Here is a 72,089-nt window from a genome sequence, read left to right as displayed (position 1 = left end):
TGCTACATCTCATCTTCTCTTCTCTCGCTCCACCTCCCCTCTCCATCTCCTCTGCTATTTGGCCACCTCCACTCTCCCTGCCTTCTCCTCTCCTCGCTATCCACCTCTTCCTCTCCTCCACGCTTCTCTCTATCCACCTCTGCTCCTCTCCTCTCCTCTTCTCTTCTCTCCTCTCCATCCACCTCCCCTTTCCCTATCCTCTGCTCTGTGTCCACCTCCACAAATGCACGTGCGATGTCAGGGTGAAGCAGCTGGCGGCGTGTTTAACAGGTCGGAGAGATTGGCTGACAGCGGCGTGTCAGGGGACAGCGTCTGGCTGTGGCCCGGGTCACAACACATTTACTTAGTGACACACTTCTAATTAATAGCAACAACTGTGTCACCCTCATCACACAGATAGGGCCACGGCGGATGACCCCCTCCTGGAATTACAAACCCCCGACCCTCCGACCCCCCACCCACCTTTATCTTACAGCTCACATCCCCCTCCTCTGTCTCTCCCCTCACCTTTTATGTGCTCACCCCTCACTCCTTTGGAGATGGCTGCGTCTGGCCCCTTGCAGATTGCCAAATACATCATGCTAGTCGACACCTGCCTAAGTACACGACACAGAGTCGGCAGCCGGTCTTTTGTGCACTGAATTCAGCGTATGAGGAAGAAAAAGAGTATTCTTTAGTATTTACAATTTCTGACATGTATCAATCTAATTAATATCTTCTTTTAAAAAAAAAAAAACATTTTCATTTTCAGACAGTGTAAATAACAAAACACAAAAGTGCATTTTACAAGCACAACTGGATTATATGTGGTGTGAAGTGTATGGTGTTCATATTTTCTTCCTTTTTTATAAATATAAGCATTTTAGTTGAAGAAATAACGAATCGGAAACATTATTTCAATGATAAAACATAGGTTATAAGGAAAAACATATTTCACAAATACATTTTGCCACATTTCTCTTTCACTTCACTGACACAGAATGATATAGTAACATATAAAGAAACAAAGACATGGTAAGTAAAAAAACTGAAACAATAAATTTCAACTATTTTTATTCTACTTCACATAGCGGTAATTTATCATGGATTACTATTTACACAGTGCTAAGAACTTGCTATGACTGTGCCTTAGCTTTTGAAATGCCTACTGAAAAACATCTCTTTCTTCTTCTCTCGGGGTGAGTGAGGGGTTAATATGGTAGGTAGTTAACACAGGGGAGTAATACGGTGCTGAGCAATAAATACAAGGCCAGGGGGTCAAAGTTCATTCCAATTATGTCCTGTGCAGGAGCTGGTTAAGGTGATGTGATTCCCTGCGTGCTGAGGAGTGCAGCTGCTTGGAGAGCTCTCTTAATGGACAGTAATTAAGACATGCGTGTTTTGATATATTTTTGAAGTTCTGCTTATCATAGTCTATTATGGGAGGTAATCCTAGTGAATATTTGGAGTACCTGGACTGTAAAAAATATGCATCACTGAAATAAGAGAAAGTGAATGCAGGTACCATCAACACATTATAGATAGATTGTCTTTAATGTCCCAAAGGGATATTCATGTTCACACATATGTGTTCCAGTATATGTTCCATTGCAAAAACAGAAGGTAGGAAAAGGAAGTTAGACAAATTTCCCTTGGAATGTGGTGGGTCTGTCTGTGTGTCCATTTCCTGACACGACCACAGTGTTTGTTATCCTCAGTGGATTCCCTTTCAGCAAACTGCCCACTGTGACATGAGACTATCTTTCCACTCAGTTCACCCCCCCACCACCTTTGTAAAGAGCTCACAGACGTGTCAGGGGAGCCTGTGGCTTCCAGTGTCTCACAATGGGACAGTGTCTCTCTGTTACTCCTCTTCTCTCTTCACTCCCTCTCCGTCTCTGTCCCTGCGTCTCCCTCTCCACATGAAGTGGACCGTGACAGATACTCAGTCACAAACAAAGCGAAGGGAAGATTGCCCAACGTCTGGATCGATAGTGAATTAGCCAGTGCACTGGTTTCACAGTGCAGTGTTTTGGCAGATCGATCCCCTTGTAGCTCCAGGGTGGCAAGGGGTGTGTGTGTGTGTAGGAGGGTGACATCAGTTGGGAAACGTAGGCAAGGGACAGGCGACTTCATGCCACCAGGAAATATATGCAGGATCAAATCTCTCCTGGTTGTGTGTGCCCTCCTCAAACTCACACAGACACACACACACACACACACACGTACACACATACACACACACAGACACACACACACACACACACACACACGTACACACACACACACAACACATACACACACACAGACACACACACACATACACACACACACACACACACACACACACACACACACACACACAAACCTGTAAGTAGAGTGTGATAGTGCTGTAGTTTATGGGCTTCCTTTTCCACTCTGGTGAGCCACAGGGGAGAGCCATACTCCCTCCATCTCCAGTGCCATGGGTGGGACTTGAGCTGAGCTGAGCGTCTCACTAAGCAATCCGCATTGTTCATCTCCACCTCTCAAGATCCAGGGGGGGCCCCCACAGGATTGGGAAGGGAGCGATGCATGTGTGTGTGAGTGTGTGTGTGTGTGTGTGACGGTGGGTGTGATGATGGACGAGCGTGGAGGACTGATGGATTGGACCGATCGCGGGCGGGACAACATGATGAACACCATGTTCGGACGGGCCCAGAGCCCAGGAGGCTCATCTCCTCTCAGGCATTTACCTTTCCCCCAGTCCATTACACTGCACCGCGCCGCAGCCATGGCCAGTTCCTCTCCACGCTGTCCCCATCACGCTCAGATACTTGGCTGCGCACATCACTAAACAAGTGACGAGGTGCTGGGGATATACTGTAAGGTGGGATAATGTTCCTCTCCGAGAGGGTCTCTAGAGTGACCCATACAGAGAGGATGCGTGCAAGCTGCATTATGCCATGGGTGACCACTCGGTCACTGTTTCCTGGTGACTCACAGCAGATGCGTGTTACAAAGTTGAGTCTGTTTTACTGAGTCATTGTTACTTCTTTAAAAAAAAAAAGTTTGATAAAAGGTTTTAATTTGAACCGGAAATTAATAAAATATGTATTTGGATCAGTGATAGGCAGAAGACACAAGTCCCCCTCTATGAGGCCTCATGAAGTGATGAGACTCCAACTTGAGTACAAGCCTGTCATCTCATATTTCAGTTTTAGTTTGGTGTTACTTAATTCTTTTCTTCTTTTTTCTTTCTAACACATACCCTCTCTCACACACACTCACACACTACATACACACACACACACACACACACGCACGCACGCACGGATGGGCACACATGCACATTGTTTCTTCAAAAGCATCTGTTCATTAGCCCCCGTGGTAAGATAAGCGGTGTTATCTGTGCAGAGGGACTGCGTGATAATGGCTTTCACCAAATCCCCTGCGCTGTCACAGATTAAAATGCCCGACAGACACACATTAGGAATCTCCATTTTATCTTGCCTCTTTGTCTCCCTGCGCCATTAGATTTCTGAGCCAATCTATTGTCACACACCTGTCAGAGACACAAGGAGAAGTCAACTCCAATCTGATAGACCATTGTTTGCTTTCCCCTCCTTCAACCTCCGCTGCGATTTCACGTTCATGGTATTGATCGCCACTCTGCGCGCTTTGCTTGTCACCTTGGCAAGAAATTAAATATATGTTTGTGTATTCCTCAGACGTCCTCCCCAACTAGCTGCCCCGGGATCGATCGCCAGCGCAGGATCGAAGTGCTAAAGAGGCCACGAGTGCCATTGCTCGGTTTAAAGCATGCTTCCTACAGGAGGAGCATGACTGAACACCCTGGAGTGGCAGCTGCATGGAAACAAATCTTTGCTCTTTGTCTTTTTCTATCAGACAAACATAAAGGGGAGCAGAAAGAAGGACATACAGTACATGGCCGGGGCAGCCAAAGAGTAAGACATGGGGATGATCCACATGCTTCTACACCTCAAGTGGGTTGTAATACCATATGTTTAATAGCACTCCTATGGCCTTTTCAAATGAATCTTTTTTCAATTTAAAAATATTAATACAATTTCAAATTACAATGTAATTAACTGAAAGTTTTTGACTGCAGTTCATTGATATACGTAACTCACTTATGATGTTATGTATACCATTGAGGAGAGCTCTGAGACCACTGAGGATTTAGATTTAAAATCAGATCATGTCCAAAAAGAGCAATTTTATTCCTGATAGGCCTAAGGTTTATATACCCTACAATATTGGGAAACAGATAGTAACAAACAATTATGCAATTTTGATGTGGTAGTTTTGAAAGTCTGAAACAACATAAACACTTTTTGTTGCAGTGAAGCGGTTTCTCTTAATTCCCAAGTGCCATTCCTCGGCACAATCGCGTATCTTCTCATCATCCTCTCAACCATATTCCTTGACATTTTGTCAATAGACAGCTGAGTGAATGAGTTTGCATTACACATCGCATTGCACAATAATTGATTCCACCCCCCCACCCCACACACACACACCCACACACCCACCAAGCTAACAGACTCCAACTTGAGAGGGTCCAGGATTCCAATTTTTGCCCAGGTAATTGTGGCCGGGCCGGGAGTGGGCGAAGGCTGTGTGGCGCACGGTGATTCAGCTCTGCCGCTGCCTGACAGCTGGCGTGAGTAAATTAGGAGGAAGATTGGATCTCCTCCAGCTGATTGGGGAGGTAAATGAGTCCTCATCTATGAGAGGGTCTGTCTATGGCGGACGCAGTAGGGTGGCAGCTGTGGTTCTGACTCAGTCGCTCAGCTCCGCTAACTTTTTTTTTGTAGTGGTGGTATTGCTGTGGGTATGTGTCTGTCTATTATTGAGTCAGAAGAACAGACACATTTTCATGACAGAACACAGTTCAAACAGAAACATCTAATTTTATGAATTTATGTATAATTAACATAATACTACAATAATTTCCTTCAAAGTTCATTTTAGTTTCTAGAGAATAACCAAGCTTTGACTTTTATTGTTTATACTGTATTATATTAACCAACATACATCGTACCCACATATTAATGTTTTCTGTTAACATCCACCCACTACAACCGACTCTCAGCAGGTAAAACACAACCTCCACTCTGGTGAACAAATAAATTACACTTCGAGGATGTGCAGGTAACAGACAAACAGCCACTGAGCCTTAACCAGTACCATAGAGGACAGGAGGGATGATTTCAGGGCAGTGTGTGTGTGTGTGTACGGGAGAGAGAAAGAGAGTGAGAGAGAGATCTGCGGGGGAGGGGGACAGACGTGAGTGTCTCACCCATGCCTTACAGCCACGACTGTCATCTCGCCGTTATTATGAAGAGTGAATGTAACGCATTGCCGTATGAATAGGATTGTCGGCCTGATTGTGATGTATAGGTTTTCATTACTGTTCCCTGGCCTTTGCCATTCGCCATGTAGGAAATCCTATTTATCCCCTAATTTGAGAGCCCCTCAACCCTGTCTGATAGCAATCAAAGACTGTAATTGTGTCCTAGGCTGACAGAGGGAGAGGGGTAAGGAGAGAGCAAGGGAGAGTGAGAGAAAGAAAGAAAGAGAATAAAATCTCCAACCAGACCATGCTCAACCCATTGTCCAAGCACACAAAGAAAAAATGGTATAGGATGATAGAGTATAGGTGTTTAGATGGATAAATGTTGTGTGTGTATATATATAAACTATAAAAACTATAAGTGATATAGTATACATGTCTATTTCCTTGTACTTGTTCTAATTCATGTTGACAAAAAATATTTTGCACAATGATTTTTGATTTGTCACTCCGTTTTAAAGATATACATTAATCATATTTCAGGGTGTTTCCCATTATGATTCTATTGCCTATACCTTCTAGTGTAAAGGTAAAATCTCATCTAAACTTATCTGTGCACACAATAACAAAATTATTTGGACGCACACCAGATTTCACTAAATTCCATCCATAGGTGGCGCTACACTTATCATAATTAGACCTGGCCTCATTCCATAACTTTCCCAAGTGCCAACTGACTCACTCTTTAAAATGACCGTCAACGGCCAATCAAATTTCAGCTATCAATATATGCCATTGTAAATGGCTAATCCACATCAAACTTCATAGGTTAAATCCTAATGACATATACAAGCTATGTATCAAATATGACATACATTGGCCACAAGGGGATTCTACGATACAGTATGCACGTTTACATTTTAGCTCATATAGAAACTTCAGGAGATTGCACAAATAATATTTTCCTGCTTCATTCCTTTTTGCATTTGCATTGGATCTACACACATCTACACACCATGTTAACACAATTGCTTTCTCAAACTTTTGATTCGTTACTTCTTTTCAAAATCACACATCTATAAAAATGTCAGGATGTGGTCCATAATGATTCTATGGCCATTATTTTCTCAGATAAAGGTTCTATCATAACCAAACTTGGTTCACAGAATCTCCACCACACCCCAAGGACATTGTGCTTGGACACTGGTAAACACCACTAGTGGTTATATTAGTAGCTATATATTTTTTATTTAAAATATAAAACCATGATGTGTCTACTCTGTATCGCTCCTACTTTTGAGTGCTAATATCCACACCTAATTTTAAGTGGTGTTGACTCAATTATATTGATTTATGACACAATTTCAAACAAATTGCTTAATCATTTCTTAATGACCGATATCTAGCCCTCAACCCCTGATATCACATTTCCTCCATGTCTAAATAGTTAACATGTTAACTCTTTTATTAGTTCTCTTGCAACAGTCTGTGATCAAGACAAACATGTTATGCATATTAAGCTCTATTGAATGCCCTGTGGTTCATATAGTGCCTTTCTAATTGACAATTTTATGAAGAGCCTTCCAAAAGTAGACCTTTGCATTAAATGTTTGATTGCCCCTATATTAGACATCATTAACTCTGTTTGCCTTAATAAGAGGTTAATGAAGCTATCATAAAGCTTCTCCACTTCTCAGTTCATGCTTGCCACTGTATTTGTCCTCTTTTTAAACAGTAATAATGAGCAATGATGTCTGTGTTAAACCTGGAAAGGTCCTAAGAGGCCAATACATGTTACCTCTTGAAACTTGAATTTGGAATTCTGGAAATCACAGACGGAAATGTTGGAGGAAAAATGACCTGACAGCCAATATTATAAATATCTTAGGCAAAGCACTTTTCACTTCTTGATTCTCTGTTGCTTTGAATCAAATTAATAATTTAAAAAAGCTCTGAATGAAACATTTTAATCACACTTGGGTGCTGAACTGAATTGTAGAAATAAAACCCCCAAACTGTAGAGCATAGTGGCATCTTCAGCTAAGACTCAATCTTTCTAAGTCTCTCTCACTTACTCCCTCATCTGTAATTAACCCCACAGAGAAGCACTGCTGCTGTTAAGGCCATTGATTTTCTTGTGCTGGGATCCGGCCAGAATTACACTGGATGTCACCCTTAGTGTGGAATTAATGCACAGGCCTCAGGGGACATTTATCCACACCTGAAGGCTAGCTAAAGCAGTTAGCTAATTGTTTGTAGAATGATGCCTCAGCTGGCTTGGAAGTGGGCACTTGTACTATACACAATTCTATATGTTATCATATACTTTTACATACCTTTAAAGTAAATTATTTAATCTTACTGAGATGTTGTATGTCCAAATGAGTCTTTGTTTATCAAATGTAAATATTAAGCCTCGTGCAGTGTGTCATCATGAGGCTAGCTCAGCTGAACTAAAAGGACCCTGTGAAGTTATTAGTCTCACCTCCAATAATCAAAATAGCACAGCCTGGGACTCTCCAAAGATAGAGAGAAGTACAGCAATTAGTTCTGGACAATGTTATCCAATACCATCAAGGGTAGACTTTTTCAATGACTTTGACTGGGTTCTACTTTGTCACTTCTACTTTATTCTTTTTCCCTGTGCTTCAATACCAGGACACTAGTCACCATTGATCACATTTGGGAGAGCACCATTACACTCGGGTGGTTGGACACTGAATGTGAATGTTTGTTTAAAGTAAGCAGGGACTGCGTTGCATTGGGTCAAACCTGTTCAAAGTGGCTTGCATGTCCGGGTGTACACATTACTATCTCTACCATGCCTTTTGGCCCCGGGGCACACCCCTTTGATTTATTAGAGGTGATGTATAATTTTAATGCTGAGCTATGGCCCTCAGACAGGGAGGTTCTGCTGTTGTGCCCCATGCTATAAAACATAGAGACAGTTTAAATATGGATCTGCTGGGTTGAGACTGACCACACATTCATCTCCGCCTGCAGTCCCAGCCTGTTACCCCCACCACACTCCTCTCTCTCTGCTGACCCATTGGACCGGATCATACCGCTAATTAGCCAAACTCAACGGGTATCTGCCACGTACTTCACAGCCCAGCGTCCCAAAGTAAGTGTAAAACATGGTCACGGTCCAGACCACTCCGCTCGTTTGGGGTGGCTGCACGCCCTGATCGACACCTTGTTTGAGACAGCTTTATATGTGTCACAAAGTACAACATGAAGTGATTCATTTACAGTTGTAAAAAAAAACATGCTCCTTGAATTTGTATGGAAGTCCTTTCTCTAAAGTTTGGTGTGATCCATCCCAACTTTCCGGAGTTATGAATTATTCCAGTCATGAGCCGCAGCCGCCTTTCTTAGACATTTCTCTCCCTCTCTCTCTCTACAAGTTCTTCCTCTGTCCATTAATCTCTCCAGTCTACAGTCACTAGAATGACAGGAGGGAGGGAAAAAAAATGCTGTCAACCGTGGCAGATATGGGACACGTCGGTCGTCAGGCTGAAGAATATCTCTAAGCTCTGTGCTTCGTCTGGGATTAGCCTGGCGGTCGAGCCCTGGATAACCCCACAGTCGCCAGAGCCTACACACACTCACCGCTACCACACAGTCTGCCGGCTAAACTTCTTCCTGCTCCCCGCTAATGGGGACCACTACCTCAGCTCAGGTGCGCTAACCACCTGTTTTAGGGCTTACCTGCATGCCATCGCTTTCCCCCAGAAGCTGCAGCTGTTTTCTCTCACTCTCTCTCTCTCTCTGTGTGTGTGTGTGTGTATGGGGCCGAGGTGGTGAGGGGAGAGGCTGTGGATCTTGGGGAGGGGGGGGGGGGGGCTCTTTGTCTCAGACTCCATGCCCCACCTCAGCAACTCAAGGCTCAGGGATCAGCTGCAGCATCTAATGAAATGTCAGTGACATCATTGGACGATTGCCAGTTCACATAACATAGCAGTGAGGACAGGTGAATGTCCTCTGCACAAAACCCTGCTGTTGGGATGTTGGGATGCAATTTTGCAAGAGACATAAACAACAACGAGAGTCTGACTGAAGGACTTTGAGGGGGCAGGCTCACAATAATAATAAAAAGGATTATTTCACATGATGAATATATAGTGTACAGTCAATATGAATAAACCAACCCAGTCTCACGGAATAAACACATTTAAACAGGCTGTGTGTCAAGAAAGGAGGAAAAAGAAACTGTTGGGCAATGTTAACCTTAATTCTTTGATGTGTTTTGCTTAGCATCATAGCACTATGACACTAATGCTTCCTCTATCATCATTTCCTTTGGGCTAAAACACACTTTTATATGAGACCATCCCACCGACTTAATCTAAGCAAGGTGTCCTCAGAAGTGAACAAAGAGCCTTCCCAGGAGAGCATTCCAATTTAATCACACTCAATCTCCTCTTTGCTGTCTTAAGGGCATGAATATGAACACTGCCCCTGAAGAGAACACTACAGTGATGCCTATGATTGGGAACATAACCTCATCCACTGGCTGAAAGAAGTGGGGATGAAGGCCTGCAGGCACAGATGGATTGTGGGACAGGAGTGGAGACTCAAAGAACCTTCCTCACATTTTCTGATTTCAAGTTGTCAAGTCTGCATAGGGAATGTTAACAATCTTGTCCAATGTAGGAGATCTAACACAGAGGGTTCTCATAGGACATCTTGTGACCTCAAATTTCCATTTTTCATCTCTTGGAACAAAACGTATACCTCTACAAAACCCACTAGTCATGATATCCCAAAGCATGAAAACCATCAAGAACATCAGACAAGATCAAAATAGTCCCCACTATATGGTGCCAATATTATTGCTCTACACCATCTGTTATTTTGACCATCCTCATTTGCATTGTGCAAAAAAGTCTGATGGGGAAGATCAGCTTGTATCTACAGAACAGAGTGCTTAGCTCTGTCTACCAGGGGCCTGAGTTCTCAATCACAAGGCTCGGCTGAGTGCGCCTCGGCAGCTGATGCCCGCGCCCCCCGACAGTGACGTATAAGCACAATTAGCCCTGGGGAGAGTTCAATTATGATAAAAACCCTTCACACCTCTTAGGCCGTGATGGAGAGGCCGTCTTCCCCTGGCCCAAGCACGCTTGATAGAGAGAGAGAGAGAGAGAGTGAGAGAAAGAGAGAGAGAGAGAGAGTCTGGATTGTACACCCCTCTGCATTTCCAACCCCCTTCTCCCATACTGCCCTCCCCACTGGCTTCCGTCGCAGATAGATGTTTGGCCATTTTGATCATTTACACATGAGCAGCTAAGCAGTGCTTACCGCAGCCACCCAGCAACCAAATCTCAATTTGGACGCTGTGGTCGTTAATACCTATGCTAACCCTCCCCCTCTCAACGACATATAGAGGTATTTCACCACACAGCCAGAGATGTAGCGGGAAACTAAAAGGCAAGTTAAAGAGTAAATAACTTGAACAAGGTCCAGGACTCCAAGACTGTCACCAAAACAGCTCAAGCAGATCTCAGAGATTTTCATCACATAAAAGTCACCCTTACAGTTACGGGTTTGATAAATGGTTACCCCATAATGAGATGGAGACATCAAAGGGGGATTGAGAGAAAAGGGGGAAGACAGAGGGGTGGGGGGCGAAGAGGGGCTGCAACCCAGCTGAAGTGAAGCTTCAGTAGATGGTGGGGGACAGAGGGTTGGAGAGGGAGGAAAAAGAAGGATCGCCTTTCGACTGTGTTCTGTCAAGGGAGAAATTACACACTTACCGAGGTTTTTTCTATAGACGACGGCATCCATAGATCAAACCACTGGATTTACGAGCCAATTTTCGACATGAAATATAGACGCCAGGAATCAATTTTACCAGTGTTTTCCTGCATTTTCCTCCTCAGTGGATCACAGCTGGTAGCTCCTACAGAGATTATCCTCTATATTAACTCTATTATTCTTCACCTTTGATGGGTTAATTCACCAAACCACACACACAAAACTATACAAGTGTAAACATCCAGTTTAAAATAAGCCAAGACCAACTTCTTAAATTAAGATCTTCACATAACAATGAGTTAAACAAAAAAATATAGCTCGAAACCACATAATATATGGGGTCTCTAACCGCATATTGTCATTTTTTGTTCAACCCGACCCATGAGATGACCTTGGAAAGACAAGGTTCTGGCTTCTATGGTTTTGTTGTAATTGTTATTTACAATAAACCTAACACTAAAATATTAGCCCACGTCACTGTATGTAATTGAAGGGTTTCGGGGCTTTTGCCATTTGAATTACAGTTTTTCTCAGTCGCTTTGGTGTATTTCTCAAATCATCATTAATATTTGCACAACAGTTAGTGCATTTTCAAAATGATTAGAGCAAACTGCACCGCATAGTGGATTACCTGCAAAAGTGCGTATCTTGCTAATAATGCTTTGTTTATGCCTCAAAAGCAAATATTTAGACCAATGAAACTGTCAGTGGAATCAAAATGATCAATCAAAAGTCCTAATGCCATTGTTTATGTCAAGCTAGTCAAACTGTTCAGTGTTGTTGTCAATATTTTGTAAATATGTAAGTATTTTCTAATGAACAATGCAAGGCAGCACTATTTTCTATTTCAAAACTACAAAGTTAGACATATTAGATAGATATTGCGTGTGGAGGGGGTTGATTGCAAGACAGTGGATACTGTATGTTTCAAAGTTTTTTTCTGTTGACAGACATTGTGACACTATACAGTTTTTTCTCAGTTGCTTTGGCACATTTCTCAGATCAGAATTGATATTCTCAAAACTGTTCAAAGTCCATATCATCTTATCACTTGTGCACATCATTAAAGCAAGTTTTTCCTCATCTTGAACAAATAGCAATGCTTTAGTACATCCATGCAATTGGTTTTGTACAAATGTCTACTGTTTTTTTTTTTTTTCAATTGCTAATGTCATGTTGGTCAAAATGCACTATACTGGTCCTACCCCATAAAACAAATTGTCTTTATTTCATTGCTTGTGTCATTACATGCAAATGTATTGAACTGGCTGTCATACATAGTTGTCATAGTACTGTTGGAAAACCTTATCAGACTGCAATACAATGGTTAGTTTCTGCTATCTCAAAGTGTAAGCTATCCATTTGCTGTCTAACTGTGGTTTTGAGCCGGGTCCTCAACAGTTCTGCTCTCTAAATCAACATGAATTAATCACACCGCAGAATAAAAATGACATATCAATTATGAATGTTTCCTGTCAAATCCAATACTGTAATGGATTTACTGGAAAGGGTCTTTATCGTCATCACATCATGAAGTGGTGATCTGTGATAGGCCTCGTGTTGTCATCTGTGCGGTCGCTGTTATTGATGCGTCTTCTTGACAGCCAATTTACAGGCAGTGAGCAGAGCGACTTCCTGCTGTGCTGAAAAACTAGTGAACATGATGGATGTGCCGGGGAGACTTGGCAGGATCCTATCTTGATCACTTCTGCACATAGCCTATTTATCTACTGTCCATTAATTCATCTGTTATTTTGTATATCAAGGTTTCACTATCAAGTCTTCAACCTATGTGAAACCAAATAGGCTTTTGAGTCATTCACTCCAACACCAGAAAATGAGTTTCATATCAATTGGCCTGACAAATGGAGGTGCGATCTTTCCAAGAGCCAAGCTTAATTCTGTCTCACCCCTTCATTTTACGAGTCTATCAGCACTAAAATTAACCCACTTCCACACAGCCATTTGCATACAAATGACTTTCTAATTACACATAGGCCTTTAACTGACATCCAAAAGAAATATAAGCACTAGCCATCTCATTCAGGTTGAGGGCTCACCACGCTGACAGCCCATCTGGAGCACCAGGACATTTCCTTGTGGCCTGAGGGTCATTTAGGTCATGAACCAACTTGACAAGCGATAACATAAGTAGGAATGAGTTAACAAAACTCTAAAAGCAGGTGTGACTCCGACATTCACCGCCATGCCCAAAAACCAATACCAATTTTAGACAACTCAACCAGTGAAGAGGATGGTCAGAAAAAGAGGACTGGTGGAGTAGAGTAAAAAAAGAAAACAAAAAATCCTTGCAAGCGCAAAAATAAATGCTACCCTGGAAATCCAGAGTTCTCGCAAGAGCTAAATTTGAATTTGCTCAGCGAGTGACTCTGGCGACAAGTAATGATGCTCATTACCTATGCCCATGAATGTGAAAACAATCACATTGGTGTATCTGATATAGGCGGGCCAGAGGCGAGCTAAACAGATGACGACAGCGCCGCAATGTCGATTTCCGGAAACATTGGTCGCAGTGTTATCCAATTGTGCTGACATCCGGAATCGCTCAGTAAATACTGGTCGTAGTGTTATTATCCAATTGCGTGCAGTGATTTTTCCAAATGCATGCCGACCCTCGAGTTTGGCCATTTTCATTACTCCCAGACCCTTAATCTTTCGGATTGCTTCTGGTCCTCCAGGCTAAATAAATGGGCCTACGGTCCGGAAGTAAATTTTCCATTAATTTCTCCCATTGACGCCTTAGGCTGACCAGCTATGATGTGACTCGTAATCATCACCAGTTCATGTCAAACAAAAAAACAGAAAAACTTTAAAAAAAATTGCGAATCACATTGTGAATTACATTTTCCTATGTTTCTAAACTATCGTCAGCCTGACCTACCACCCAAGTGTAAGGCTATTTTGCACTTTGTCAGTGGTCTGAAAATAGCGGGTTTGTTTTACATATATGCCTGCTGTAACAAACTATAAACCATTTCGTTGCTGATGAAAACAACTGTCTAGTTCAAAACTCCTCTGATAGGCGGGGGGGTTTACTCTACTCCACCAGTCCTACCGTGGCTAGCATAGCGGTCAGGTTTAATCCGATTTTTTCTTCTTTAGGTCATTTTGTGTTAACGATTCCCAGAACACTGAAAGACCGGGCTGCACAAAACTTGGTGGGCATGTAGCCCCACAAGGATGACACAGAACCACTGATTTTCGTTTTGATCTGTCGCTCACCCGCCGCTCCGAAAAGGAGGGTATGCCGGACAGTTTTCTGTGAATATCTCGAGAACCGTAGGGCCTAGGATGACCAACTTTTTTTCGTATGTTGGTGTCAAGGGGCAATGTCAACCCATCCCATATCTGCTCATTTAAGGTATAGCGCCACCTAGTTAAAAATGAAAAGGCAAAAACGAGGCGTTATCGCAGGTTTGTCTGACATGTTCAAAATAGCACGAAATTTGAAGTGTAGGATCATTATGACACCCTCTGAATGCAGGCAAAGTTTTGTGGAATTCGGTTCATTGGGGGCCATATCAGCTACACACACGCTCACACATAGACACACACACTCACATAAACAGACACACACATAAACACACACGCATGCACGACACATAAACACACAGGTAAGCCTACACACACATGCACAGGCTCACACACCATTCCTGTCAACATTTAGCTTTCCAAAAACGGTCAGTGTTTGTACCGGATCAGCGTTTGCATATTTAACATGTTTCATACACGTGTTTCAACACTGCATTTCGGTAGTTGCTTTTACCTTACCATTACCTTATGCATGCCAGTTCTGTAGGCCTATCCACTACTTAAAACTCCAAAGCTGCTTGCTGTCTGATTTTGGTTCCGAGGACACAAGTTCAGTGTATCAACAACACTCAATAACAGTTTATGTGATGTGTTAATCAATTAAATTCCCAACAACTTCACAACAGCTAGTTCTGGAGTAGACCGTTCAACTAGCCCGCTTGCTTAAGAGATTCAAGCTGCGCACTGCGCTGTCAGCACCCGCTGCCTTATTTGGGTTTTGGGTTGCCAGGTTTTAACCCTATGACAAAACGGTTGACATTGAAAGTAAGTGATTGTATATGTGTAGGGTGTATTTCATACATAATCTGGCAACCTGGAAGATGTCAGACTAATAGAAAAAATGAATGGATCAATGATTCTAAAATGAAGTTTGAAGGCCATGCAAATTACGGGAGTTTTCCGGGAGAAATAACAAAACGGGAGGCCGGGTGATGACATTGAAATACGGGAGAACCCGGGAAAAACGGAGGTGTTGACAGGTATGGCACACACACAAACACGCACGCAGACACACATAAACACACTCACACACACAAAATCATACACACATGCAGGCAGCAGGCACACGCATGCACACACTCACAAGGGAGCCAAAAAACAAACACATTCTATGCACACGCTCACACAAAAGTTACAAGGGTAGGGGATGTAGTAAGAGATGGAGACAAATTCACAAGCGTGATTTATTTTTTGTTGAGAGAATGTGCAGGACTGAGCGGTGGTCATATTTTGTACATCTAGTTTTTAAAATAAATTGTCGTCAACTTCATTTTCAGTTTAAATCTATTTTTAATGTGATTTTGACATCAATGTTTAAGGTCATATTGGTGTTGAATTGACATTGAATGATATCAAAATAGCAGCAAAATGACCTCAACAGAGCTAAATATTTTTGATGTCAAGCGTATTCTGAATTGACATCAAATGACAACAAAGCTTGACATTTAAATGATATCAAAATGCCATCTACAGACACACATTAACTTTTCATAACATTTTCATTCTTGACAAAATGTTGACATCAATGTTGAAATCATATTGATAATGAATTGACATCAAATGTCCACTGGGCTATCAAGTGGAATTGAGTTTTATGAAAATAGTGTTTAGTAGCCAATGCTAGGCCTGCTTAACAGTTCAGAAACTGACAAGAGGACAACTTGCCACACCCCGACGTCGCAAGTTTGGGGCACACACACACCCGCGATGCATCGGAGGGCTGTCAACACGAAGTGGGAGTTGAGGCCGTGTTCATGTTGTTGTCTGTAAGCCTACATGCACCTTGAGTGATCCTTCAGAGGGGTCAAAAAGACGCTAAGCCTATCAAACTGTCTGGGGTAAATGGGTAGCCTAATTACCACAGATCGCTGCCCCTCTGTTCAGACAGAAACAGAAGTTCTCTCTACATTCTACATAATTTTTAATGCTAGGCTACCTCGAATCAGTGCAAATTGATGGACTATTTACCAAGAGCCAAATTGGACCAGAAATTCAGATTTTTTACTTTTGTAATCCACCCCAGAGATGACCATATGGGGCAAATGTTGATGATGTAGTCCAGATGATGACGTGAACAGTTTGAGATTGGGGTCACATTCTCTGCCTGGATTAAGGTTTCAGTCAATCCCTGGGCCTACCTAGCACACCACACCACATTACCCGTCTTAACAGAATGCGGTCACTGACCTGACCATGCAGTGGTTTAACACTTCCACATCTACATCAGGGTCAGCACTTAAAACAGGCCACAATTGGTTTACTTTGTGTGACTCACTAGCAAACCATAAAATCAGATCGAATTCATCCAGTTTCCTTTGAGCCTTTCTATAAAAATACAACTAAGTTAAAAATTGAGGGTTCTCTCCGATTCTCTTTCTTGCTTACACACACACACACACACAAATGATAGAAATAAACTATACACCAAGTTGAGAAAAAAGCAAAATACAAAAGCACAACATTTATTATTTTTTTTCAGAGGCCACTGTAGAGCAGGGAGAATGTGGTTGCCTTTTTGAAGCAGGTGTCACAGCATCAACCACCTATCTGCTCTGTAACAATCAGAGCACTGCACATAGAGGGCAAAGAGTGAAACCATAAACAAGAGATGCCTTGCTTTGCCCCCCATGTCAAAGCAGGACATTCACAACACAGTTTATTAGATTGAGGTCTGGACATACCAGTGACTAGAGAAGACAAAAAAAAAAAAACATAGTACCCACAATTCCCTCAGAGTAGGAAAGCAGGATGAATCTGGCTTCCCCTTCCCCTCTCAATGCTTAATTTTGCACAGACAGGCCAGTACTGTTGCAGGTATCCATTAGCCCTGGCTGCCAATTTACAGTTCATCTGGCCTCGGCACGGCCAGGCTGGCCCGTGGTGGGACAGAGGCGGGGGAAGTGGTAATGGAATGGAATGTCAGCGGTGGTCTGTGTCACGGTGACGCTTGAGTCGAGTCCGGTGGATGCAGAAGAAGGGAGGCGGGGCGGTGGAGAAAGAATAGTTGGATTGGGGGTGTCTAGCGAGAGCGCCGTCCGCTTTGGCTCTTCCTGGGGCGCTTGATGGATGACTAGCCCTATGAAATAATCCACCCCCCTCCTCCTCTATCCTCCTGCCGGTCCCTCCTCCCTCCACATGGCCCCCTCTGCTGCGGGCAAATCCTGGAAACATGCCCTCTGCTCCCCCCTCAGTGCAATATGTCCATCTGATTAAAACACATCGTCCGCATCAGGGCTTCTTCACCTTCTTGATGGATGAGGAACTGGAGGCCGATTCCCGTCGTTTCCGCTGCAAAACAGGACATGGACACGTTAAAAGCACTACACAGCTGTAAAATAATTAAAACATACTATTTGAGCTGTTATGCATCAATGCAAAACCTTTATTGTTCAGTGAACTCTGGAAGGTATTTATTGTACATAGTTTCTTGAGCCTATTCTACACAATCACATTCCTCTGTCAATCAAAAGGAAATATACAGTCAAGCCTACCGGAGTCTTGCATCCAGCATGGAAATGCATACAAATTCTTGGAGAGTTCTTGTGTTTTATTAAAAACAGAAAAAAAAAAAAAGCATCTTGGGTTTTTTTCCTTCTACTCACCGAGTTCGGAGTGAGTGGGGCCCCCACCACATCGATGATCTGCTCCTTGGCCTCCGTCTTGATGTCATCAGCAGACGGCCAACTCTGACTTTCGATGCCCAGGCCCTCGCCCTGCGGAGGGACGGCCCCGCCGGCCTTGAGCAGGGCCTCGTAGCGGTGGCGCAGCATCTGCTGCTCATACTCGCAGTTGCTGTGCGCCTGCTTGAGCTCGTACAGCAGCACCAGGTCGCTGCGCAGCTCATTGAACATCTGCACAATCTCCTCCGTGGGCATTGGGTTCAGATCTGTGACGGAAGGAAGACGGGAATTTGACGTTTTTTTTATTTCAAGAGTAACTTCTTGCTCCTTGTTTGAAATTGCTCTATAGAAAAGGGCATATTTGTAATGAGAGTCTTTGTACAATGAATAATAGTTAAGGACAGGTACTGGCAGAGTTTAACATTACATCAGCAGTGTGACGCCCGAGTGAGTGTTTGTGTATTACTGCAGCATAATAGTTTGTACATGTGTATCTGCATATATTCATAGAACTCACCAACGCCCTGTTCTGTGAGAATCTGCTCAATGGCTTTGATCTTCTTCTGGCCAACAGAGCTAGGGAGCTTCATCTGAGACACACACAAAAGCAAACAATCAGCACAGCACAAATAAGAGTTTACATCTACTAGACAGACTTCTTAACACTGCAAAAGGAAATTACACATTTTGACCAAGTGCAAATAGCAGAGAGCAAATAAAGTAGAACATTGGCGCAAATGGCCTAAAGTCTGCTTTAGTCTCAAGTCTATACTCTTAAGAAAACAGGAGAGCCTCTGGTCATAGACTCCTCGGTGGTGGCGCTACTCCATCTGGAGCGATCCCATCTCAAATCTCCAGTGGCTACCGACTGGAAAGGAGTGTGAGAGTGATGGCCAAAGAGAGGCCCCATCCCTCACGCACTTAATACCTATGAAATGCACTGCGGAGGGGGGCCGATCAAAATGTGTTTATCCACTGGAGCCTGGCAAACAGATCGCCCGGGAGATGTGAGTAATACACTTCTGCGGGCGCTTTAATGTCTTTTGCATAGAGAGCTAGCACCCCTCATCACTCTTTAAGATGAATCCCACAGTGAGCCACTATTACTTTGCAGCCGCACACATACATCTCACGGGTGCTAATTACAGAAAAGGGCTGCACGCACGCACACACACACACACACTCACGGCACACTCAAGAAGCTGGTGAGGTTAGTGTAGTCTGGGCTTGACTGGGGCTATGTTGCAGGACAAAAGCAATGTCTAAAGAGAGTGAGGGGTGATGGAGCAGTGATAGGTAGTGTGTGTGTGTGTGTGTGTGAGAGTGTGTGTCTTACCCTCTGGCTGCGAAGCGTGACTCCAGCTGATTTGAAGTCTGGGAACTTGATGCCAGCTGTTTCAGGAACAGCCTGTCATGACAGAGAGAGAGAGAGACAGGACACAGAGAAAGAGAGAGTGAGAGAGATGACATACACAGAGTAAAAAAAGTCAGCCTCCCACTGCTGAGAGATTAAAAGGATGAAATATGATACAAGCATAATTTAGACAAAATTGTAAGGAATTTGACTGAATTTCATTTCACAGAAAATGGGATTTTATAGCTTTCCAAAATGTAACAGCTTGTGTGTGGTGCTGGGTGAGGTACCGGTTTCTCTGTCTCGCGTTTCTGCGGTAGCTTCTTCTTGGTGGCTTTGCGCTCAGCACGGCGCATCTCTGTGTTGGTGTCAGCCGCTGTGATGAGCTTCTGCAGGTCCTGGGCCTTCTTCTCACGCTCCTTCTTCCTCGTCTCAATCTTCCGCAGCTCCTGGACAAGATACTCTTCTTCTGCCACCTGCAGGAGGGCAGTGGAGAAGTAACATGATATGGTTCCATCAGAGCATCTAAAAAAACTCTGGTGGCTGTAAATAAGCATTTTTTAGAGATGTCTCAAATCATCAAAATCTATTAGTTAATTCAAACTCCATATACTGGTACTTCTTAAATACAGGGTTCCCACTCTTAAGTGAAATGTAAAATTCAATGACTTTTCCCTGACAAAAAATCTTAATTTCCATGACCTACTATATAATAAAGGGTACAATATAACCTTCATACAGATTATAGAACAGTCACGTAGCGTTCAGAAATCTTTACTTTTTTGTAGATGAATAAATTGGTATTGAATAAACAAAGTTGGGCTAACCACAACTACTCAAGCAAGAAGTAAAGCTAATAACCAGATATACACCAAGTCTGAGTGGAAATATATTTTGGCAAGTACATTTTAAACTGCTACAACAGAATTCCCTGATATTCCATGACTTTATCCGCAAAATGATAAAAGTCCCTGACTTTCTATGTCTGGAACAGACTTTCCAAAATTCCATGATATTTGGGAAATTCCATGACTCGTGGGAACCCTGTAAATACTACTTACTTGAATTATAAATATACAAATATAGATTTGCAGGGGGAATTAAAGTAACATATCAAAGAAAAACAATAGACAAAAAAATAAAAATTAAAAATAACCCCACTCCTGATATACAGCTGTGTAGCTTATGAGTTGCTGCCACCTACAGGTGTACCAGCAGCAAAGCAGGACCACTTGCATCCATGACATTCACAAAGACCTCTCATTCACGCTGTTAATGTACACTCAAAGCACATATTGCAAAATCCATCGAAAGCTTTGGGTAGTAATAGCGATGGCATATATGTACATGTGAGTGAGTGTGTGTGTGTGTGTGTGTGTGTGTGTGTGTGTGGGTGTCTCACCTGCTCTGGGGTACGGTTAAAAAGTCTCTCCAGCTGCTCTTTCCTTCGCCGCTCATGTCCCGCATCGAAAATATAGATTTTAGGCTCTGTCCCCGTAGCAGCGCGTACTTTAGTGAGCTTGCCACAGATGGTATAGTAGCGCTCCTTCAGGTCCTCCACAGAGCGTTTCTGTTGGACGAGTCACAGCAAAGATGAGAAAAACACTATATATATATATATATATATATATATATGATGTGGTTTCCTTCTTTAAGTAAGTGAGTCCGTAAAAATCAACCTAAATCCATACATGGTCTGAAACTTTTGAAGGTTCAAATCTAGAGCAAAATGAAAAAAAAAAAAAAAAAAAAAAAAAAAAAAAACTACATATGTTACAGCTGGGAGCGATGGGTATGGTCTTACCCTGTACTGTTGATGGTCATAGCGGTCATGGATGACGATGAAGCGCAGGTCGAAGCGTTTACACAGGTCGAACAGGTGATCCGTCTCTGTCTTAGTCCAGCCGTCGTCATGCAGATACATCTGATATTCTTGTTCAGAGTACACAGGCACCTGTACTGCCTAAAACACACACAAAAAAGAGAGAGCAGTCAGTTGACTGCGGACTCTCGCCCCTGTCCAGCAAAATAAAAGCAAAGTGAAGCCAAATCCCTTCATTTACATTCTGAGCTGGATCCAGATGATCATGTCAGGACCAAGATATAGTGACCCTCTCTGCCTTGTATAAGAATATGAGGTGCATTGGTCCAGTTCTTTTAATGTTATATAAGTGGGCACACAGGTGATACCCACTGATTCTCACTGGCTCTGATGCATCTCTTACCTTGTTGAAACGGGCAAAGGGATAGTCCTTGCCCTCTTCCGCCACTCGTCTCCAGTGGTGGAATATGGCTCCGTCCCGCCTGGCTGGGTTGGCGAAGGGCATCCATTTCCAGGGCCGTACCTTCTTGCAGCCCAGCTTGGCTTTCACAGTGCGGTATCCCTGAGTAGTGTCACTGGGCAGCAGCGGCGGAGCGTCTCTACTTGAATACAAACAAACGACATTCTCTACATTTACTTTCATTCTGTTATCAGACACTGTTGTCCAAGCACCAACAGGATTGACATTTGGAACATCGGGGTGTGTGCTGGCTGATAAGTGATAACCCAACTGACACTGGTGTTCTTATAGGCTTTACAAATTGATCTACCAGAGTTTTCCCATTTCACAATGCACTGTTGATATAGCCTATATATATAGGAAAAAGCAACAAGTTAATTAGCAATTATGAACACTGCATTAAAGCAATGATAGCAAAGATTTAGTACTTACTTTTTGTCTGAATAGAGGAGAGCATAAACCTCTCTGTGCATGCCCTCTGGCCGTTTGAATGTTAGCGTCTCTGTCGTTTTCTTCACTTTTTTCTATATCAGGCAGAGGACACAAATCAAGAACTGAAAATGCCCATAAGCACAATTTCAGAAATAACAGGGCTGGTCCCCAGATAAGAGTGTAGACAGAAAACATGTCACTCCGGCACAGACAGCTTTTCTTCCCTCTTACCTTGTCAGAGTTGATGATGTCTTTTTTACTGATGGGTCCAGCATCGTCTCCACCTGCCAGCTCCAAGATGTCTCTCACATCAGCACCGGCCATGATGTAACTTTACCGACACTACAGACAAACAAGGTTTTACATTTGACACGCTAAATGACAGTACAGTATCGAGATACCGCTACACACAATTTCTGCGTGCGTGCTCTAGGAATAGGACGAAGACTGGGCCACAGCGCACCAGCAAGCCCATAACACATAGCTAGCAACCTAAGGTCAATTACCTTGCCAAGGTAAAGCAAAGCAGACACTACGACGTCAAAATAAGTAGCTAGCGATGGCTAGCTATCGACGTGTGTTAAGGTAACGTTGTAGTTAACGGACATGTTAGCTAATGGGCTACAGAATGGGATTTCTGGCATGTAGATATTAGTCACCGTTCTGAATATTATAACAATACAGTTCTAACGTGTTTCTCGTAAGTCGCAACTGGGATATTAGGCAATCGAATACACAGAACAAAACAATAACGTTACAGGACTAACGTTACAACTGCGTTAGCTAACTCGCAAAGCTAAGTTAGCTGACTCCTAGCTGCGCGGGATTCACGGGAAAACACATGCACTGTAGTTATCAGATTTACACGTCCATTTGTATGGTGAAATTACACTTCTGCTGAAAATTCAATTTACCTGTCCACTTAATTGCTTCTTGTGTAGTTTATCTGTCCAGATTTGATTAGCTTAGCTAGTTTACTGCACTCTTCATTGATACAATGCAAGCCAGTTGAGTATTTCTTTGGTTTTAAATAGTGCATTGAACTTAGCTCATCGCCATCTAGTGGCGTGGCGTATCATTACAGCGAAACTTTTGAGGATTTTGATAAGGCTGGTATGGGCCTATTAGTGAAATGTTCCTAGCATATTATTCATGGACTTGATTTTATTAGATAGCCTACCATCCAATCTCTTCATCCATAATATGTTGGGTATTATCTGTAGTTATGAAAAATTGCAACCACCTCCTGTAGTGCTTAACAATAACATTATTCAATGGCTCCTAATTGTCAAACAAGTCTTTATTTGCAGTTTTAAGGCACAGAACCAGTGCAAGCTAAACAATACATTCTGAACATTCCCAAAACCCACAAAGACAGAATCTTATAGGCAGCAGACTGAAAAGAAGTTAATGCAACAGCCAAAAATGACTTGCCTCCATGCACTGATGTCCTATTATTGTAAGCGTATCCCTGATATCACAAAGGAAATGTATAAATACACATGAGCCAGAATTAAGCTTATTTCAAATATTAACCTTGTGTTTGAAAAACATTGACAAAAAACTGCAATACACTGTTTTCTTATGGTAAGATAAACTGAGATTCTAGGTTCAAACTAACCAAAGAATTTACAAACCTATGCAAAAAGGTCAATCTATTAAAAGTATTCATTTTAAATAAACAAAACCCTGTTCCAATGGCCTCTTTAAATCACACATTTTCAGTTACTCTCCATGTCACTTCCATGTAAACAAAAACAAAGTTGTTTACTAGCTATAAACATAGCAGTTCATAAAGTGACAAGTATGCTGTTTGTATACCATAAATTAAATTTAGACTTTTTGCACACTATTGTTGACAAATGTCTCATAGGCTACTAAAACCCTTTTCATGTTAAACACAATTATACAGCACTTCTTCATAACATGCTAGAAAGTCCATGTTAGAATGACAGCAGCATTAAAAAACAAAATTTCTCACAATATCTCATTCAAAGATCTCACAAATAGATTCACATTTTCACATTTTAAAGCAGTTCCCCTGTTGACAGTTCAGGGCCCCCTCCCTCCAGAAGTCCCCTACTGCAGAAGCGGGACCTTAGCCTTGGTTCGGATATGGTCTCGCTTGACCTCACGCTCCTGGAGGAAGGCCTGCAGTTTGTCAGTGGAGAAGCAGACCATGGAGTCTCTGGGTCTGGCCGCGGCACGGGCGTCCCCACGGATCCAGGGGTTCTGGAGGCACTCCCCAGCCGAGGGTCTCCCCCTGCAGACATGCAGGCAGCAGCCACAGCCATTTATTTATTTATGTATTTATTTATTGCACACTTTTAAGATACTTTCATCCTAACCAACTTCCAATACAGTGCTGATATACATTCTGGGTGGATGGTTGGATAGATATACAGACACACATACAGACAGACAGACAGACAGACAGACAGACAGATTTATTTCCTCATCAGTATGTGTGGGGATTGATCCCATGACCCCATGCAGCATTGAGCAACAGGAACACAATGCTGAAAACACGTTTGTTGTGCCGAGACACATGAAAAGCCAGCAGCAGACACTCAGGGCCCTGCGCCTTCTGGCACCAAGATCAACAAAACAACAGTGCCAAGCTATAGTGTGCAATGAACATGATATACAACCATTGCTGTGCCTGGTGAAATAAAATGTGGAAAAGGTCTGACAATAAGCATGATGCACTTTGGCAGGATTCAAACCACTTTCATCTTTGTGACAACAGTTTTTTTTTATGTAGCCCATTATTTACACATGGCCATTATACGCCCAGACGTAGAAATGTATTGGCTTATAAATAATGTTACTTTCAAAATGATTGAGTATTTCAGTAAATCCTGTATTATACTCACAGGAATGTGCAACACCACTCTTTTCAGGAAGAGCGACAGTAAGTCTGCCCTGATTAAAAAAGATTTCTCAGTATACCACCACATCAATGAAAACAATTAATAAAATCCAACTACTGTATTAAATGTTTTCCCTAAATCTCTCTTTGAGCTATCCCACAAGGAATGGCATTTCATTCATGAAATTTATGTGGCTTTAAGTAGCAAACCCATAAGTCCAATATTTATTTTTTAAAGGGATTCATACATTCTATCACTATTTTACTGAAGAAACTGTTTGGTATAACAACACTCTCAGTATTTGGGTTTTGTATTCAACATGTCTATTACCCCCATGATGTTAATGTATGCTGATAGCTATTGTAATTAATACCCCCTACTGTAGCCAGTTTGCACATCTGGAACTGCTAGTTGAGATGTGCACACTCACCAAATACAGACACATGGAGCCTGCTCATGGATGTGTGTGAGAAAGACCGGGCCTGTGGAATTAACATGACTCAACAGAAGTGTGTGTGTGTGTGTGTGTGTGTGTGTGTGTGTGTGTGTGTGTGTGCATGTATACATGCTTGCGTGTGTGTGTGTGTTTGCTCACCAGGCTTTGTTGTTGAGCGTGCTCTTCATGAAGTTGATGGCTCCTTCCGACAGGCCTGGGTAGCAGCGGCCAAACTGGATCTTGCCCTTCTTGATGTTGCGATCCCTTTCCCAGTTCAGGTCGGCATGAAACGGGCTGTCTGCGCTGAGCCTGAGCACATTATATGGGAACACCATAAGATGATGTGGTGCTTTTCTGACTAAGATGAAGTGTTGCTGCTATGCTGTCATGGCCACAGCGTGCCAGTGTGGAGCCATTGTGGAACACGGACGGTTTACTTGCTCCCATGACATCATTCCAGTGTTCTTAGCCAGGTGTTTATGGCATCTATGTGTTTTATTACCAAATATGACAGCTTAAGATATTGCAATTCTCAAAAAAGTCAAATGATTGTCAATATGGCACTATGTTGACAGGAAAGGATTAACCTCTGAAGTGGTAAATTCAGATTCAAGACATACTCACATGATAAAAGCCAATACGCCAATCGCCCAGATATCTGTTTCAGGTCCAACTCCTTGGCCTTCCAAGATTTCAGGAGCTTTGGGAAGGACAATGTAAACTGACAAAAACATAACAGTTGGATAAAATGTATCCTTAAAAACTGATGATATGTTGTCATCCTCTGGATTTCACATTTTGTAGATCCATTTCTCAATGCAGTACATTTGGAAATTGCATACACTCACTCATACACTCACACACACACTCATATACTGTATAGACAAGCATTTCTGTATCTATACAGTACATATAAGTCTATACACATACATACATAGATACATGCATACAGATAGACAGACATACAGACATTCAGTGGAAATAAAGTTAGCATATCTGACTACATTGTCCCAGTTTGAGTCATGTAGAGACTTTGAGTCATTTTGTAAGAATATTATAAGTACTAGGTAGGCTAGTATTCATGAGACACTTAGAGACTAACTGTATATCATATTCTTTGTCAGAGTACAAAATGTGTTTTATAACAAACCTTTGGATAAAAGACTGATGAAACCTCTGAGAGAGGATCTCTCTGGCCAGATCGGACGTGTGTGGTGTGTGTGTGTCACATGACTTTCCTCACCCTTGCTCTCCGTCAGCTCTTTGAGGTGTTCCACGTTGACAGCCTGGCCCGGCGTGTAGAGCTGCGCCGAGCCCAAGTCCACAATCTTCACCACATTGCCGTCCGTCACCAGCATATTGTCCGACTTGAGGTCTAGGTGCATCATGCGGCGGCTGTGCAGGTAGTCCACAGCACTCAGGATCTGCACCAGTAACTCACTTACATCCATCTCTGCATAGGCATCCCTGAAGCACAGCAGACGTAATTACAATGGACCTTAAGGAATAGAAAGACTCATATTTATAGGTCATTGACCCTTCAGTCTCAGTAAATGTCAATGGAGACTGCTGGCCTGGTCCCTCTAATGCAGGCAGGCCAGACAGTGTGACATCTGCACAACATGCTTTGACATTTGGAGGAGTGTTAGTGACGCACAGCGCCCAAGATAGCAGCTGACTCTAAAAAAAGATCCTTTTTTTTTTTTGGATCCATGCCAGACCTGGGTCAAATCTAGGCCAGACCTGGGCCAGATCTGAGACACATTTGAGCCAAATCGGATCTATGCCAGATATGCTCCGGAGCCGCCTGCTATCCTGTTGCATCGCAGCTTTGCGGCGTCACTTGCCTCTCAGCCAGGTTGTAGAGGAGCTCCCGTCCGGCACACAGCTCCTCCAGGAGCACCAGGTAGTCGGGGCTGATGATGGCCGAATGCAGCTGCACAAGGTGTGGGTGGTTGAGCCTCTTGAGAAGCTGGTACTCCCGTAGGACCAGCTGCCGCTGCTCGGCCCGGTAGGGCGTGATCTTGGCCGCCAGGTGCTGCTGGCTCTGCTCCTCACGGCACTGGGCGACCACACTGAAGCGACCCCTATTGGAGGAGACACCAGCACTCTTTAATACTCCACACTAATTATCACACCAAGCCACCACAGTGAAGCTACCCCACATGAACACTGGGCTACTGTAACTCACTGACACAACCCATTTTCACAAAAACCTAACTGGACCTGACAAAGGAGACTGAACCACAAATTAATATAGACCTGGGAATCAATTGTCACGGTTTCAATGTTATGATTTTGATATACTGTAAGGCTGAAACAAAAAAAACCTGATGCAACATGATAATACTAAATTACTATGCTACTATCTCAATAAATATGATGAATTGAACCGAATGGCATTACACTGAAATATGCCACTAGGGGTGTCAATAATGTGTGGAAATGTGATGTCCTAATATTCCAATAAATCACAAACAGACTTAGTTTGGTACCTGTTGATCTCAGAGAGGAAAGAGTAAATCTTGTGGGCCCCCTGGGCCCCTGATACAATGACCTTTGATCTGAGCGATTCCTTTTGAATGAGAGGAATGTGGGAGTCTGGAGAAGAAGGAGAATTAGGGAGAATTAAGCACCCGTCATGCGGGATTCATTGTATTCAAGCTTAATGCCACTTTAAAAGATTAGTTTTACGCCACAGTTAGATGACTTTCACTTAAGGAGGATTTTCCTTGCGTCAGCTTACTGCCAATTCTTTTCACTCTTATTACTTCATTGTGTTAAGCTGGCTTGAAAAGCCAACTCACCCCTTTCTTCTTAGTATTTGGGCTTGTTATTTTAGGCTTTCCTTAAACTTCTGAACAGTATCTCCTCCCACAGATTTCTACAACTTCCAAACCTAGCACATTAGCTTCCATCTAGCATGTGACAAGTCAGGCAGCTTAGGCAGTTGCATTGATACTCTTACCTTTTAAAAAACCTGGTGTTTAACTTATAAAACCTGGTGTTTGTATTATGAGCATTCAGAGCAGGATAATGTAATGTTCTATTGGCTGAAGATCTTACAGAGACACTTCACCTTTGAACTCAACTACTGCCTTGAATTCTCTTCTTTAATTTCCTCATGTTTGTCAACTACTGCTATGATTACTGCAACAGTAGCATCCACATTACATGTTTTACATTACATTTAGCAGACACTTCTTGACCAAAGTGACTTACATATGTCAGCTATATTACAAGGGATCACATTGTCCCCAGAGCAACTTGGGGTTAAGTGCCTTGCTCAAGGGCACAACGGTGGAAGCCGGGAATTGAACCGACAACTTTCAGGCTACTGCACACTAGTCCAGCTCCTTAACCACTACACTACCACCGCCACAGATATGTACATGTGTTCAAAGTAATTTTCAGTTAGCTGCAGTAATGTTTGCTAGTACACACTGCATACACTTTTAAAATGGTAAACTAATCCTCATCTTTTCTTTTCAATGTCATTGTTAATATATTTTACGGCTTAGGTAGCTCTTTTTTTTGTTTGAAGTCCAGGTCTTGCCTTCATGTTGGACCACCATGAAGGCCAGGATTGTGGGATCACTAAAGGGTCCGGCTCCTGTTTTAGTGACGCAGCCGACTCTGAACACATAGCCCGGACCCTTGGGCAAGGTGGTGACGGTGTAGCAGCTGTCAGTCACGTCCTCTGCCAACAGCTTCCACTCCACAACGCCACCTGTGATGGCATGACACAGGCCGAAAGAGTATCAGTGTATTGTTTTACTACTACCTCATCTGGTCACAAACAGAATCAGTGTCTGTGCATCTTTCACCACAAGCTCTGAACATGCACTATCTGTGCATTTTTACAACCATCTTACAATCACCATTTCTCAGTACACTAATTGTGTTAACTGTGTGATCCGTGTATGACTGATACTACTGGCTTTTCTGCTTTTCTGTACTAAAATACTAGCAGATCTCATCTTAGGTGTGTACCAGTTGTGCTGAACAATAAGTAGTACCAGCACGACTTTGCTGAAGACCTTGGATCTCAGTCTACCTGCAGTGTTGTACTGTAGGCAGTAGATGAAGGTCTGCTTACCTGCAGTAATGTACTCTAGGCAGTAGGTGGAGATGTGCTCACCTGTAGTGCTGTACTGTAGGCAATAAGTGAGCGTGTGCTTACCTGCAGTGCTGTACTGTAGGCAGTAGGTGAAGGTCTCGCTGGACTTGACAGGTCTCCACACCAGCAACACGCCACCTCCTGCCAGCTGGTGCACATCTGGCCTTGCTGGGCGGACTGCCACCTCTGGGGAACACAAAGGCATGGTGTGGAAACAGACCGTGAGGCTGCCTTCATACCCTATCTGGCCTCATATAATTCAGTGTTCATATTTCCCACCTGTTAAGTGAAGGATTCAACTTATTTCACAGAGTATATTTTTCATCACCTTTGCTTTTCTTGAAGGTGGGCACTTTAATGGACTTTAAGAGCTTGGCGGCTTTCTTCTGAGGGCTGCTTGGGGCGGAGGCGGTCAGCGCAGGTGCAGAGCGAGTGTGGGCCTTCTGCTTCTTCTCTGGAGCCACTGGGGGAGGACCTTTGTAAATGGGCCCTAAAAGACCACAGCACTTAAGGTCACTTCACTCTGACATTTCCACTAATAAATGCAATAAAAGACCATTTATCCATACTGGAGATTTTTTGTTAGATACATTGTTATTGTTATAGTTATGGTTATTGTTATGGTTGGCATTAACCCTTAAAGGAGTACCGTCACACCGGTGTGACGGGAATGTTGGGAAATGAACGTTTTAAAGAATATCTGGGTTCATTGAATTCAACATAGAATTTTAGAACCTTTAATTGTTTCGGAACTTAGAACGTTCAAAAACCTACACCTTTAAAGGTTTTAAGCAGTTAATAGCTCACCGCCTTTCTTCTCCTCTTTGCTGGACTGTCTGGTGAACAGCTTGGTGAGACTGGAGGCCGAGGCCCTCATCTTCTTCTTCAGCGTGAGCATGGGGCTTTTGGGCACGGCCTGCTCCGCTTCCTTCTGCTTCCTGTCCACTCCCTCCGGCTGGGAGGACGAGTGGCCCGTCCAGGACTGCCGACGGAACAGCTTCATGAGGCCGATCTTAGGGGACTTGCCGCTGGGTGGCTTGACCTCCAGGGCCGGGGCAGAGGCGTGCCTCTGGAGGACCTCGCCGCTGCCCGGGATGGTCGTAGGCACCTGGTCAGAGAGTCGTGAGGGACTGCGCTTCAGGGAGAGGTCGCCCCTCTCGACTTGCAGGCTGAGCCTTGATCCGTATCTCCGGCTCGGGGGTGTAGGGGGCTTGCGAGCTTCCTCCTGCTCTTCCTCCTCCTCATCGGAGCCATGCAGGAAAGACGAAGGTGAGGTCATCCCAGAGGAGGACAGCCGTCTCCTGGGAGCGGCCAGGCGACCAGGGGAGAAGTCGTCCAAGGAGCCTGTTCTGCTGGAGACTCCAGAGCCTGGTTCGTAAGACTCCGCGAGAGAAGCCTGGGAGCTGCTCAAGTTCTCCCCACCGGCCAGAGGCCTGGACGCCTCTCGTGTCCTCTCAGGAGCCTGGGGCTGGCTGTCCACAGTGCTATCCTCCTCCGCAACCTCCTCCTCACCCGCCCTTTGCGTTCTGGGCTTCACTTTAGCCACCACACTCTGTCTCCTCCTCGCGTCGCTGACCTGTACTGGCTGTGGTGATACACTCTGATGCGCCTCCTCGTCAGTAAAGTCATCCTTATGGCTGAACGCCGTGTCCTCCTCTTCCTCCTCCTCTTCCTCACCCGGCTCCCGAAGCTCAGCGGAGGCCCGCGACCTCCTGGTGGACTCGTCCAGGGAGCGGCTCCTGCGTTGGTACGGGAGCGGGTGCGTGAGGCTGACGCCGCTGTCGAACGAGCAGGACTTGAGCATGGCCGAATGCACCGAGCCCCTCCTCTGACCGCGCACGCCCCCTTCCCCGGCGCCTCCTACGCCCGCCTCGGGCGCGTCCTCCACGTACTCGATGAGCGGCTCGTTGAGGCGCCCCGACAGGCTGGAGCGGAGAGGCTTGCGGCCGCGCTCCTGCTTGCGCGCGGCGTGCTGCTTGTCGCGCAGCAGCATGTGCCGTGCCGACATGGGCGAGAGCTGCTGCGAGCTGTTGTAGAAGGTGCTGCGGATGAGGCGGCCGCGCGGGATGATCGCTGCGCGGCTCTCGCTGCCCACTGAGCTCTCGTCCCCCTCCGACAGGTACAGCGACGGGCTGCTGCTGCGCTGCTGTGGCTGATCCCCGGGTTTACCCGTGGGGAACACCAGTGCCCCCCGCTGGCCGCTCCGCCTCTCCAAAATCAACTCCTCCTCGTCGTCCAGCCTGGCTCGGCCCAGCTCCGCCAGCGTCCGGCCCCTCTCTGGAACCTGTGCGTGGGGGTCGTACTCCCCTTCCTCCTCCAGCTCCTCCTCCTCCAACTCCTCCTCGTCCTCCTCGTCTTCGTCCTCGTCCCAGTCCTCGTCCTCGGGGCTGAAGTGCTGGAAACACTCCCAGGCGTCGGCCTCGTCGTACTCGGAGGAGGAGCCGCTGCTCTGGGAGGTGCTGCTGGGCTCCTGGGGCTCGCGCGGCGCCGTGACCGACACCTCCTCCGGAGGAGCGTCCAGCAGGTCCACCATGGGCCTCAGGGTAAGGACGGAACCCAGGCATGTGAGCGAGCGCTGCAGCAACACAGTGGACACCAGCAGACTGCATTAGACACCACTACACAAACAACAACTGGGAAATGAGTTTGAAGAAGGACTACTGCTGTACAGTATATTACACATACACATACACATACACATACACATACACATACACATTGATAAAATATGATCTTGGCATTATAGTCAACTTCTATTGGACAATTATTTTAGATTTAATTTATAGTTTTATCTCAGAAATATAAATTACACAAGCAAAGCAACAACATGCAGTTCAAAACAACAACAAAATTCCTTTAAGATTTTCACACTTTTGGGTGTAGATTAATATGGTAGCATGTGGTGGTAAAACAGACATATCTCCCTGTATGCTCCCTGAGCACCGGATTAAGGACTGCCCACTGCTCCATGTGTGTACAGTATGTGTGCTCTTAGTGTGGGGGTGTGCTTCTAATGAACTCACTGCTCCAAGTGTGTGTATGTATGTTCGTACACTACCCATGGATGGGTAAAATCGAAAGAACACATTTCCTACAGGACTAATAAAGTATAACTTAACTTAACTTAAAGGGAAACTTGGCAGGATTTCCCCCTCTGCTGGAGAAATTGCACATTATGCTATTTCAAACTGTGTGAAAAGGTAATGATAAAGCACATGGATTTGTTTACAAGCTAGCGAACTGTTAGCATAAGTTTGGCAGAACTATGTGGATGTTACAAGGTAAAAACACGATTTAAAAACGAAGTTTCTTGTTTCTCACTTCTCTTTCCGGGGACGGTAGTCTCAATGTTGCAAGGTTGGTTTTCCGCCTGGGGACGCTAGGCGCAGCGGGGAAAGTCACCATTTTCACCGGAACAGGTCATTTAACCATCCAAATGATTTCTAAACGGGTTTATTAAATTGAAATAGTTGCCAAGTTCCCCTTTAAGGAGACAGATGAAGTTAAGGTACTGGAGATCAGGAGTTAGGGTTTTTTGGCCTTACCTGCCACTTCCTCCTGGAGATGAAAGATCTCAGGTTCTTTGTGTTTATGTCTCCAGGCTCCTCATCAGCACTCTGACCCTGTAGCCCAGTAACATACATGTTCAGAGTAGCAGTGATGGGCTTGTCAAAAGAGTTCACTATGGTCAAGGCAGTTAAAGGTACTTACCAGAAACCACTCGTGAGACAAGCATTCAAAGGCTGATGGTCGCATTCTAAGAAAAACATACATCTTATTTGTCCATTGTAGATATTGTAGCAATGGAAAATCAGCATAGCTTTCACTGACAAATGAATAAGATATAATCATAACACAAACATAACACAACCCCCCCAACACACACACACACACACACACACACACACACACACACACACACACACACACACACACACACACACACACACACACACACACACACACACACACACACGGAGTCTTGGGACTCACTCTGGAACTGGGTGGAGCACTTTTCGAAGGAAATCCTGGGCCTCCGGACTCCTGCACGTCACCTCAGGGGTGTCCCAAAACAGAGTTCCCTCTGCAACTCTCATGAGGGTCGCCCGATCGTTCTCTCCGAAAAACGGGCAATGGCACGTCAGACTGCATAGACATGACAAGACACCGCACACATCACGCCACTACCAGAGACTGCTCAAATAGAAAACACCATGCTCCTGACCTCAGTTGAATCATTAGAAAAGAGCATGTGGGTGTATTTACACACTTTCATTGATTTGTACTTACCATAAGTAAGCCACAACACCCAGAGCCCTAGAGCAGAGGAATTCAATGTCATTATTTGTGGCATGAAAAATAGTTTGCTTGGGTTTATGTGATCATCTAGTTGTTACTCAGTAAAACAGATACTTTTACCAAATGTCGGTTCCTGTTGTCACAGGTTCCTGGTGGACAACTTCTGGTGCCACAAACTCAGGAGTTCCAAACTTGCTGTACTGGTGCCTGGATGAGTCTATCTCCTGGCAGAATCCAAAGTCAATGATCTTCACCTCCTCTCTGGCTGGAGATACCATCAGGATGTTGTCAGTCTGGAGTGGGAATGACAAGAGGGTGAATATGACATGAAGGGGTGTAAAAAGTACTGTGTCAAACTGTTTTTCATATACCGTATTTTCCGGACTATAAGTCGCACCGGAGTATAAGTCGCACCAGTCAAAAAATGTCTCATGAAGAGGAAAAAAACATATATATAAATAGTCGCAGGACCAGCCAAACTATGAAAAAAAGTGTGACTTATAGTCCGGAAAATACGGTAGTGGTGTTCTCAGTTCATTTTTTAAGGAATACACGTCCACGTATATGTTTACATCATGTTTCTTTCCCTGTTTTGAAACATGACACAGTAATACAACTCAATAAAACTCACTTTAATATCCAAATGCAGGATGCTTAGACTGTGAATATGAGCAATGCCCTCCAGAACTTGCTGAATAAACATCTGAACCTAGTGCACACAAATAAATATGATTATCATGAACATGTGCTCACCAAGCAAATATATACTGTACATTATAAAACAAATAATAAAAACAAAGCGAAAGACCTTACCTCTGTTTCCTTTACAGACCCTTTCATCAATAAATGGTCAAGAAGTCCCTGAGAAGAACACCTGTAAGCAAAAATAAATGACCTTAAACACACAGTCACATTCACTGTCCTGACATACTCCTTAACTGCACATTGACAATAATAGCAGCTTGTATTCATATGTACATTTCTGTAACCAGAACCAGAGTGCGTCGGGTAACAAAGAAGTCCAGGAGGCAGGCCACTCTGGGGTGGGCAATGCGAGAGAGTAAGTCCCTCTCCTGAAAGGCCCTGGTCCTTGTGCTGCTCTTCAGAGGCAAGAACTTGGCAGCAAAGGGCTCTCCTGTCGCCCGGTGAGACACTTTCTTTACCACTCCAAACGTGCCCCTGAACCAGAGACATAATATTTTAAGTACAACACTAATGTAACCCCCATTTGTCTGTGATCATTATATAGAGTATTTAAGGAATACTATCCAAAATGTACTTTAATGATACAAACGCTGTGTAATAATAAGAACACTTGCCTTCCTATCTCATCATGGACTTCATAGACTGAGAGCAGCTTTCTTCTGCCCAATTCCACCTCTGTCCCCTCCAATGTTGCTACCTCTGGGACTGAAGAGAGTTGGACAGTATTACAATGTAGTAATATTTTTTTTTATTATCGTTTAACTTCATTTTAGATACAATAGGTCTGCATGGTCCTTTGGAGTAACTTTAGAATGTCTTTTCCCCTTTTCGCGACACCTCATTTGCATGCATGTGGTCGAGTCTAGTTTTACATGTTTACATTTATTGTTGGACAAATACAAAACTTTAAAGTAAATTAAGTTGCTGTCCAGTGACTAGACAAGCCCTGAGCTGTACCTTCCGACTCCAACGTGAGCTGGGCATGGCAGTCCACCAGGCCCGTACTGTTCTCCGCCTCACAGGTGTACGTGCCACAGTCCTCCCGCGTCACACTAAACACATTCAGAGAGCTCCGCGCCCCAAAGAACACCATCTCCACATTCTCACTGGGCAGCACCTCCATTCCATCCTTCAGAAACACAGAGCATGATCAACACACAGATACGACTTCTGACAGACAGATGTATATCATAGAGGGAATAGGTTTTATGCAGAATCAAGGCGAACTTAGTTATAAATGTTCTTCGTCTTTCCTGATGTTACCCTATTATAAAAGTGGTTTTATTAATAGACCTATAGATAATGTTAACTTGTGCAGCAAAATTGTGCACATAGGTATGGTCATATTGCTTAAGTGGTATTATTATGTATGGTCTTTAGATTATTGATTTATGCTGCAATTATTATTTATGCTGAAATATGTTGTGTATAGGAATGAGTTCTACTGTAACAGTTCTGCACCTTAAGCCAGTAAATCTCTGGTTGAGGCTGTCCTGTAATGATAGTAGTGAAACTTGCAGGCTGTCCGAGTTTCACACACTGATCCTCTATGGGAACCTGGATGGAGGGTGGATCTGAGAAAAAACAACATTATCTCCATTAACCTACCAAAATACTAAACCACTAAACCACAGCCTGTTCAGACAGACACACACACGTAGAGCACATACCTGTCTCTATTTCCTCCTCTTCTTCAGCGACAGCAACCGTCTCAGCAACCGCTGCAGGCTTTTTAGACACAGTTTCAGCCTTTTTTGACACTGTTTCAGCCTTCTTCGGAGCCATGTCCTTCTTCTGCTTGGGCCCAGCTCCCCCTGTGCTTGCAGTAGCTCTGCAAAGACAACGGAGAAGCAAACAGGTGCTGTTTCATAACTCCTCTCAAGATCTAGCCACTAGACACCTGACTTAAACACCAAGTTTCAGGATGAAGTCAAATTCACATTCAAAATCATTTAACTTCAGGTCGCATTGTTTTCTAATGACTCTCTAAGTGGCAAAAAGTGTAAAAAAAAAAAAAAAAACTCCCTTCTCTGTCCACACACTCACGGTTCAGCGTAGCCGGGCTGGAAGAGCATTTTGCAGATGCCAGAGGGGGTCAAGTCCATCTGGAACCAGTTCTTCACCAGGGAGCCGGACCAGGTCTCGGATTCTGCCTCTGGTTCTACAGGATCAGACATGATTACTGACCACCTCATATTGGTGACAGCTAAAGAAAGGACCACTTCACACTTTTAAGTGGACTCCTGACCAATTTTTTCCAATTACGCAAATGTCATGAACGATCAATGGATTAAAACACTGAAATGAAAAATCACCACCTTCCCCAATACCCTAAACACACTTATTTCAAACATTAATTTTAGCTTGACAGACCTGCCATAAACACCATAACCTGCTGGTATAATCCTTTAGCAGAGTCAAAATAGGAAAGGTCAGACTTACCTTTGGTGATAAAGGCTCAAGGCAATGCATGTGTCACGAGTAACGTCAGTCACACACATTAATCTGCCTTTTGCTTTAATCACTGTGAGAGGTGCCAGGCGCAAGACCTTTTTTAGGGGAGGCCCAGTAGGGGTCCACTCGAGACCAAGCACATGGCCAGCTCATTTGGATAGGGTGAGACAGAGAAGGTATGTGGACATATGGACATGTGGTGGACATGCACCAGTTTGGGACAGGAGAGACAGGACGACACATACAGCATGCACCAGGTGTGTGTGTGTATGTGTGTGTGTGTGTGTGTGTGTGTGTGTGTGTGTGTGTGTGTGTGTGTGTGTGTGTGTGTGCGTGTGTAGGCCTACAGCATGACAGGATGACACACTTACATGAGGATGGCTTGGTTTGGCCCTTTAGTCTCCTGTTCTGGGACTAAAAGAGGAAGGAAGTGGGATGAAGAGGCATGATATTAGAGAGAGGGTGGGTGCATGTGGGGGGGGGGGGGGGGGGGTTCACATGATTGACACGTGTCCAAAAGCTACTGATTAACCACTTATCAGGCATAAGTGTATCGCCTGGCTCTTGAGAGGAACCAATGAATGATGATAGTCATGGCATACATGTAATGGAGCATGAGGATTCTTTTGAGGAGTCAACTCCTATCTGGAGCGTTATCTGAGACATGGGCACTATCTATTTACATGCATGAATATGAACACAGTACAATGGACACAACTACATACATTCTGAACTACACAGAAGTGATTTGATTGTTTGGACGGAATGACATTCATGTCCTTGTGAAATACTAGAATGAAATGAGACTATTATGAGATTCAAAGAGAAACAGTTATGATGATGAAAAAGATCTAAGACCTTCCAGTAAATGATTTACTAAAAATGAGTGATGGACTGTTTTTGGAAAATATGAAAAGCTTTTGGAAATCCAACCATGATCAGCCACATCGAAGGAAAATTACTCGATAGAGTCCAATTCCTGATCCAGAAATTGGACGTTTGAGTAGGAAACAAAAGGAAAAGTAGCACGGCAAGGCAAAAACAACTTAAAAATAAATGGAGGTTTCTTTCATTAATATGTAATGAAATAAATGTGTTCAGTGTTCAGTGGAAGGCAGACACTGTTGTTTTCGGCGTTTATGGTTTTCACAAAACAGGGGTTAGGTGGGATGGGAGGGAAACTGAGTCATGACAGACAACCGCCAGGATCTCTTACGTATCTCACGCGATGGTGGAGAAGGTGGAGAAGGTGGAAAGGACATGGGGGTAAAATATGGGTTTGAAGGATGACGTGGCATGTGCTCAGTCGAGTCCTCTGAATGCTCCTTGCTTTCACGCTGGCTTTCAGTGCAGGCTGCTTCTACTCTTCCTAGTGTTGCAAAAAATGTGAACTTGCCCGGGATAAAAAAAAATAGGCTGAAGGGTGACATTGGCATGTGTTCAGTTGAGTCCGCTTGGAGAGTTTGGAAAAGCTTCTGAATGTTCCTCGTTCCATGCTGGCTTCAGTGCTGATATTTCTACTCTTTCTGGTGTTGCAATGAATGTGAACTTGCTTACATCTCTGACCTTTCTTAAGGTCATGCAGTTATTTGTGTATTAACTAGCTTCATGTCCTCTACCTTTGCTCACACTTATGATAGTCTCATTTAGTAGACTCTATTATTTAAAGTCACTTAAGCACAAATACACATTCTCACTAGAAGCCTATGTGTGTTTCCTGGGAATCTACCAGCTGTGCCAGTTGCACCTCAGGGACCACTGGTTGGAATGCATGGTCAGCATGAACTTTTACCTTGACTCTATGCTCCTCTCCTACCTTTGGCAGAGACTGGTGGAGCTTTCTCTGGGACAGGTTCTGTGGGAGTTGCAGGTGGACGGCAAAGTTCAGCTTTGCACTTGGCACTTCCGATCTTATTCCACAGCTTTGGCAGGCAAAAGGAAGGAGAACAACCACGCAGCATAAGTAATACACACAAAATATCTTGTAATGTAGCAAAAGTCTCATTGACTAAAGTAGTAAATTACAATGAAAAACAGACGTTTCCATCCGTACCTCACACTCGTAAAGCCCCAGGTCTACCTTCCCAGCCCTCTTTATGGTCAGTGTGAGCACTCCAGTCTGGGGCTCACAGTCAATCTGGTACTTCTTCTGGTTCTCCAAGAGCTTACTGTTTTTGAACCACCTAATACAACCAAACATTCATAGAATCTTAACTATCTCAAAATTCTGAAATTAATTCTGAAATCTGAAATTCTGATCAGAGGTACATCATTAGTAGTGAATCAGAGAGTGGTTATTATTTTTCTGCAAGAATAAAAGGCCATACACACAAAAACACTGGACAAAGTCTAGAAAAGTATGACAATTGTGATTTACTTGAAGAACAAAAAAAAATAGGGCTGTCAAAATAACTGATTCATTTTGATTAATTAATTTGAGAAAAAATAACTGATTAAATAATCGTTTCTGTATGACCTTTGACCGAGCCGTTGTAGTCAGTAACCATTAGACTGTAAAATGAAGGAGAGAGAAGAAAATGTGCTGCCTGGATCATTGATTGAAACGGCTTGATGGTGTTGATAAAAATAAAGTGTTGATTAAAATAAAGTCCTCTGCAATGTATGTGATAAAAAAAAACTTCTTCCCGAAGCACTTTTGAATTTATTTCCTCAGCATATTAGGTCATATCATAGATTATTATGGCCATTATTAAAATAATAATAAAAGAGTTTTTGAACTTTAATGTCACTAATGCTGATTATTCAATGATTCATTTGAATTTAAATATTTAAAATACTTTCACAGCAAAAATCATATATGCAATTAATTTAGATTAATTAATCACATGTATGTAATTAATTAGATTATTTTTTTTAATCGATTGACAGCCCTAAAAAATCCTTGAACTTAATATCCCAAGGGATATTTAAAAACTCACTTAATTTTCTCAATGCAATGAAATACCTTATTCTGGGTAAAGGAGTGCATAGTGTAGAACACTGGAACTGGACATCCTTCCCAATGTCTAGCTGAACATTCTGAAGTTTAATCTTGAAGCTAGGAGGCACTGCAATACAAAACACACAAAGACGTTCTGTATTCATTTCAGAAATATTTTGTTGCATAATGTGCATGCATGGGTAGTAACTGCCCACAGAAGATAGATTAAAGCAGAAGATTTCTCCACAGATTCCCCACAGATATCAAACATTTGTTGTATTTAAACGTTTGTACATTTGTGAACAAGTATAGGCATACAAGAGATCGTGTTTTGTATTGCTGGTGGTTAGTGAGGTTCCCCCTTCAGCGCTTTGGGTGACTTGATAGAGGGCTATATAAATGCAAGTTGTTTTTGTTGTTCTGTTTTGTGTTAAAACTCACCATCCACCACAATCTTTGCCAGGGTGCTGGCATTCCCCATGCAGCTGGTGGCGTAGCACATGTACTGGCCCGAGTCCTCCATGCTGACTCCAGTCAACACCAGACAGCAGGAGCCAGTGTTGCTCTCAGAGACCATGTGCTGCTCATCCACCTCAACAGCCTGGCCATCTACAGACATGTCCACCACAAAACACAAAACAAATTAAACCAAAAGGTCAATGAGCTGCACTACCGTTTGTATGAAAAAAAAAAAAACATATATATTCCATTCAGATTGAAAGGCCATACTGTAGATTATCACTGCTAAATTTCTATTTATTTTCTAACTCAATACACTTTAAATGCCAAGAATACAGTAGATATGTTTCAATTTGAGAGAGAATGTTTATGGCTCATAATTACCTTTGTACCAGGTGACTTCCGGTCTAGGAGATCCTGTGACCTTGCAGGACAATTTGACTGTCTGCCCGAGTTTGGTGGTGCAGTCGCCCAGTAGTAGGTCAAAGTGAGGTGCACCTGATCAAACATATAGTCACAACTGATTATACAAGCTTTCAGAATGCCATTACCCAAATGAATATAACTGGTTTATTCTAAAACAGATTAAGTTTTATAGTTCTGATATAACTGCTATAACAAGATAATGTATTATTTTGAAGACGGGGCATTGTTGCGCATGGAATATTTGGTACCAAAAGCCCGAGCTTAGAACAATGAGAAGTAACTCACAGCGCGAGGGGAGGCAGCTGCACTGGTGCAGCTCTCTCAGGTCCTTGAGCCAGGACAGTTTGAGGAGGACGGAGCGTGACTGCAGGGTGATCTTGCGTACAGTGCCACGGTGCTCGTGCCATAAACCCCAGGCCCGCTCATCTCCTTCCACAGACTCCTTCACCTCAATATCACCCAGCTGAGCAGACACACACACACACACACACACACACACACACACACACGCACACACACACACACACACACACAATAGAGAAATAGACATGCCTAAGGTCATACCCCAAAACTCATACTGAGATACAACTAGAAAGAAATACTCTTAGCAGTTAGGAATCGTCACATTAATTCCTGTTATGTTTAATAGCAGCTCTTGACAAAGAAATGGCTCCTAAATCAGCCTGCTCAGAGCTTCTTTTAGCCTGAGGAATGTAGACTTCAGACTGTAAAATTCATATTTGTAAGCTAGGCATTTCAAACTTCAAATTTCACATTGCAGACAGCTCTGTATACCCAGTGGCCCCTCACTCCCTTATACCTTCATCTTGTTTTTGAATATGTAGGTGTCACCGTGTGTGTCAGGGTCTTTCTTGAGCTTGCAGAAGATGACGCAGTCTTTGAAGAGGAAGACGTGACGTTGTTGGCCGCGGAATGATAGCTTGGTTCCAGGTGACTCCTCCCACACTGTAAACGGGCCCTGTCATGATGACAGAGAACACAGAATAAAACTATTTTAAACAGCGCACTGACTTGTTGAAAGGTGATTATGTGCATTTTCTTTGCTGTGCAAAATCCAAATACATCCACAATAATGCAAAACTTGATTAGCCTACACTGCAGTCACACAGTGTGTGGCTTTCGTCAAAATAGTAAGAAAGTGTGAGGTGAACAGTGGCATATAGCAAAATGCTAATTTTCTATTTGAAAGGCACTGTCAACAATTATGTCATGAAAAATGTAAATGCTTCTAAGAATACAATAATGGCATGTATAACTGAAGCATGACTGTTGGCAACTGCTCTTTAGTATTCTGTGTATGTTGATTTGTTTGAGGTGTTTCCAAAAATATTTAAAACATAAAAAATACATAAAAAGAGCTGAAACACAGAGCTGTATTTAGAATGACTTCCTAATTATACGTCCATATTCCATAATTATACGTCTTCATTTTTCATCGACAAAAGCTGTAGACAGAACTGTGTTGTATGGTAATGAATCCATCCATCCACCCATCATTACCTGACGAATGGGTTCTCCAAGTCCACTCAGTGGGGCGGGGTAATTCTCTATCATGGCCACCTGTTCCATGTTCTCAGCACGCCAGGGCAGACTGGACACCACAGAAAATGCATCCTCCAGCAGACAGCAGCTTCGCTTAAACTTGGCCTTGTTCCTTATGAGCTCCTATAAATAATTAAAATCCAGCTAAATATCTGATGAGTATAAATGTGTGCTTATAATTCAACAATATAATTAGTGCAGCAGTTTAGGAAAAATGCAGAAAGCATGAAACTTGGCACAGGCCAGGGATACTAATACCCCAAGTGAATTTAAAAAAGTGCAGGCAGTATTACCCCTTGTGCCCAGTTTCATGCTCTATGCGAAAATTAAACCAATCCGATACTTCCAACCAATTAAACCAATCCGATACTGCTCAACTAAATATGACTCAAATAATGGAAATCTACGTATCAGCTGTTTCAAATATGAGGTGCATGAGATCATGATGTTTCATCTAAAATCTAGTCTTTGATGATGCTCCAAATGCTCAAAGAGTTCTCTCTCATGAAAGCATACCTTCAGCAGGGACTTGTACATCTCTATCCTTTCCAGTGGCCTCTGTAAATAAGTGCTGACACTTAGTACCTCGGTATGTCGGCGTGCCAACTCAGTCTCCTGGTATTTCTGGAGTTTCACAAAAAAAAGAAACAGAAAACATCAGTTTGATGGCTTCTTCCTCAAATAATATGACTGTTGCACAAAATGCTAATTTGATGACAGATAATGTACTCTAAGTGTTCAGGTTGTAGGGCAACAAGCTATCGATATAATAATGGTTTCATCTCATAGAGTACATATAACTGTTGACACTGTATTTCTGTACTACAGCTGTAGTGTACTGCAATTTGCTTTAAAAGCTTGCTTTAAAAATGTTGCATTAATCACCAGCTAAATGAATAAATGTACATTATAGATGGTGTTCTGTCACATTACCTGGAAGAAGTGCTGAGTGTTCTTTTCATTGAGGCAGGCCTCAGCTTGGGACTGGCCCACAATGTATTGAAGGTACTTCTCAAAGTCAGACGCTTGGCTCACAAAGCACATAGCCACATCATCGTCTGTGGAACACTCCATCAGCTTAGGAAGAACTGACCTGTGGGGGACATCAGACATACCCTATTAATCACAACAGGACAAAGACCCAAACACATGAGAGGAGGAGAGACTTAAGTGCAGACATGTTTTAGCCTGAGCTCACAAAAACGTAGGGAGAAGCAAGCCAGAAAGGGGATTTGACAAATCTCTGTGGCAAAAGATTTTCTGAAGTTACACAATAACAAATACCCTGTGGCACCACGTAGGAGATAGGTTGTGCACAGTACAAAGATCCTAAAGCAAGCACCAGTGTAATTCTTTGATTGGTTAGGCTACGTTTCAGGATATGCGGCCTGAAACCTTTCATCCATGAAGACACTGGGGAGCGTTTTGGCACTTGATGGAACACTTTCCATCCATCATTCCATTCTTAACCTCAATTCTCGTTGACACCAGGAACAACAACAAAGTGAAAAACTGAAAATCACAATAAATAACAAGCATTACCTCTCATGGAAGTTTGTGATCTCTTTGATGTTGCGGAACATGTACTCCTTCTGGCTGAAAATGGTGAGAGGCACCTTGGAGCTGGTCTCTATAAAGCGCAGATGGTGGGACACGAAGAAACTCAGCTCCCTCACAAACTCTTCCTCTCCACTGAGCAGGCCCTGGATCAGCTCACTACAGGGACCACAGAGACATCACACAGGTCTCACTCACATGATTTTAAACATCACACTGGAGATAACTAGATGTACAGCAGAGTGGTACATCTAGTTGATATGTTGTGAATGTGCTTTTTTGTCACTAGGGAGCAGCCCAGTACAATGTTTTCCATTTCACACCAGTTATATACTTTCTGTCATGTTGTAAAATAACTTGGTGTTTGTCTGCAAAATTACAGACCAGGTCAAGGATTCCCTGATCTAAATATGTTAGGCTACCATGGTCTCCTAACTACTGGCATGAGAATGCTATTGATCAGCAATTTAAATATGTTCTTAGCTTGTCCACCCAAAGCTATAACTCAGATAACAAACACAGACCTTGGCACTGATCATGCATACCAAGACAAGGGAAGAGAAGCTTTACTTTTGGGTGTAACGTAAATGCTTCTTAAATTATTCAAGAAAATGTTCTGATGGGATGTAAATTTAGGTGTGAGAGATGATGAATGTGTTAGATACGCCAGATCAGAAAAAAATACTAGGAAAAGCCAAGACAATTCAATCTGAGTTCCCACAACAAATCATACAGTGATATGTATATTTAGTTATGCATATGAAGGGTTCAGATGCAAAAGCCTCTAAATGCCACCTATGTCAAAAATGAGATAAAGATGGTGAGGGGATGCTCTCCACACATAGTATACGCTAATCAAATAATTTAACTTCTAAACCCACTAAATACCACTCTCTTCCTGGTCTGAAATATCGATTTATAGGCAAAAACCTATAGGAGCCTGAATTTAAATGCTCATTTAAAAGAAAAGTGGTCAGACGGATTTAGAGGGTTTTGCATCTGAACTCTTCATTTAGTTATGCATATGTTTCATACAGTATATTATTTTCACTCACCTCACAGTGATATGTATATCTAGTTATGCATATGTTTCATATAGTATTTTCACTCACCTCACAGTGATGTGTATATTTAGTTATGCATATGTTTCATACAGTATATTATTTTCACTCACCTCACAGTGTTCTTGAATTCATCCTTGGTGGGTTCCCTTCCTGCTTTCTCATACAGCTGTGGCTCTAATAACATTGAAAATGGCTCCTGTAGAAAAAAACAGAAGTACCAGTAATTTTCATTTTGTACCAAACATGATCATAAACCATAACATGACTGTTTCTTTTCTAATTATTTAGCAAATGTCAAAGCGTGGACTTATTTGAAAATTCTTACAGTGTTCATACTGTGCTGTGTTCAATCAACTTTAATCAACATAAATATACCAATTCAATCATTAAAGCATGGAAAATATATAATATAACAAATTCAGAAATGTGAGTGTGAGTGAGTTTCCATCATACCCTTCCCCTCTTTTCCAGGTATGCTGGTGACACCCAGCCTTGGCGCGCTGGAGTGATTTTGGTCGGTTTGGTGCGCACCAACCAACGTGTGGGATGCACAGAGTCCAGAACCTCCACATATTGCCCCTCTTTCAGCACAAAGGTCTCCTTGTGACCACCAGTGGGGTTGCAATCACATTTGGCCACATAGATATCAAATATCTGAACATTAGCAGAAATAAATGATTAATCAGTACTACAGTTTAACCTAGTGAAACCTAGTGAAAAATAGACAGTATTACCACTTCAAAAATGTTTAATACTAATCAATTATGTGAGTCAGGGATGGCATAATAGGTGGCTGTAGGGGATGGGGTGTTAGAATGATTCCTAGAGGATTCCTGCATTGACAGGGGGGCCCATACAGCTAAAGGGTCAATATTATTATTATTTGGAAGGCCAAATATTATATAATTTCATAGGACCCAAAATGTTTAGCAGCGCCCCTGACTTGAGCTGTCCAACTGTACCTCTCCTCTGTCTTCCTCTCCGTCAGATTCTGAGAGGGACTCATTGGCAGATGGCTTATGGGAAGGTGAGTATTTTGGAGATGGGCTCCTGCTCACAGCAATACCACCTGCTGAGAATACACCAACATGAAGGAATTACAGACATGTAGGGAAGTGTAAATGAATTATCATTCTCGTGGTATGGTGCAAGACAAGACTTTTCTGACAGCTATGTCATAAGAAAATTTTAGCGTTGTCTTATCCTACATAGAGAACTAGTGATAGCTTGCTTTACATCATTGGTTTACTAACTGAGCTAATACCACGGGAGGAAAGGTGATTGCACTATTTTAAAAAAGTGAATGAGATACAGAACAGTTTCATTTCAAATCAACCCACAAGCCAAAAACATCTACAATACTGCGATCATATTTTAGTTAAAAGTGATGTTTCCATTATTGTTGTTTTTTTTAAACAGTTTAGCATGTTCTTGCCAAACAAAACAATTGAACATGCTCAGAAATTATTAGTTATCCTTTAGGAAACCAAAGGGTGTTTACTAACCCTGGATTTGAAGCTGTGAGGAAGGCTTTTGGGGTTGAAGATCGATGCTTGGAAGCTCTTCAGTAGTTTCTGGCAGCTCACTGCCTGATGGTGCCTTCTTCAACTCTTTTTCTCTGTTAATATACCGTAAGTGTCAGTGTTAAGTAGTTTATATTAATGTCAGGTACAACAGATCTGTTTATTGCTTTCTCACTTGATTGGGAAGTCTCTGGAGCCAAAGTCAGACAGGGATTCTGCCCCATCTGGTGCTGTGTCGTAATCAGAGGGACAGGACACTAGGGAAAATAGAACCAATGAGTACAGAGACAATTTGAACTAACATGGACATACGTACATACATACATACCTACAGTACATTCATACATTCATACAGCACTTTATGTCAATTAGGCCTACTCAAGAGAGTTACAAATAACAAACTAGAAAATGAATATTGCTGTAAGTGAACTCACCAGAGCTCGCTGAAATAAGACTTCTGCGTTTTTCTTTGGCTCCAACATGTTGGTCAACCTTTGGGAGATCATACACCTGCCTCAAGGAGCCTCCTTCCAGTCTTAAAGGTTCTGATACAGGTTCCAGTTCCGATTCAGTTCCGATTTCAGGAACTAAGGCAGTAGCTGGTTTTACATGAACTTGTGGAATAGGCCTTGGAGAGGTCTCAACTGTTACATTTCCATTGTAGCTTATAGTTCCAAACTTGTTTACTGCTTCACATGTGTATATTCCTGTGTCCTTCTGGGTTACATTGTCAATTATCAGTGAGCAGGAACCATCATCTTGCTTCTTGATATGGAAGCGTGTGCTTGGTCTGATCTCCTCACCATCTTTCAACCAACGCACTGTATTGGGCTTACCCTCTGCAATACACTGAAGACGAATGGTGCCATTTAACTCCACACTTTGGTTCTTGAACACTTCTTTGAAGACAGGCCGCATGTCCTTGCGAGTCTTGTAGCCCTTGAACACTGCTTGGATCTTGATGGCTGCTTCCAGCATCTCTGGTTCCTCCTCTACATTTATGTCTATGCTTGACGCTTTCTGTTCTTCAAGCTCAGTCAATTGTTGCTCTGAAATTATAGCTTCCTCTTTGTGCCCTGCTGAAATTACAATGGGTTGCTTGTTTATCTGAACAGGTTTAGACTCTTCTGGAGTTTGTTGTGCGGTTTTGATAGGTTCATTGTTCTGCTGCACAGGAATAATGGATTCTTCTTTAGGTGTTGTACTTGGCTTGATGGGTTCTTCATCCTTCTGTATAGAAACAATGGATTCCTCTGGATGTCTTGCTCCAGTTTTGGTTGGTTCTTTGTTCTCCTGCACAGGAATAATATAATTTTCTTTAGGCGTTGTTCCAGGCTTGATGGGTTCTCCATTTTTCTGCAAAGAAACAATGGATTCCTCTGGATGTCTGGTTGCAATTTTAGTGGGTTCTTTGTTTTTCTGTACAGTAATGGTGGATTCATCCTTTGTAGCTGTTGCAAGTTTGACAGGTTCTCCATTCTTATGAAGAGGAACTGTGGATTCCACTGTATTTTTTGCTGCAATTTTGTTGGGTTCTTTGTTTTTCTGAACAGTAGGTTCTCCATCCACAGGCTGTTTGCCAGTTATTGCTTTTTTGTCTGTCTCTACAAGAGCAGCAGGTTGTTCAGGAGGTGCTGCTGCTGCTTTAATTGATACTTTGTTCTTTCGAACAGGAACAGTTGGCACCTCTGGTAATTCTGTTGTAGTTTTAACTGGTTCGTTGTTCTTCTGAACAGCAGGTATTTGTCCTTCTGAAGGTCTTCTTAAAGTCTTATTAGATTCATCTTTCTTCTGTACAGCAGCACTGTATTCCTCTGGAGTGTTTGCTGCAGCTTTGCTAGGTTCCCCATTTTTCTGGATAGGAGCAGTAGTTTCTCCTGGGCCTTCTTGTGATATCTGTCCAGCCATCTCACTTCTCCGAACTGGGACAGTGATTTCCTCTATACCCTTTTTAGCAGTTTTGACTGATTCTTGATTGGTCTGGATGGAAACAGCACTTTCTTTTGTGACAGTGATTTCTTTGGTGGGTTCCTCGCTTTTCCTGGGTTCCTTGGTCACTTCGGTAGGACTCTTGATGTGTGCCTTGCTTTCCTGAGGAGATACCGTTATTTCATCTTTGTTGTCTGTAGATGCGCTAACCACTACTTTGTTTTTCTGAATTGCAGCAGTGTCTTTAGTCACTTCAATAGGACTCTTAATGGTTTCTTTGCTTTTTGCTGTCTCTTCATGTTTAACCTCTGTAGGTCTGAGACTTCTTCTCCTTTTTGGAGGAACAGGCAGCTGTTCTGCACCTTTGATGGTCTCTTTGGCGGTCTCTTTGACTGTCTCTTTGACGGTCTCTTTGGTGGTCTCTTTGATGGGCTCTTTCACCGCCTCTTTTGGTAGGACAGCCTCCCGTAGGCCTTCATCTTGAATGCTGACAGAACCTTGCCTCTGCTGTCCAACAGACCTTGAGACCACTTTAGGGGCTAGTTCTGTCGGTTCCTCTTTGGCATAGTTACTCTCTTCAATCTTGGACACGCCGTCATCTTCCACTTTTTGCCTTGTTAATGTTTTCTTCCTGAGATCTTTATCCACTTTTTTATTATCACTGACATCCGTTTCAGGCTGCTTTACCACTGTCTCCTTTTCCAGTTCGACTTTCCCTGCCTTAGCCACAGGTTTAGCAGGGGGTACACCAGGCTTAACTGTATCTGGTTTAGGTTTTGGCTCATCCTTAGGAACAGGCCTGACCTCTTTCACTGCCACAGAGGATGTGGTTTGAACAGTACCAGCAGAACATGTGTAGCACCCTTTATCCTGGGGGTTAATATTAATGATTCGTAGCTCTAGCTGACAGCCATTTTGCTTAATTTCATACTTTAAACCAGACCTCAGAGGAGCGTTTTCCTTCTTCCACTGTGCAGTGACTCCAGGTTTAGAGAGTTCACAGTACAGAATGAGAGTGTCACCCTCCTCTGCCTCTTGATTTTGGAGCTCTTTGTGGAAGACCAGTGGCACCTCTGCAAAAACAGAGAACGCTGCATCAACATGAGGCATTTACATTCCATAAGCTTGTAATCTCCTCTCTGAATAAATGTACTGTTGTGTAGATATCAGGGATTATTTAGGATATAACCTAAATATATCACTTGAGCCTATAAAAAAATATACACACAAAAAGAAAAATAAAATAACGCCAAACCACAGCGTTAACAAATTACATATTTGGTCCCAATATTTATGGCATTGTATGACGTTTTAGATTATTGTACCTTTTACTTTTACAAAGGCAGTTGTCTGCTGATCCCCAGTAGAGCATGTGTAGTCTCCCTTATCCTGGGGGCTTACATCATGGATACACAGCTGCAGTTCACAATCAATGTGCTTCATCTCATACTTGCCACCAGGCCTTAGTAAAACCTGACCCTTCCTCCACTGCACTGGAATTCCAGGCTTAGAGAGTTCACAGTTCAAGAAGATCGTTTCACCCTCCTTTGACTCTAGGCTCTCCAGTTCTTTTTGGAAGAAGAGGGGGTACTCTAAAAAAAAGAAAACACAGGAGGTAAGCAACTGCATGAAGTATTCTGATTAGAGGATATCCTTTGTTATACGGTACTATTGTGCCACTACTCAGAGTTACCACTAAGCCTATTTTCCTGAGATTCAGGAAACTTTTGGTGAATTACTAAGGTCCCAAATTATTTTGACCAGAAATTAGTTTTACCTTTAACTGTTATAGTGGCTTTGGTCTGCTGGTCTCCAGCGGCGCATGTGTAGTCTCCCTTATCCTGCGGGCTGACATCCTGGATACGTAGCTGCAGCTCACAGCCATCCTGCTTCATCTCGTACTTGCCACCAGGTCTCAGCAGCACCCGACCCTTCCTCCATTCCACTGGCACTCCAGGCTTAGAGAGCTCACAGCACAGGAGGACCGTCTCCCCCTCATCTACTTCCTGGCTCTGCAGCTCTCCCTGGAAGAACAGGGGGTGCTCTGGGGGAATCAAATCAGATCAGAGCAGAGCAGATCAGGTCAGTCAATTTGCTGAAAATCGGATCATTCTATTTAAACAGAGGTATTCACATAATACTTGGCACGTGGTAACTTTATTGATGGGAAGGCTTATGACCAGAGTCTTGCTGTGTCTGTCTGATTTAACAGTCCAACATTAATCAAGTCAGACCTCAGACTTGACTCTATGTCGTTCTGAGTTTACTAATGAGTGGATGCGATTGGCTGCATGCATAGGGAGGGATAGAAAATTGGATAACCTCTCTTCTAGTTTTACTGTGTGGACAGTATGGAGTTGCCTATTAATATGCGAACAATTTCAAGCAAATTAGTATGTTCTTTCATGTCTTTAGATTGGCAGAACTTGCAGGCAGCTAATACATGGAAATTAGTGGTCAGCTATGTTAATGGAGAAGTGTGCGAGTTGATGTCCTCTCTGATTGCCGTGGTTATGGCAAAATGACAGACATTTAAATACAAGGAATTGTCATGAAGCAAAATTGGGGAAAAGGGAAAATGAACAGAACATATTGAATTTAATACATACAGAAGAATTGCAGACATATTTATTTACTTTAAGTGGTCCACACAGAAGCCACTATATACTGTAACAGTAGACATTAACTGGTTCATGCATTATGGTCTGATATATGTCTTGGAATCTCACTAAGTGAACTCAAGACTTCAGTGACCAGGTAGGTAAATGAATAAACAAACCGCCTCCCGTGGAGAATAAATGTCCATTGGGTCTACTGGGAACTATCTGAAAGAGGAGCAAACCCACACCTACACTCTGAGGTCTGTTAAGAGCTATACAGTACCTTTCACCCTGATTGAAGCTGTGGTGTATTGGTCTCCAGCCGCACACTTGTAGTCTCCCTTATCCTGTGGGCTGACATCCTGGATACGTAGCTGCAGCTCACAGCCATCCTGCTTCATCTCGTACTTGCCACCAGGTCTCAGCAGCACCCGACCCTTCCTCCATTCCACCGGCACGCCAGGCTTAGAGAGCTCACAGCATAAGAGAACTGTGTCGCCCTCCTCAACCTCCTGGCTCAGCAGTTCTTTTTCAAAAAACAGGGGGTGTTCTGGGGAGAGAAAATATCGAAATTTGGGAACATTAAGTGAGCCAACTCACTTCACAAGCAGGCGAAGAAAACACAGGCCGTCTTAGTGACCTTCACTTGGAGTTGTCCAACTCTTGAAGTTATTCAGGCCCCTTAAAGAAAACTCCTCAAGGAGTTGGTGAGTGGTGACAGTATAATATCCCACAATTACACCAAATGTGTTTTTGCTCTTTTCTCTTATTCTAAAATATGTTCTGTATGGAGTGGACTCTTTTACATTTTCAATGGAGTTTCCAATTCTCCAGTAACCAAAAGACAGGTCCCAAGAGAAACAGTGATGGCATAACATGGCATGCACTGAAAGGGTAGAATAATAAAAAGAGCAACCCTGGAAATATTACGGAGAAGCAAAATGTGGCAACATTTTGTTACAGCTAAACAAATCAATACTGTATACAGAGAGAGAGAGAATGCTGATTTAGCATTTAATAGTAGTGTAATATGCACAAAAGGGTAGTTTGTTTCACAATCATTTTATTTTTGTTTGTCCTGGTCCTATCATCTAATTTTCATAATTAAAGTCTTTCAAAACATGAGCCTATATTTTGACTCACACGGGCATATGTGGATAATTTTAAGTACTTGTGCAAATGGTGAAACTATCCACATAAGGAACTGATAGGAAGCATCTTGGTGGCCCTCACAGCAGTAGTGACTACATTAGATTTGCTGGATACATGCCCGAGTTAAATGCTATCTGGGGTGGACAAATTCCTGTTACTATTACTATAAACCTATTAACTTAATTTCACGAGGTTGAGGACGGGTGAGAGCAGTGTATACCCAAATGGATTCATGGTCTGTCCGAGCCAGCAGGGACCTTCAGCACACATGCATGAAGGAACCATTAGCATACCTTTAACTCTGACTTGGGCTGTGGTCTGCTGATCTCCAGCGGAGCATGTGTAGTCTCCCTTATCCTGAGCGCTGACGTCATGGATACGCAACTGCAGCTCACAGCCATCCTGCTTCATCTCATACTTCTCACCAGGTCTCAGCAGCACACGACCCTTCCTCCATTCCACCCGCACGCCAGGCTTAGAGAGCTCACAGCACAGGAGGACCGTCTCCCCCTCATCTACTTCCTGGCTCTGCAGCTCTTCCTGGAAGAATAAGGGCTTCTCTGGAGAAAACCAAACACAAACATCGGGTCAGCATGTTCATGGTGCATAACTAATCAGACATACACAAACATACTGTACACAAAAAGTCCCCCTAAGTGTAGGGATTTAGGAGGGAATTGTGCATTCTGAAATAAACATTAGTTTAGATGCACAGGATAAAACTGACCAAGGCGCTGACAGAATAAGACTCACTGTAAATTCTTATTTACATTCAGACATAAGATTGTCTTACAGTACATGGAGAAACAGAGACAAAAATGCATACAGCTGGTCTAGGCGGCGTGCCATGTTTTTCTTTCCAGTGTGTTTTTTTGTAATCACTTTGTTTAGTGAGGCGCCAAGCTGTAAATGTCTGAAACAATTTTTGTCTTTTCCCTGGCCACGTTGAAGTCAGAATTGGCCATAAGCGTGGGTGTTCACCAATGCCTTGACCTGTCATATTGTATTAGTCTGCATAGGGCTGTGTAACGTAAGCTAAACCAGATCCCTTTAGGACATCGGAATACTTCTACCTTTTACTCTCAGTGAGCCTGTGGTCTGCTGATCTCCAGCGGAGCATGTGTAGTCTCCCTTATCCTGCGGGCTGACATCCTGGATACGCAGCTGGAGCTCACAGCCATCCTGCTTCATCTCGTACTTGCCACCAGGTCTCAGCAGCACCCGACCCTTCCTCCATTCCACCGGCACGCCAGGCTTAGAGAGCTCACAGCAAAGGACCACTGTCTCACCCTCGTCTACCCTCTGGCTCTGCAACTCCTCCCGGAAGAAAAGAGGATGCTCTGGGGGTAAAATGACGGGAGTAAAAAAGTACTGTGTCAAACACAAACAAACACATGATGATGAAATGTAGTGGGTGAACAGAATGGGAGTAAAGTGTTTAGGTGAAAAGCAGAAAAGCAAGTACTGTCAGTGACACGGTAAATGCAGTATATCTGTAGATTCTCTTGGATGAATGGAACTAATAAACCAGAACGACAACAAAACAAAACATAGGCAGACTCAACTGTTGCCTCATTGTTATTTATTTATTTACTTAGCTAGAACTGAATTTACCTGCTTACCCAAACATCCATAAAGTTGCACACCTTTTATACCAGCATACAGGAACATTGCTCTTAACAGCAGCGCTTTCAGTGAGTAACTAAGAGAAATAGATCAGCAGGACAAGATAGATAGATAGATAGATACTTTATTGATCCTCAAGGGGAAATTCAAGCAACACCTAGTACTAAAATAACCCTGGATGAATTGTTCCCCCTTTTCTACTATCAACAGTTCCATACATCAAACCGACACACCCCAAACCCTTTCTGTTCTCTGTGTTACATTCACCATGACAACAAGAACGCTGACAGCTTCAGCAAATCTAGACCAGGAGCTGCAGGCAAAGTTGCATCAGGGTTCTATACTCATCTCAAACATATGTTCTTCATTCTCAATTCTCAGTCACATGAAAAGAAATATTGTTACTATAATCTATCTTAATCTACAGCACTGCATAATTCTTCCAAGCGATTTTCAGATCAGGCCCACAACTTTAGCTGTCTTCTGTAAATGCCAGATCAACTCGACTTAGGCTGTCTTTGACTTCTTCTGTAATGTTCTCCTGGGTTCAGCAGTCATATTTATGGAATATAATTCCTTCATGTTTGTGTGTTTATTGTTCCTTCAAAAGTTCTGAAATCTCAGGTTTAGGGTGTAAAAGACACTCCATGTTCTGTGATAAGCTTTTGTGCAGTTCTTTAGCAGATTAGGGGCGTGTGCACACTGGGCACGGTTCACTTGTATCATGCCGGAGTACGGTTCTCTCACGTTCTTGGTCCGCACTCTGCATGCTATAAAACTGTATCCAGGCACGGTTCAGCTGCTGTGTTCCAGAATCTTTGCATAGGCGCGATCATAAACCCAAATGTGCCGTGCCCGAGTCCACCTCATGCGGACCCGGGCACGGATAAGGGTACTGTGCCCGGGTACAGTACGGAGCTACTCTGGTCAAAGGAACCGGACTTTGCGGGTCAAGCTTACTCGGGTATGGTACGGATGGCATAGTGTGAGTAGGCCCTAGCTCTGGTCTTGCTGACGAGTTAGATTAAATGGTTGAGCGAACCTCATTATCTTCACTAAAATAAAATCAGGTGTACTCCTGACCTCAGTCCAATAAGCACATTCTTTTATGTGGTCTGTAAGAACTGCTAATGGCTAATGGGTACGTTTTGTGAACAAAAAGACATTTACTTGGATGTGCTTGCTGTCAGTTTTGCTTAGAAAATGGTTGGTAAAGCACTTCACAGAAGCTTAATACAAATTTGTGAAAGTCCACTTGTCTGTGATTTATTGTGTCACAGCTTTGATCATACCTTTCACTTTGACAATGGCAGTAGTTTGCAAATCTCCAGCGGAGCATGTGTAGTCTCCCTTATCCTGAGCGCTGACGTCATGGATACGCAGCTGGAGCTCACAGCCATCCTGCTTCATCTCGTACTTGCCACCAGGTCTCAGCAGCACACGACCCTTCCTCCATTCCACCCGCACGCCAGGCTTAGAGAGCTCACAGCATAAGAGAACTGTGTCACCTTCCTCAACCTCCTTGCCTTGTAACTCTTCTTGGAAACGCAGGGGATGCTCTGAGGAAACCAAACAAAAACCAAATAAATGTTAGCGCTCCTCTTCCATGTCATCTTGAGAATTTGCTGAATGGATCATCTTACTGTAGTATTTGCATACAACATTAGTACTACTAATATCTACAAGTGACAAGCGATGCCCTCTGTTGCATGGAGTTCAAGAGACTTCATGACCTTTGAAGTCAAAAAAGTAGTATACAGCTGACTTCAGCGTGAACAACGCGTTTCGCAATTTGCTTCATCAGGTTCACGACCTTTGGCACTTCATGACCTTTGTCAGACCTAAAGGATACTTCTCTGGAATCCATATTACCTTTGACAGTGAGAGTAGCGCTGCACTGCATATCACCAGTGTCACACGTGTATAGCCCAGTGTCTTCTTTTTCTACACTGTGAATCAGCAGAAGGTTCAGTTTCCCTTCCTTACGCAGCTCATACTTTTCTCCCGCTAAGAGAACCACGTTTTTCCGCTTCCAGGCAACTGGGGTGCGCGTGTCAGAAGTCACACAGGATAGAGTGGCCGTGCCTCCCTCGAAGATGGTGGTGTCTTTCAACTTCTGCTCGATTAAGACTATGACCATGGAGACAGAATGCTTGTTACTTTCAAAAACAGAGCACAATCGCATGACAGATGTAAAATGAAAAATGATATCTTGTACTGATGGTCATGAATCTTCCAATCCCTTGCATTAAATATGTCAAACTCACTGCTTATCCTATTTTCCTGTGGACTTCCTCACCTTTGGGTTTGCTTAGCACACGCAGGCGAGCTGAGGTTCTCTCATTCCCCACGGCAAACGCCACGATCCCGGCCTCCTCGGCGGTGGCCCTGGTGAGCACCAGGTGATGCTCCCGGCCTCGGCAGCTCATCTGGTTCATCTCGTTCCTCTGCAGGACGGTGGAGCCCAGCCACCACACGCCATCAGCGTAGTCGTCATGGGAAACCTCACACACGAAGTGGGCGTCCTCTCCAGCTGTGACACTCAGGTCGCGTAGCCCTGACACTATCTTCACATTTTCTGGAGGAGAAGGGAAAGGATCCATGCAGTTCTTTGTGGTATCAACTCATAACTACTGTATACATTTAGGGCCAGTGTCCTATACATGGATTAAGCCTAGTCCTACACTTAAAGAGAACCTCAATGGAAATCTCTGCTCAATCTATATAATACAAGGAAAACTGGCCTTTAATTATATTTCACTGTAGTACCATACCTGTGTGACATATGAACAGAGAAACTACATTTAGACACACAATATGTTGGCTGCTCAAGGAAAGCTCAAACCTAACACACGCCACATTACAAAAGAAAAGCATGTTATCTTACCTTTCACCTTAAGTTTCGCACTGGTCACCTTGCCTCGCGTGTTACAGGTGTAAACTCCGGCATCCTCTGGCCTCACCCGGCGGATCTCCAACACATGAGTGTTGCCCTGTTGCTCTAGGGAGACCCTAGCCCCTTGGCTGAGCATTTCAGCGTCCTTCTTCCAGATCACTGGAGCGTTGGGATTTGAGAGCTCACAAGTTAGGGTGACAGACTCTCCTTCAGTGGCCTCCAGGTCCTCCAGCTCCTTCTCAAAGTACACAGAGGCAGCCGCTAAAGGGGGAATGGACAGTAGACAATAAAGTACAGTTACGATGGCAAATAAAGCTTGTGAAATTGTGACTGAATCCTAGGAAGCTTCTGGAACTTGAATACCAAATTAAGCTGGAATGCTTTTAATCTGTAATTCATGTTCATAAATACTCTCATTCAATTGCACTCCTAGGCAGTGTACAGAGAAGTAACAATCAAAATGAAACATGGGTTCTTTGCTCCTCTGGGTGAACGTTTCACTACAAAATGGCCCTGTCCATGTTATTGCACCTACCCCTGACATTTACTTCTGCAGTGGTCCTCATCTCTCCAATCACACAGCTGTACTCCCCAACATCCTTGGGTTTCACGTTGTTGATTTGCAGCTCAGCGAATTGACCCTCGTATTTAATCGCGTACTTGGTACTGGGCAGGATCTCGTCTTCGCCTTTCCACCACTCCACCGAGACGCCGGCCTTGGAGAGCTCACACCTCAGGATCACCACTCCTCCCTCCGAGGCCTCCTGGTTCTTCAGACTTTGCTTGAACGTCACAGGAATCGCTGAGGAAGAAAATCAACTATGCTAGGTCACTTCATAGATGGGATATAAATCCTTATTAACAGAGCTCTTGCCATATTGTAATAGAATGCACTATAAAGGACAGTGTACCAAATTTACTAACAGTTTCCTACATCACTTTAATATTCTGTAACTGCATTGCCAACCTTAAGCAAATGTGTTTCCTTCAGCCTTAGTTTTACTATACATATCACTTTCCACTTTATTCTGGAGTATATAATGTTACACTGTACTAAATAGTTACTATGTAACAAGAGTTGTGTAATATAAAGTGTGAGAACAAAAGCTTCCTCCTACCAAATATTTTAATGGTGGCCTTGGTTTTCTGGTCTCCACACACACAGCTGTAGACACCACTGTCTTCCTTCTGTGCCTTCTTTATGAAGAGTTCCATGGTTGCGTCTTTCTGTATGATTTGGTAGGTTTGCCCAGACTTGAGGACCTCATCTCCCTTTCTCCACTCTACTGGGATGCCTGGTTTCGACAGCATGCAGCTCAACGTGATACTGTTTCCTTCCTCAACCTCCTGGTTAGCCAGCTTCTTTTTGAAAGTGATGGGGGGAACTAGAAACAAACAAACAAACACACCTGCTTAGATATGCTGACAAATATCGTACATCAATCAAAAAGGAGGCAAGTTACACTGAGTTCCTTGCATGCCTAGTGAATGGCAAACCTTATATTACCTTTCACAGTGAGCTCAGCGCTTGACTCAGAGTCTTTGCTTTTGCACATGTACTTCCCAGCATCACTCTCCTCTACACTGGATATCACCAGCTTGGTGAATTTGCCTTCCTGTTTCATCTCGTATTTGTCCCCGTGCATCAGGACCACTCGTCCCTTCCTCCACTCGATGGGAGCGCCAGGCTTGGACAGCTCACACCTGAAGACCACGGTGTCGCCCTCCTTCGAGGCCTGGTCCTGAAGTTCTCGCTTGAAGGTCACAGGAAGAGCTGTGCAACCAAGCCAAAATGAAATATCATGAAAATAAATTTTTGGAGTCACCGAATCTATCTGAACTAATTCTTTGATTTTGATGATATCTGCAGTAATTGCTTTTTCCACACATTAATCCAATAAGTTGTTAACACCTTGAAAGAGAAAATGAACGATACCTCTCACTTTCACTTCTGCCGTAGTCTTCAGGTCCCCTACTGAGCAGCTGTATATGCCAGTGTCCTCCAAAGACACATCGTTTATGAGCAACTCCACAATCTTCCCTTCTCTCTTCATCTCATACTTCACTCCTGCAGTCAGCAATTCATTCTCCTTCCTCCATTTGACCATAACTCCAGTTTTGGACATCTCACATCTCAAGGTGATGGTGTACCCTTCCACGGCCTCTTGATTCTTCAGATTTTGCTTAAATGTCACAGGGGTTGCTGAAAGAGGGGGTGACAGTGAATGTTTCATCAGTGTGGGAACAAGATGCATGAAGTAATGTAGCATCAACTCGTAGATAGGTTCATGACTTAGAGTGTAGCAGAGAGAAGCAGTATAGTAGCAGGATAGCATGTTCAAGATGCAACCAATACAAGTGGGTTTGGGTATGTCTCATCTTGCTCCTCCTAGTTAAGCTAAGTAAATACCCTTAAAGGTGCAGTCAGCGATTGTACGCGCCCATAACATTTTTTGTCACATTCAACAATCATCTTCTCATGACCATTAGCTGCCCATTCCACGAGTACACTGTAAAAAACCCTGTAGGCAGCCCAGGCTCCGAAAACTGAAAACAGTGGGGGCAGCCTGTAATGAAACCCTGTGTGGAGTTTCTATGGGAATACTGAAGGGAGGGTTAAGCTACCTCTCTAGTGTGTTTCGTTTGGTCCTTGGTTAAACTATAATGTATGTTGTTTGATTGCACCTTTAAGGTAACATCCCACACACACACAATGTCTGTCTTTCTCTTGAAATCTTATTTCTGTTACCAGTTATGGACACGATGGCTGCTGTTTTCTGCTCTTTGCAGATGCAGGTATAGACGCCACTGTCTTCTGGAAGGGCTTTCCTGATCAACAGCTCCACCACGCCCTCTCTCTGCCTCGTCTGATACTTCTCGCCGGTCCGCAGCAGCTCCGCTCCCTTACGCCACTCCACCGACGTGCCGGGTTTGGAGAGCTCACAACGTAACATCACGCTGTTGCCTTCTTCAGCCTCAAGGTTCTTCAGCTCTTTTATGAACGTAGGAGGAAGAGCTGGAGAAAGACACAGAAAAAATAAAAAGAATTTTGAATACTGTGGGTCTCAGTTTGTGTCTTCTACATCCAACAGAGTGATAAACAGGACCTTTGACCTAAAGGTCAAACCTATAGAAATGTATAAGAATATACCATCAAAAAGATGAAATATCATTGTAAAAGATCAAGGGAAATAATATTAGCCTGTAATGTGTCAGTAAAATATTTAAAAATAATAGCCTTTTTGGGCTTTCCGGAGCATTGTACAGACTTGTCTTACCTTTCACATTGAGCTCTGCCCCGACCTGGGCATCTTTAGTCTTGCAGGTGTATCTGCCGGCGTCGCTCTCCTCCACCTTCCGCACCACCAGCTTATTGTACTTTCCATCCTGTCTGATCTCATATTTCTCCCCCGACTTCAGAATCAGTCTGCCTCTCCTCCACTCCACTGGAGCTCCAGGTTTGGAGATCTCGCAGCTGAACACGGCACTGTCCCCTTCCTTTGCTGTCTGGTCCTGAGGCTCTCGGTTGAACGTTACCGGATGCGCTGAGGTTATAAAATCAGAATTAGAATGGCAGAGCCCCTCGAATGAACATTCTCTGAGTATATTTTACGGCATCTCTTAAAGAAGCTGACGTTCACAGTTGTGCTGTTTTGGTTTCAATAGAAACATGCTGTTCAGTGCCATGTTGTGATACAAAAATGCACTCAGAATGCCATTCAGAAATACGAGGCATAGAAAGTGTCTGTGCATGAATGAAAAACATTCGGAACTGTGACTTAATGTGTTGCCAATACCATTTGTTTAAAAAGCCAAGCTGAATCCTGCCAACAACGTTATTAATAAAATTGAGTATATAAAGAAAGACTTATTGTGATTTCATTGGTGCAAAACTCATTTGTGTAACAGGCCAGACTGAATGCTGACAACAATCGTACATCTTGTAAAATTAATGTTTTACGGTAACACAGTGATATCGGTTTGCATTTATAGGGCTAGAAATATGACCCTCTGTGGTCTCTGTAACAAAAATAGACCCACCGTTCACTTTGACTTCAGCTGTGGTTTTCTGTCCCCCTGTCACACAGCTAAACGGCCCAGCGTCCTCAGGCTGCAGGTCTCTAATCTGGAGCTCAGCAAACCTTCCGTCATGCTTCATCTGGTACTTTGGCCCGGCCTGGATCCCCATGTCCCCTCGGTACCACTCGACTGGGACTCCAGCTTTGGAGATTTCACAGCGGAACACCACTTCGCCTCCTTCCAACACCTCCTGGTGCTTCAGGGACTGGATGAACGTGGCAGGTACACCTACAGAAGCAATGATGACACGTATATATACATTCAATTACATATAATGGCATCATTCCACCTGGCTTATAGACCAAAGATACACTGAGTGTTGTTGCAAAGGCTTAAGGTTGCACATTGCCCCTTACCAGTGACTTTGATGGTGGCCTTTGTCTTCTGTTCAGCATACACACAGCTGTAGACACCACTGTCCTCGGGGACGGCCTCGAAGATGAAGAGCTCGGCCGTGGCTTGTCTGAGCCTCATCTGAAACCTCTCTCCGGGTTCGATGAGCTCTCCACCCTTCCTCCACTCTACTGGGACTCCTGCCTTAGAGAGCTCACAGCGCAGGGTCAGATTGTTGCCTTCCTCAATCGTCTGATCCTTTAGCTTTTCCTTAAAGGTGACCTGAATGACTAGAGAGAAATAAGTTCAATGTAAATGGGCGTAATGTAAATTTAATAACCATAATGTAAATTCAAACACCAATAAATATACATTGGATTGCCCAATCAAAGAATAGAATAGAATATAATAGAATAGAATAGAAAAAAATATGTGCATATATGAGCAACTCTATCTCGTCACACTTACTATTCACTGTTACAGTGGCAGTGGTCTTCTGATAGCCACAGATGCAGCTGTAAAGTCCACTGTCGGCCAGTGTGGCATTGAGGATCTTCATCTCCACCACAATGTCCCTCTGCTTCATGTGGTATTTGTCCCCGCTCCAGAGGAGTGCCTCTCCTCTCCTCCACTCCACTGAGGCGCCGGCCTTGGATAGCTCACAGCGCAGACTCACTGTACTGCCCTCCTCCACCACCACGCTCCGCAGCTTCTGCCTGAAGGTCACCGGCTGAGCTGGAGGCACCAAGGCACATCACAGACAGGGAAATGAATCACATTACCAAAGTCACAAATCTACCTCACAGATTAGTAAGAGGGATAATAGTGTTATTAATACCAGAGCAGACAGGTATTAATTACAATTTGCAGCAATAACAATAAAGTCTGAACACCAGACGTAGCTGCAATAACAATAAAACCCTTCCTCAGACGGCTTGCCCCAAAACATCAAGTCATTAAATATTTGCTTGGGAGCTACGCCTGGTGTGCAGACTTGTTATTGCTGTGACTTTTGCTGTTGTCCAGTACCCAAAACTTGGTGCGTGCCTTTTGTACACTTTTCATTAAATACAAAGCTATGCTTTGCAAACCATTTATAAAACACCATAACAACATAAGTCAAAGTAACATCTCATACAAAATTGTGAAAAACGTTAAAACCTGAAATAGTGCAAAGATAGACATAGAGATACACCAAACTATGCATTATGCTAAACAAGACAAAACGTTTAAAATAACATGGACAAACCAGCATAGCATAGACAGACATACAGTAGTTGGTGAATAGGATCTTATCTATGACAACCAACCTTTAAGGTTGCTCCTGTTTGTAAAAAAAAAGCTTCTCACCATTAACTTTGAGTGTGGCTGTGGTTATATGGTCTCCACACACACAACTGTACATGCCACTGTGCTGCACCAGGGCTTTCTTAATGATCAGCTCCACCATTAGATCCCTCTGTTTGATCTGGTACGGTCCCTCACTGGTCAGCCTCTCTGCCCCCTTCTTCCACTCAAACGGTGCCCCAGGCTTGGAGAGCTCACAGCGCAGGGTCACGCTCCGGCCCTCCTCCACCTCCTGGTTACGCAGCTCTCGTCGGAAAGATATTGGAATGGCTGGGAATGGCAGACAGATTCAGTGATGAGATTTGGACAAAGGTGACTTGTTTCCAGTGTATCTGTCTCTGGCTGTGTGTGGTAGTGTGTGTGTGTGTGTGTGTGTGTGTGTGTGTGTGTGTGTGTGTGTGTGTGTGTGTGTGTTTTATGCAGTTCCTGCATAATTTACCATTTACTATCAGGCTAGCGGTCGTCTTTTGGTCCCGGCACACACAACTGTAATCTCCACTGTCATGAACCTTAAGATCATTGATTGTGAGCAGGATGGCGAACTTCTTCTGCTTCATCTGATATTTATCTCCTGCTCTCAGCGTCTCCGCTCCTCTTCTCCAGATGTAGACCACGCCAGGCAGGGAGAACTCACAGGACAGTGTGACACTCTGCCCCTCTTTGCCGTCCACATCCTCGAGCTTACGGGTAAACTCAGCAGGCACAGCTAAAACCAAAAGAAACATTTCACATAGAAGATCATTTTGGCAAATTGGTAGCTATTAAAGATTTATAGTATCGGGTATAGCACATATTTGTGCTATTTTTGACTTTAGTATCCCTAATTCTCCATCGTAAATCAATGTAATGGTGAATTTTGCAACAGTAAAATAGTGAATTATGCAAAGGTAACATTACCTTTCACTGTGACTTTGGCCTTAGTGCGTACTGCTCCAGCATCACACTCATAAACCCCAGCGTCAGTATCAATCACCTCCCGGATAGTGAGCCTGGCCTCGTTCCCTGACCGGCTGGTCCAGAACCTGGAGGAGTTCCACACCAGGAATCCGTCTTTATACCACAGGATGTGGCACGGTTTTGACGTCCTACACGACAGAACCAGAGTTCCTCCCTCAATCGCCTCTGTGTCCTCCAAAGGCCGTAGGATCGTGGGCCTCCTCTCTGGTGATCAGATGCCAAACACAGAAAAAAAACAGACAGGTTATAAGTCAATATGATTACACTCCTTTGGATATTCTGTGTAAACGTTTATCTTGGCTGATGCCAGAGGGGTCTTTACAAAGACCCATCTTCATTCTTCACCACATGTTATGGTCATTACCTCTGACGAGCAGCGAGGCATATGATCGCTTGTCTCCCGCCACGAAAGAGATGGTGCCTGAGTCTTTCCTGGCAAGCCGCTTGATGGCGAGAGAGTGATACCCTCCCGGATTCACCTGGATCTCATTAAGGTCGTTCGTGTACAGCTGCGTCTCGTCGAGGTACCATTTCACCTCGATGAAGTCGCTCGGGCAGATGCGACACCTGAGCATGGCCGTATCCCCCTCCAAACACTCAATGTCCTCCAGTTCATCCAAAATCAGGACCTTCCGACCTAAGTGAGGGGGTCACAACAAGGTCAAGAAGATGAGCCTTATGTTAAGCATAACATAGGTCAGATACAGAAAATAGTATCACTTTCTGCCTACAAAGACTTTACAGATTGTTTGCTGAAATTTAAGTTCTGTCTTTCTAATAAGACCATCTGTAATATGACCATCTTTAGACAGTCTACAGAAGACCAACCAAGGGTGACCCAGGAAACACATGGCTGAGACATTTGGCTAACATCTAGCACATGCTTGCATGTGATTTAAATGTTCAAAAGCTAAATTCTCCCACGGCCCAATTTGCCCCTATCCCTGTCATACCATGCACGGTCAGCTGGGCCTTGGACTGCATGGTGCCAACGTCACACGTGTACACATCTTCATCGCTCCACTCCAGGTTGAAGATGGTCAGGGAGAGATAGACCCCCTTCTGCTTGGTCAGGTACTTGGAGCCCGTGCTGATAACCATCATGCCCTTGAGCCAGGTCACCTTGGTGGCCGGCTGCTTGGTCTCACATTCCAGGATCACCATGCTCTTCTCCTCAGCGCGTGTGTCCCGCAGCTCCTTAGCAAACGTGTGCTGAAGGTCTACAAGTGTTCAGCCAAGAGTAATCATGAAGAGGAAAAGAGGGAGGGAGAGAGAGGATGGTTGATTTTCCGTCAGTTTAAGCAAGACCACATTGTAATATGGCACCAGCACCCACACTGATACACACACACACACACACACACACTGACACACAGAAAGAGAGAGAAAAGGACAGACATACAGACACTCACACACGCACACACACAAACACACACTACAAAATAAAAGTGAGTCATTCCTCAATGGCCATTTAAAATTGTGAACATTTATTTCTTCGTTCAGTCGGCCCACTTCAATAAATAAACATCACACTGTACATGAGGGAATTCCTTGCCTTTGACCACTAGCTTGGCCCTGGTTGCGATCCCTTCAGCTTCACAGCAGTACTCTCCAGAGTCCATCAGAGTGGCGTTGCGTATGATCAGTTTCACCAGGTGATCCTTCTGGGAGATCTCGTACTTGGGACTCTCTCGGATGACGTGGCCATTTTTCAACCACTTGATGGACGTCTCGGGTCTAGTGATCTCGCAACTCAGCTCGGCGTCCTCCCCTGGGGTGACCCGCAAGTTGAGCATGTCCCGGAACACCCTTACGGGCTTCTCTGTAGAAAAAACAACAGAGGCCACACAGCTACATTTACAATGAATGGAATTTCAACATGGGAGCAATGGCAGGTCATAATGAGGAAAGAGTGGATGGATCACCTTGGACAAACAACACAGTCTGGCAGCTGAGGTCTTTGATGGTGAAGATGATATCACCAGCGTCTGAGATAGCGACTTCATCGATGTTCATTTTGTGCCTCCGGCCGTTGCTGGAGAGTAGCATCCTGCCATTGCTGACCACGAGCTGACCATTCAGAAACCAGAAGGCTTCCTCCAGCAGCTCGTGCGACAACACACATTCAAAGCTGCAGTTGTCCCCTACAAGGACTGATGTTGTCTTCAGCCGTTTGGCAATGGTAATGTGAAGATCTTAACAAGAAGTTTATTTTTTTTAACCCAAAAGATTCACATAGCTTTTATATGTAACTGTTAATGAATGGGAAATTATGTAAATAGTATAGTATAATGTAGTGTACTAGAACTGTAGTAAAAAAAAATCTAAATATATATTTTTAAAACCTATTGAATTGTGCATACCATGAACAGTGACAGTGGCTTTAGTCTGGCTGGTGCCCAGGTCACAGACATACTCCCCTGCGTCATCCTTGCACAGATTGTGAATGATAAGGGCCAGGGATCCTCCAGACTGAAGTATCTCATACTTCTCACTGGCCTCTAGGACAATCTCATCTTTCCTCCAGGTGGGCACCACATTGGGTTTGGAGGCCTCGCACGTCAGACAGATGTCGCTCCGCTCCTCCCCAGACATGTCCTCCAGGGACCTGAGAAAGACAGCTGGCCTCTCTTAGAGACCAACCAGGCAGCCAGCGCACAGAATTAAAACATCTCCCTGCATGGGCTACACTTCAGGAAAATGCAAATCTACTGTAATTTCAATAATTGGGCTTTACTGTACATACAGCAAGACCAGCTAAAACAAAGCCAAAATACTCCTCACTGTTTAAAAAAAAAAAAGAATTATTACAAAACAATTGTATGCCCTAGAGTTTATAATTTTATCTGTTTAAATAAAATAATAACTGATATTCGTTAATAAAGTCTTGATCCTCCAAATTATCAACCTATATCACTAAATACAGCATCAATTCATCTAAGAAGCCCTTACTGAACCTGACTGTTGGTGTTTTGGTCTCACCTTTGACCTTCAGTATGGCTGCTTCACTGACCCCGGGGGCTTTAAAGGTCACCCTGCTCTGCTGCGGGGACAGCCGCCTGAGGGTGAGGCTGTGGATCTTCCCGGTGCTGTTTATCTTGTGGATGTTGTTTGTGTGGAGGATCCGGTCGTTGAGGATCCACTGCACACTGGGTACCTCGTAGTTCAGCTCGCATGTAAACGTCGCGTTGGCATCCTCCTCTACCTCCACATGCTCCAGGTGTTTTATGATCTGAAGTCTGCGTACTACCAAAAGATACAATGTGGCCAAATAAGGCTAATGGTAAATATGCCATTTTACAGAGGAATAACCTAACCAGCCAACAAAGTGAAGGGCATTCATTTTATGAGGTGGTTCATACTAATCTTACTAATTCCTTGCAAAAAAGCATTGCCCACCTTGGCTTCCAACTTCACAGCAAGTAAGGAGGGAAAAAGCTACCAATCAAAGTTTTATAGCTATGTTTACTAATACATATTTCCAAATAATTGCTTCTAATGCATGTCTTCCATTATGCTTATTATCCATGAGATGCCTTTTTTAGACTCACCTTCCACAGTGAGGATGCCCTTGCTCTCTGACCCTCCTGCCAGGCAGCGGTACTCTCCTGAGTCCGCTCCTCTTAGGTTCTGAATAGTCAGCTCAGCCCGGTTCTTTTCTCTTTTTATGCTGTATTTCCCCGAGTCCGACAGCAGGTTCTTCCCCTTGAACCAGCGTACCAGGCGGGGAGAGGGGTTAAAGCCGCAGCTCAGAGTGATTGAGCCGTGTTCTTTGGTGGTTGTATCTTCAAGTGGCTGGACAACAGCCAATGGGCGCTCTGGTTGATCAGAACAGAAACAATGCAACTTCAGACAGATACGTGCGCACACACACACAAAATAGGTCCTTCATAGGTTATGTGCAGAACCCCTCTCCAAAGTTTCTGACAACGGTTCTGACCAAAAGGGTCCAGAACCGAACCCTTCAAAATAGACTTGATTAAAACAGAGTTCCACTCTTGGAACAAGAATTATCAACTTTTTTTCTGACAGTCTTCTTAATCCTGAAGTTGTTGAAGACTTCCTGTCTTTGACGGTAAACTAAAGGAGATGACACCTTACCTTTGACTGTAAGCTGTGCAGTGGATTTGCTCTTGCCAAAGGTGAACTGCACAGGACCGGACATGGTGCTGTTGGTGGACGTGAAGATGAGCCAATGTATGGTGCCCTCCTTCTCGATCCGCACCTCCTGGCTGTCCACCAGAACCTGCCCGTTCAGGGTCCACTTCGGGGGCCGCACTGACTTTATGCTGGTCTCCACACGGAACTTGGCCTCTTTTGGTTCTATCACCACAACCGAGGTGAGCCCTCGCACTATGCTGATGGCCTGCTCTGCAAGAACGGACACCATTCCAACTGTATCAGCAGCCATGTCTCAGTTTACTGGTAAAAACAAAGTGGTCTATTTCATTTGCTCCTCCTGTCACACATTCATTCTTTCACTCATAATGAGAGTTTCTTTCATTATTTCTTCATTGTTCATTTTTTTCATTCATTAAAAGTGTTAATTGTTGTTATGTCTTATCCACTTTGAGTTTCATTCATTCATTAATTCATTCATTCATTCAATGACACAGGGTAATAATGCTATGATTAGAAAAAAAAAAAACAGAACAGCTATTCCAGCTACTCTGACACATTAGACCAGTTAAACTTAAAAAGACAGCTTTGATCAGAATCTGAGCATCTCACCCTCCACCAGTAGCTGACATGACGTCTTATCATCACCAGCATCGCAGGTGTAGGTGTCCTCGTCAGAGGAGGCCACATCCTCTATGATCAGCTGCCGGTACACGTCATCACTGTGGATCTGGAACTTCTGGCCTGCAGCGATCTCGCGGTTATTCTTGTACCATTTGACCTGGGCACTGGCACGAGACACCTGGCACTCCAGGAGGCCTCGGTGCTTGTACATGGCAATCTTCACCTTCAGCGGCTTGATGATCTGAACTGGGAGTTCTGGGACAAGAGAGCCACTGGTTTACCTCGACAAAAAAATTACTTATTTAAGTGAATTTAACTGCTGGGAACATGGGTTCTGTTCTACTAAACCTAACTTTAAACCAGACCATAGCATAACATCCTGCAACAACATTTCCTTGTTTTACAAAAAAAGAAAATGCTGCATATTGAGGTAAAAGAGGGAAGACACACAAATAACTCAAGCTCTTTACCTTCAACACTTAGTGTGGCAGTTGAAGATGCACTCTCTGCAGTGAACTTGATTTCACCAGCATCTTCCGGTTTAACAGACTTAATGATGAGCGTATGCTTTTTCCCTGTATAAAAACAATGGCATAACCTTGACTGTGTCTTTAATTGTGAATGCAGTGATTGTTGAGGCTGAATTGCATAATTCAGAATAACACCATGCAGACAAGGCAGAAGTATGATCACTGAGACTGACAGAATGTCTGATTATCTGTAAGGAAAACCTTCTGCCGTGAAAAAGCATAAACCTTGCCAATTGGAAATTGCTTCCTAATGCCATTGCTGATCATCTCAGCGGGGCCAACAAGAACTGAAATTGACTTACCCTCGTGTTTAACTTTGACATTGTCTCTGGCTTTCAGTCTGCTGTTGTTGATGTACCACTGTCCAGCTACATCCTCCAGGTTGACCTCACACACAAAAGATACACTCTCTCTCTCAGTCACATCTGCATCCAATAGATCCCTCAGTATTCTGATATCCCTGGCTGGGAGGCAATGGAACAGTTACAGCTGAGGGGGTTAGATTAAAATATTCACAGACATGTCCTGGTAACAAAATAAAAACACATGTGTTGTTGTTGTTTTTTCACCACAATTGACTTAGCCAAGATTATAAGTTTAGTTTGTAGATGTTATGCGTTTGCAGTAACTGTTGATACCTCTGACCACAAGTCTAGCAGATGTTTGAATACCCTCTGCTTGGAAAGAGAACACGCCTGTGTCTCCCAGGGAGACCCGGGTGAGGGTTAGGATGTGTCTCTTGCCCTGGGTACTGATGCGGCAGTTGGGCTTGGACTTGAGCCGGGTGCCATCCTTGGTCCAGGAGCCGTCCACGTACCCATGGCTGAGAGTCACCTCGAATGAGCAGGACTCTGTTTCCAGCAGTTCTAGATCCTCCAGACCCCTCACCACCTGAATCTTCTTCACTGATACCAACACATCAGTGATTCATAATTTATTTATTACAATACCGGTATTCATTTATGGTTACTCTCACTTTAAACACAAACACAAAAATTGAACTGAAGTGCAGTCAGGTGCTAAATACAGAATGCTCGCCTAATTGATAATCAGTGTAACTGTATTACAACATGGTGTTACTTGTGATTGCTATCTATGGCTAGGATTTGGGGTTAATGCATTTATTACTAACTTAACTTAAAGCCTATAGCTAAAATGCTAGGCTAACAGTGTCAGACTGGGTTATTTTATGTATGCTCAGAGAAGAGAAAGGTATGTATCCTCTAATCTAACTCAGGTAGATGGCAAATAAGCTTATTTACCAAAAAGTTCCTTTAAGGACACTGTATAAAGGCAGTTAAATACAAATTGGGACTCAAAATCTCTCAGCCCATGTAGTGGGCTGTAGAACTGAGAGAATGTAGTTCCACAAACTCCCAGCGGTTCCCCAGACCCTAATCCTAACCCTAACCCTAACCCTAACATAACCCTAACCCTAACCTAGAAATGTGGGAAAATAGGGCTGTGGGACCATTGGGCTGTGGGAACATAAGGCTGACCCCTCCTGGCAGTATACAGGCCCATGACTGTAGAAACAGCTGCTCGGCTGCTACATTCCTGATCTGAATTGAATCAACACCTCGCAGATTACATCACGTGCCATGGTGTAGTTAGACATATCACAAGCTATTAAGGAAAACAACTTTTTATCACTTTTCTTTTCTTGAAGAAGAATTACGAGAAAGTATACTTACATGCCATGTTGAGCTTTGGGTTTGTCTTATCATTCATCTCTCCTTCAAGGTGGATGGGCCGCCTTTTACCATGAAGGGGTTCTCTTCAGATCAATCTCTGATTCACATGGGTTAGCATTAGCATAATTTAACACTAAAGCAACAGAAATAAATGTTATCCAGTAAATTACTAGCAAATATTAACACATTTTATGGACAGTATTTTAGGGTCTATTATACAGCCACATACAAGACATCATGTGAACATGAGCACTGGCCTAGACATCAATATCCAGCAATAGCCAGAGCTAAGTATTTCCCCATTTGTCTATGTACATAGTAAAGTATGTCTTTCAGCAGGATAACCTCTGGCTTGATTCAAGGACAAGGACTTGAGACTGGAGAAACTGAGACTAAAATACATTTTACTCATGGCTATGTAACTGGTTCCATGAACTCATATAGTTATGATGACAGTGAAATGTGATATGGAATACATGTCAAACAACACATCATTAACAACAACAACAATCTCTGATTAACGACCTGCCATTGACACCAGGACCAGCGAGATCTCAAGGCCACAAACTTCAGTTCAGTTCAGAATTCCCTCACAAAATGTGTGTGCTCTCAGTAGAGCATACACACAGCACTCTGTATATGGGACAAGTGTGAACCTCTCCAGGAACCTGATTTTCCCTTTTAGCACCCTGACAATCAGACACCTGACACTACCTCTCCCTATGTCCAGCACTGGTCAGGGATATCAGTCACTGCAACAGGGACAGCTACCACATCCAAGGAACATTATTAGATTGGATTAAAACTTTTTATGACCATGCACATTCTCTGTAGACAACAAATTATGTTTCTATGCCCATGTCACAATAGCCTCTGTTGGAGTCAATAAGGTTGGAGTTCACAATACACATTTTAAGTTTAAACATATAGCCTTTGACTAAAAGTCTGCAAATCCATGAGCAACATAAATATCAAGTTTCATAATATTTAAATAAATCCATGTTCCACCTGAGGCTGAAATTAGGTCATTTTCTGATCAACTCACCTTCTGTGTTGGGCAGTTGGAACATGGGAGGCAGCTCTCCTCTCTTTCTCAGGGTTGAAAGAAAGAAAAATTGTTACATTTCACTGAAAATGGGTAAATCTCAGGTGCCATAAACATTTATCCTTTTTTTCTTCTCACACGTAAATCCCCCCAAGATTAACAACAAAAGTGTGGTGAGGGAATTGTGTGGCCAGGTCAGTGTGCTACCCCCTGTTTCCCTCGGTGGATGCGCGTTGTGCCTTGCGTTTTTTTCTTCCTCCAGCTTTGGTAAAGCCTAATGCTGAACAGCTGACATATCTCCCCTCACACTCTCTTCTCTAAAATAGCTTGTGCCATTCTACACACAAAGATAGCTACAGCTTTCTGTACCAGGGCTAGTCCTGTCTCCCGCTACCACGGCCAGCATCAATAGGAGCCTAGCCATCACGTGCAGGTCGCACCCATGATAGACGATAGCTGAAACAATTCAGGGCAGGTTCGGGGCTCTGGTGCAAGGGCTCTGCTTCATGCATACCTACTGCTGTTGTAACCTGAATAATACTGTCCTATAAATGTCAAAAACAAGACTAGTAAAACAAGTTTAATAGCCACAACGCCCCCCCCCACACACACACACAAACACACACAACACACACACACACTCCCCAAGAAGAAAGTATTTGTCTTTTATAGAATTGAGAA

General features: G+C 43.5%; 2 protein-coding genes across 2 annotated transcripts; both read right to left on the bottom strand.

Moving 5' to 3' along the window:
- Positions 1 to 17,385: 17,385 nt before the first annotated feature.
- On the bottom strand, positions 17,386 to 23,069 carry dmap1 (DNA methyltransferase 1 associated protein 1). The gene is made up of 11 exons (XM_048253749.1): positions 22,971 to 23,069; positions 22,288 to 22,398; positions 22,057 to 22,148; positions 21,568 to 21,766; positions 21,147 to 21,305; positions 20,745 to 20,912; positions 19,633 to 19,818; positions 19,325 to 19,396; positions 18,506 to 18,578; positions 17,971 to 18,254; positions 17,386 to 17,656 (listed from the first exon to the last, which is right to left on the bottom strand). Exons 2-11 carry the CDS (start codon positions 22,378 to 22,380, stop codon positions 17,597 to 17,599), a joined length of 1,386 nt encoding a protein of 461 aa, XP_048109706.1. The 5' UTR covers positions 22,381 to 22,398; positions 22,971 to 23,069; the 3' UTR covers positions 17,386 to 17,596.
- A 269-nt stretch (positions 23,070 to 23,338) lies between these two features.
- obscna (obscurin, cytoskeletal calmodulin and titin-interacting RhoGEF a) lies at positions 23,339 to 71,450 on the bottom strand. The gene is made up of 76 exons (XM_048252885.1): positions 71,409 to 71,450; positions 70,364 to 70,460; positions 69,308 to 69,574; positions 68,972 to 69,133; positions 68,610 to 68,714; positions 68,128 to 68,394; positions 67,498 to 67,767; positions 66,948 to 67,214; positions 66,379 to 66,642; positions 65,760 to 66,026; positions 65,322 to 65,591; positions 64,952 to 65,218; positions 64,350 to 64,616; positions 63,761 to 64,033; positions 63,337 to 63,600; positions 62,879 to 63,145; positions 62,443 to 62,709; positions 61,561 to 61,827; positions 61,116 to 61,382; positions 60,721 to 60,987; positions 59,958 to 60,224; positions 59,429 to 59,695; positions 58,616 to 58,882; positions 58,187 to 58,453; positions 57,798 to 58,064; positions 57,215 to 57,481; positions 56,671 to 56,940; positions 56,083 to 56,361; positions 55,656 to 55,913; positions 55,076 to 55,342; positions 53,231 to 53,497; positions 52,451 to 52,717; positions 51,289 to 51,555; positions 50,183 to 50,449; positions 49,731 to 49,997; positions 46,911 to 49,478; positions 46,652 to 46,733; positions 46,459 to 46,571; positions 45,916 to 46,025; positions 45,407 to 45,607; positions 45,064 to 45,149; positions 43,875 to 44,048; positions 43,266 to 43,425; positions 42,849 to 42,956; positions 42,291 to 42,455; positions 41,590 to 41,748; positions 41,055 to 41,232; positions 40,728 to 40,841; positions 40,326 to 40,493; positions 39,909 to 40,011; positions 38,997 to 39,126; positions 38,760 to 38,865; positions 37,315 to 37,357; positions 36,536 to 36,679; positions 36,160 to 36,320; positions 35,951 to 36,063; positions 35,447 to 35,618; positions 35,104 to 35,194; positions 34,763 to 34,963; positions 34,598 to 34,658; positions 34,416 to 34,493; positions 33,905 to 34,077; positions 33,776 to 33,802; positions 33,479 to 33,631; positions 33,197 to 33,242; positions 33,031 to 33,108; positions 30,293 to 32,060; positions 29,814 to 29,975; positions 29,549 to 29,671; positions 28,922 to 29,095; positions 27,861 to 27,966; positions 27,213 to 27,452; positions 26,609 to 26,832; positions 25,990 to 26,086; positions 25,525 to 25,674; positions 23,339 to 24,319 (listed from the first exon to the last, which is right to left on the bottom strand). The coding sequence occupies exons 2-76, from the start codon at positions 70,398 to 70,400 to the stop codon at positions 24,136 to 24,138; spliced, it is 18,087 nt and encodes a 6,028-aa protein (XP_048108842.1). The 5' UTR covers positions 70,401 to 70,460; positions 71,409 to 71,450; the 3' UTR covers positions 23,339 to 24,135.
- Between the last annotated feature and the right edge of the window lie 639 nt (positions 71,451 to 72,089).

Source organism: Alosa alosa, chromosome 9, assembly GCF_017589495.1.
Source record: "Alosa alosa isolate M-15738 ecotype Scorff River chromosome 9, AALO_Geno_1.1, whole genome shotgun sequence".
NCBI lineage: Eukaryota > Metazoa > Chordata > Actinopteri > Clupeiformes > Clupeidae > Alosa > Alosa alosa.
This window is presented reverse-complemented; position numbering and strand designations above follow the sequence as displayed.

What these genes read in the sequence shown, in the direction of transcription:
- dmap1 (XM_048253749.1), bottom strand. Translation starts at nt 22,380, where the DNA reads ATGGCCGGTGCTGATGTGAGAGACATCTTGGAGCTGGCAGGTGGAGAC. An exon ending in CTCCTCTATTCAGACAAAAA is followed by an intron (nt 21,767 to 22,056) that starts GTAAGTACTAAA and finishes TTTGTATTCAAG; the next exon opens with TAGAGACGCTCCGCCGCTGC. An exon ending in CCCCACTCACTCCGAACTCG is followed by an intron (nt 17,657 to 17,970) that starts GTGAGTAGAAGG and finishes CCTGTTTTGCAG; the next exon opens with CGGAAACGACGGGAATCGGC.
- obscna (XM_048252885.1), bottom strand. Translation starts at nt 70,400, where the DNA reads ATGAATGATAAGACAAACCCAAAGCTCAACATGGCAT. An exon ending in TATTCAAAAACAAGATGAAG is followed by an intron (nt 41,233 to 41,589) that starts GTATAAGGGAGT and finishes GTGTCTGCTCAG; the next exon opens with CTGGGTGATATTGAGGTGAA. An exon ending in TGTCTCACGAGTGGTTTCTG is followed by an intron (nt 33,109 to 33,196) that starts GTAAGTACCTTT and finishes ACTGGGCTACAG; the next exon opens with GGTCAGAGTGCTGATGAGGA.